Source organism: Symphalangus syndactylus, chromosome 15 (assembly GCF_028878055.3).
Source record: "Symphalangus syndactylus isolate Jambi chromosome 15, NHGRI_mSymSyn1-v2.1_pri, whole genome shotgun sequence".
Lineage (NCBI taxonomy): Eukaryota > Metazoa > Chordata > Mammalia > Primates > Hylobatidae > Symphalangus > Symphalangus syndactylus.
In genome coordinates, this window is record NC_072437.2 from 35,640,899 (window position 1) to 35,712,987 (window position 72,089).

Here is a 72,089-nt window from a genome sequence, read left to right on the forward strand (position 1 = left end):
GCACTATGCTTGTGTTACATTTTAATCATTGAAATCACCAATAAACAGGAAAAATGTGAAAAAGGTAGCACTAACTATACTGTGAAATTGATATGTGTTTATAATATAAGAACTGAAACAAGAAGGCAGTGTTGCTTCCTTCTCTGACCTCAGCTGAGAACTTGCTCATTAAATGACTCAAATTTTTTATTGTTCTGTACTTTCAGAAATTTGCAAAGGGTGAGAATATTCATTTGGGTGTAACAAATACATTTCAGTGATTAGGCAAATTCAAAAATACAGAATCTGTGAATAGTAAGAATTAACTATGTTATTTAATGTTTACACTTATCATAGTTCTTCTTATGCTATTTGTATATACCAATATGCACAAGACTGTCAATATCAGTCATGAAACATCAACCTGCAAGAACTGCTGTGAAAATTAGCCATGAACTTTTCCAAATGACATATAATTGTATTCATAAAAAAAGTGGTGACAATACTGTGAATTTTACGATCCCCAAAAAGAGAAACTAATAGCAATTTACCTGATTATGAGTACGGAGACAAAATATACCTGATTATGAGTGTCTGTGTATATAGATACACACACATGCATATACTACATATACATATTCTTGAATGTATATAAACATATTCAAAAAAGAATGAAGCATTTTATATAAGTTAGAAAATGATATTATTGCTTATTTTATGGTTCCCAAGTGTTCTTTACATTCTTGTTTACTGCAACACATAAAAAGAATCCTAAAATCAAAGGCTCACGTTAAAACTGACTTTCTTTTCAGCTGTGAGGTAATTACGAACAATTCACTTTTTCTGAATTTTAATTTCTTTATGTATAATAGTAGTGTAAGATAAATAACATCTAAAACACTTTTAAGTATGTATCAGTGCTTAGTGTGATTACAGTAAACAATAATTTGTTGTGTATTTCAAAATAACTAAAGAACGGAATTGGAATGTTTCCAGCACGAAGAAATAATAAATTCTTGAGGTGATGGACACCACAATTACACTGATTTGATCATTTTACATCATACACTTGTATCAAAAATGTCACATGTACCTTATAAAATTGTTTATTATATACTATAATAATTACAAATAACAATTTAAAAGAGTCCTCAAATTTGTCTATATACAGGTACTTCTGCATTTATCAATGTTAACGTAAGGATTCTGAGTTTATAGTATTGTTTTAATAATTTTCATATTATCATAAATCTACACAAATTTCTTAGCTACAAAGCTACTTTACCCATCTAGAGGAGGTACAAAAAATCAAATTTTTTAAAAAGACTTCAGTATAAGACTAACTAGAAATCACAATTTTAATAACCTAATGATTATGCATATATTGAGAACATATTTTCTCAATCTGTACATACATCTAACAAACTTATACATTTGTTTTAAAGAGATATGATATAAGGGGGTTTTCTGAAAGCAGTAAGAATAGAAATTGACAGCGTGGGAGAGGAGACACTATGGTTTAAGTTTACTTAGTGAAAGAATGATAACATGATCACCAGTGAGGAATTCAGGTGGTCTAACTACCATATTAGGGTAGAGTAAAATAACTAGTATTCATAATAATACCAACAAAAATACAAAATTTAATATATTAAGAGTTTAACAGAAGACAGCAAAACTAAATCCTTGGGAGGATAAGAAGTATTAAGTTGTTACATGTGTTGTGAGAAGGGAGAGCAGGGTGATCAAGAAGAAGTGATATCATCACAGCCTCTTGTCATGTTTGGTAAACACAGGCTCTCCTATTTCAATCCTGCCCTTGTTTGTTCTTCAGATATTGCAGGGGTCTGGTACACACCTACCCACATTACTACTGCATACCCACCCCTTCAGTTACTGAAACCTGTATCTATTGTGGAGTAGGAAGGAGATGGCACAGATGGAAGGAGTTATTTTTATTTTAAAGGAAAGATCACATATCTACTTGGAAAATCTTATAAAATATCTAGGCCTACCCTAGATAAGGAAGAGTAAGGAGCTCCTGAGATGCAGAGCATGAAACATGAATCTGATTCTTAAGACTTTTGGTCTATGTATTGCACTAGAGGCTCTTTCCTCAGGCGTATCTGAAGTAAACAGAGTGGGAGCTTACATAAACTGACTTCCTCTTATTGTCAGTCCTTACAGCAGCTTGATTCTCATCTACAGAGATGGAAGGACAAGAAGTATAGATGACTACTATAATGTAGTCTGACGAGGAAACCGACACTTACATGCATACCTTATCACTCAGTAAATTATAATTATATTTCATTATATTTAAATATACACATGTTACTTAAGATGGCGTTACATCCTGATAAACCCACATAAGCTGAAAATATGTCAAAAATGCATTTAATAAGTTTAATCTACTGAACATGCAGCATAGCCTACTTTATGCATATTCAGAACACTTAAATTAGCCTATCCGTTGCAAAATCATCTGGCAACATAGTCCACTATAGAGCAGTGGTCCTCAACATCTTAGGCATCAGGGACAAATTGTGGAAGACAATTTTTCCATGGACCAGTGGGGGAGTGGTGATGTTTTCGGGATGATTCAAGCACGTTACATTTATTGTGCACTTTATTCCTGTTATTATTACCTTGTAATATATAATTAAATAATTGTACAACTCACCATAACGTATAATCAGTGAGAGTCCTGAGACTGTTTTCCTGCAACTAGACGGTCTTATTTGATGGTGATGGGAGACAGTGACAGGTCATCAGGCATTAGATTCTCATAAGGAGTGTGCAACCTAGATTCCTTACATGCGCAGTTCACAATAGGGTTCCTGCTCCTATGAACATCTAATGCTACAGCTGATCTGACAGGAGACGGAGCTCAGGTGGTAAAGCAAGTGGTGGGGAGCAGATATAAATACAGATGAAGTTTCCCTGGCTCACTCACCGCTCACCTCCTGCTGTGCAGCCTAGTTTTTTTTATTTTATTTATTTATTTATTTTTGAGACGGAGTCTCACACTGTTGTCCAGGTGGAGTGCACTGGGGCGACCTCGGCTCACTGCAACCTCCACCTCCCAGATTCAAGCGATTCTCCTGCCTCAGCCTCCCAAGTAGCTGGAATTACAGGCACCTGCTACCATGCCTGGCTAATTTTTTTTGTATTTTTAATAGAGACAGGATTTCACTATGTTGGCCAGGCTGGTCTCGAACTCCTGACCTCATGATCCGCCCACCTCAGCCTCCCAAAGTGCTGGGATTACAGGCGTGAGCCATCGCGCCCGGCCGTGCAGCCCAGTTTCTAATAGGCTACAGATCAAATCTGTGGCCAGGGGTTTGGGGCCCCTGCTATAGTGTATCAGGTGTTTACCCTCAAGTTCACGGTGGTTGCCTGGGAGCTGTTGTTCACTGGCTCTGCTCAGCATAGAAAGAGAGTGTCCTACTGCTTTCCACTGAATCTGTATGGCTTTCACGTTATCATAAAGTTGAAAAATAATAAGAACCATCCTAAGCTGGAGACCATCTGTATATGAACCCTAAATATGTGTGTAAAAATATACATGATTCATCTTTATGTTTTCAACTGATGCAATGGTTTGCCCACAATTGACAATAATGCTTACATATTGAATGGGATAGGTTTTCAAAAAGTATTTTTATTGAAAAAGATGACGAAAAGTGTTTTAAAAAATGTGTTCCTATTATATATAAACCAAAACCTGATATTTCCATAAATTGTATCCACTTATTAAAACCGTTGTTCTGAGTATCAGTCATCTGCAGAATAAACAAATTCAGAAGCCAGAGGGAAGTGAATCAGTGAATATAGATTCTGCCTCTTAATTCTGTGCCAGTAGATTTATTATCTTACCTCTATATGCTCCAATTTTCCCATTGTAATAGTAGTTGTCCCATAGGTATCTTTTAAGGATAAAACTGTTACTATGTGTAGATTAGCTATAGTGGTTACATTCATGTGGAGTGCTCACAGGTATACATACATATGCCTTATTTTTATTAATGTTATAATTAAATGCCTAAGGTTAAAAAAAACATGTAGGATAGTTTGATTCTGCTTAATAACTGCAGCATGTTCTCTCCCTCTCTTATTTTTTTTAGATAAACTTTTAATTCTTTGTAAGAACATGCTGAGAAATGGTCAGTGATTCCCATGTTAACATTTGGTTGTTCATTGTTTCTTAAAAATCTACTTTTAAAACACCAGAATAATAATTATGATCCGGCAGTAGAACAACTACACATATAATCTATGTATTTAGAGTAAAACTTGAACAGTAGTGGCATGCTATCCAACTCTTTCAGTAGGTAAGAATTTCTTTAAATCCACTAGGGGGTGCTAGAAGAGTAAAAATGCCTTGAACCAAGGAAGGTGTTAGGAATGATTCTTTTAACTCTTATTAATATTATACAAATTTTCAAGGTTGGTTTTAGATTGAAAACCCTGTTTTCATTCCTTCCTTCTTCCCCCAAATCAAGGATTCTTAAAAAGTAATTTCTACTAACATCAAAGATTAGTCATATCTTGTGGAAGACGTGTCTCTAGATAAAGGAAAGAAGAGCAGGTAAGTGCTATTTTGAATCAATTCATTTCTTAAGAAAGACATGCTAGGTTTTAAATATGATTTTGTCATCAAATAATTGTTTGAAACTGTGGAACTCCTTAAATTCAGTACGTGAGAGCTACAGAAAAAATGAGGGACTGCTAGTTAGAAATGCCTCTCTGATGTTTTTAGTCCCCCCCAAAAAAAGACACAAAAAGAGTATTTTTTTCTGTAGTCAAGTGACGTCAAACTTAGAACTATTTTTGAATAAAGAAATTTGAAATACTACTTAGTACAGATGAATATTTTATGAGGATAGAATTTGGATTTATATTGCCCAGGGAAATCTGATAGAAGATACCCACATTTTATCTGGTATTTCCTCCTACAGACTATTACTAGGTCACTTCTCCTCTCTTCCTTATGAAAAATCAAAGAGAATCTGTCCATTTAAACAGGTATAACTTCATATAGCTATTTGGTTAATAGATTTTATTGGTTTGTATTATAATTTTATTAGTATTTGTGTATTATTATTATATCATAATAGCTTATGTCCTATTTCAGTATATGGAAACATGAAAATTATAGCTAATGCTATCCTTATTTTCTTAAACATAAAATATACATGGTATTATTTAATAGGATACTCAAACTTTTGAAAAGTGTTCTAAAGAAAAATTGTTCTAGAAGGGATAGTGGAGATAAATAGAGGTAAGATGTATACAGTAAAATCATCAAAAAGATAATTACATTTATAAAAATATCCCTATTTATCCTTATAGCCTAAATTTTTCACATAGGTATATATGTAAGAAGTGAAATGTATTTGTGTGTTGACTATAGACTGTTTCCAAACGAATAACTTTCTCTTGGTATCTAAGTGAATTCTTTATAGTGCAAATATTTAGTTTCTAAGTTATGTAACACTAAAAATGTTATTTACCAAGATGTATCTTATTTTGGAATTTTTCAGTAAAATTTCTGCTAAGAAAAAAGCCAGTATCATTCAGTGAAACCTGTCACTAATGATTTATTCACTATGTAGGTTAATATAATACCCACTGACGGCAGTAATAGTTCAGTAAATGTCTTTTTATGTTAATTTCATTGTTATAAAGTCGAAATGTACAAACTTAAAAATGTACCAATTTATCTGTTGAACTATGCACTTCTATTTCTCAACAAATGTGTACCTTACCAATTACTTTCTTTATAGCATGTAGATGCAGTTGTAACAAAGTATTTTATTTCTGTCCAGACAAATGTAAAGTTTGGCATTTAAGTTTGCATATCAACTAATCAACCTTAGGTTGTCATTGGCATTATTTAAATTCTTTATCATTTTAGGTATTTCTTTTTTGATGTCTAAAAATAACTCATTAGATATGTGGAATAAGCAATTAGTTTTTGAATAGCATCTTCTTGAGTATTATTTGTACACATAAAATTAAAAAGTTATTACTTTTACTCAACTATGTGGAGATTATCTCCAGAGAGATGATCTCAAATAATAGTAAAAAAAAAAAAAAAAAAGTCTAGCTATGCTTGATATGGATAATCTTGGTTTTGACAGCTTTATTATAAGTTGAAATAAATGCAATTGACTTTTTGTAAAGTGGTGGTATATTATAATTTTTTAAGATTATAACTATTAAAATAAGTTTGCATCCCTCAATGACACAGCAATTGGTGATAAGCAGAGTCAGTGATGTAAGATTTTTGATTGACAATAGAAGACATCCAGGAATTTAATATGTCCTGCAGGTTGTTCACCAAGCATCTGATCTATCACATATATTTAATTCTGTGGCATTTGCCTACTATTAATATTAAGCATCTGAATATAAAATAATTTAGTTGCATAGATTGTGTTAGTACAATTACCAAACATTTGGAAATATACAGGGGATCAATTTATTTATTTTTAATTTTTAATCTTGATCCATAGCATTTAGTTATATGGGTGACAAAAATCTGTCTAAATACATTCCTGAAGAACAAGGAAGTAACTATTCTAAGATTACACAACGGTGAGAACATCCAATAAAACAACTTATTTGACTGTTTTCTATGTGCAACACACATAGTGCTATGGAGAAAAAATATGAAGTAGACATAAGCCCTTCCTTAGAGTGTCTCCCTATAGTCAGAATAACTCACAGTCTAGAATTATTCCAACGCACCTTGTTCTCTTGCACGTTGTTCATTATGCATCGTGAAAACATTTATTCACAATTTTTTTGGTTCATTTTTCAGGTATTTTTTAAGTTTGCTTAGTCCTCCATTTGAAGTAAGAATTTTTATGAAATGTTTCAATAGGATTTATATGAAGACAGACTGGTCATAGCTTAAGCTTTCAGAGGAAAGTTATTGTTTTGTTTTCTTTTAGGTTTTGCCAGGTTAAACAAGGGTATTAGAGAATTCCTTTGTGTTCATTGAATTAAAACCACCAAGAGGAAGTTTTTATTACAAAACTTCTCTTAGAATAAAGCACTCCCTGTATCAGTTTTCTACCTTTGCTATTAGATCAAATTAAGTATGAAGGAAACATAAGACTTACATAACAAATTAAACTTTTTGTTAAAGGTACAATGCAAAAGGCAAGCTTCCTAAACATCCATCCAGTTCAATGTCATCTTCATGGTGAGGCTTTCCTCCAATTCCCCAAAGTGACTTACTTAATCGCTTCTTCCTCTGTATTTCTATAGTGTTTTTTCTAGTCTTTTTATCCGTTATATATCCATAAAATATTATATCTATCTTATACATTTCCTCTAAGACACATGACTTTTCACTGAGATAAGTCATACATGATGAACACTGTGCCAATGACCTACTTATCTACAGATGTGTGTATATTGCAAAAGTTAGGAACATTTTCTATTCTTCATCATCTAAAAGTTAGTCTCTTAGTTTAATTGTATGTTGTTATCGGAAGTCAAGATATCCATAATAATTAAACTCTTAGGCAACAGAAAGTAATGTTTAGAAAGTGTTTTTGTCCTCTTCCAGTGAAACATGAAGGAACACCCTGGGTTCACAATCTGAAAATTGTGTAGCATACAATTTTGAAAGATGAAAGGCAACATTCTTACTATTATTTTCTATGAATTGGATTTATGTAAATAAGTCAATTATGTATTTAAGTAGACTTTACTCATTGTTCTTTTTAAATATTATTTTCTCATTTTATAAAAGTTATTACTTGTGTATACAATAAAGAGAATGAAAATATAAAATAAACATTTGAGTTAAATTTAAGCTATGGAATTGCTAGTGAATTTTATTTTTTCTTATTTATTTTGCATTTTTAAAGTTTCTTAATGAAACAAAGACACTTTTCAAAAGGTATACGCAAACTTAAAGAAACCTTTTGGTGCACAATAAGAACATATTTTTTTAAATGTTTATAAAATTAGTGTATCAGGGTCTCTAGAGACTGTGTATTTATGCTTTATTTATAAGTATTCGTAATATTTTATTTTAATAGCATTATCATGAGTTTCGGTGTAATTCCCTGACAGTACAAAGAAAGCAGAGCCCACAATAATATCTGTTTCCCAATAAAGTGTTCAATATATCTTTTAAAACAATCATATAAGTATGTAAAAAGTGAAACTGAGTTAAGATTAATTTTTTTTCAAAGAGTGAAATGACTAGCTAATATTTAAAATGCCCTATAGTATTATCATCCCCCCAAAATCACCAAGTTTCATACTTTCTACTTCAGAGTATTTAAATATGCCTCAGTCTACACCACAGATGGTACAGAGTTCTCTCCCTACAAGGCTTTCAGATTTTTGAATTAAACTCAACCTCACACATGTCTTCACTTTACCTCTTAAATGTGACGCTAAAGAAGGTGGAAAGCCAATTTAAGGTGGAACTGGTCCTATTTAGAATGAATAAATCTCATTGTTTAACTTTTTAATTTTTCCAGTGCTCATTCTTGGTCTTTTCATTCTATTTGTACCGTACACATTATCGGTTCAACAAATTTCATAAAACATTCTACCACCTCGTCTTTGAGGTCATTGGCTATTAAGATGATCTCCCCACATCCATGGAAGCAGGGAGGGAAGGCCTGCACTTCCTATGTCCTCATGCACAATAAAATATGTTGATTGTAGGCTACTGCTCTAAAATCAATAACAGAGATGGGTTTATTTCTTCTGACTGCTTGGTATTCTTAGATGCAATTATAATACTTTCATGTTGGCCCTTTAGAAATACACACTCTGAAAGCAGAGATATTGTTAAATGTCACAATAACACGTAATTTACAGGTTGTGATTAAAAATAATTAATAAAAAAAAATTAGCCAGGCGTGGTGGTGGGCACCTGTTATCCCAGCTACTCAGGAGGCTGAGGCAGGAGAATTGCTTGAAGCCAGGAGACAGAGGTTGCAGTGAGCCAACACAGTGCCACTGCGCTCCAGCCTGGGCAACAGAGTGAGAATCCATCTCAAAAAAAAAATTATTATTAATAATTAGCCTCTAATCCTAGCAAGATGGGAGCCTCTAATCCTAGCAAGATGGGAGGCTCATGTGAGGACAGGAGTTTGAGAACAGCCTGGGAAACATGGTAAGACCCCCATGTCTATAAAAAATAAAAGTATCAACTGGGCATGGTAGTGCATGCCCCAAGTCCTAGGTACTTATGAGGCTGAGATGAGAGCATCTCTTGAGCCTAGGAGTTGGAGGTTACTGTGAGCTATGATTGCACCACTGTACTCCAGCCTGGATAACAGAGTGAGACCCTGTCTCTATATATAATAACAATAATAATAATACATAATAATAATATGAAGTTACTGGGGAGCAGGCATAGATTAGGTGGAAAGATAAATAAAATTCATTGTTTATTATAATCATGTGATGAATTTATTATTAAAACTACACTAAGAAAGTACTTTCCCATTGATTACTTGGAAATTAAAAACATTGTTAAAATAAATGTTGTTCAATAATCATTAGCACATATCCTGCCATAATAAACATTTTGGAAAGAATGGCTACATTACTGATATAATGACTGAAGAATTACAGTGAAAAAAACCTAGAGAACAGCAGACTTGTCTACAATCTTTTCAGATGTGCTAGTGTATATTTTAACCAAGTTTGAGATAATGCTGAGTAATTCATTATCAACATTACCACTTTAAATTAAAAGTTATAGATTGCTCCTCAAACAATTATTTTTCTAGTTTTCTATTCCCAATGAAAACTTATAGAACAAGTGAATAATTTTTTTAAAAAGTGTTTTTAGTCAATATTTCTCTCCCTTACCATTGTGGGGAATTGACCAGTAATTACTGCAATTGACCAGTAATTTATGCACTAAAAAGACAAGATTCATTATTTAGGAAAGGAATTCATGATAAAAATCTTCAAATTTCTGCTATGTGTATATGATTGATAAAATAGACATATGATCAAATTGAAGGACGTGAGAGAAATATGTGTCAATCTACAAAGAAATTACTTTCATTTGTCCACATGTAGGCTTCAAAATTTTGCTCCACATACTATGCTACTAGAATATTTCTCCTATGCACTTGACTGCAAAACCTAAAGGAATGCATGTGGAGAATTAGGACTACAGAGTTGGGAGGGAAATTATTCTTGCCCCTTCATTTTTTTATTGGTTAAAATTCTAATTTCTAATTATCTATCTAAATCATTACCTTAAGTTAATCTGGCTAGCAGCTAGTAGGAAATTGTACCAAACACTAATTATTTATATTTAATTTCACTTATACTCTTCATTCTTTTTTTTATTTTTACAGTGTTTTCCAACCCCCTCCTCTGCATCATCATCTCTTTTCCATGTTAAAGCACAAAATGCCACTAAAATAAATGAGAAACTTAATTGCTGGGAAATATGAAGGAAAGTGAGAATATTGAAAATTCCCACAGAGCCTTTATATTTTTAGAGCAAATATACCACCCCGAGACAATAAAACTATATGAATCTTGAGTGTATATCATTAAATAATAATGTCATATTATTCTATTTTGATGATTTCAACTATATCAACTCTCCTTTTTAAAAATAGCACTTTCTGAAATGACACCTACTATTACATAGAAGGCCTCTAGAATCTGTGTTTTTTCTAAACAGAATAAACAAATAAAAGACAGCATCTAGTAGATGCACTTTGGATGTGAAAAAGTTCAGGAAGGTAGGTAAGAAGAATAATTTTTTAAACCACAGGCTTTTTGAGAAATAAGGAATCTGACAAGAGTAATAATAGTGATGATTCAGAAACTTTTAAGAGCTGAAGAAACACGTAACTTTTAAGATATAACCTATTAAGAATAAATTCTCTCTGAGCTAGCACTATACAAATCAGGTTATTGTAATATCTACATATTTCACTTGTTTCATTTTATCTGTAAAGGTATGTTACATTTTTGAAAGTGATAAATAGAACTTGATCAATGATAATTATTTTGTGTTTAAAGATTTTTAAAAATATTTTAAAATAATTATGCTTTTCTTCTAAATAAATAAAATAACTGAAAGATCTTCATTTCTAAGTTTAATTATTGAATATTAGCTCTAGGGAAAGAAATAATGAAGTAAAAAGTTAGAGTCCCTAACATAAGGCTTTAAAAAAGTTAAATGGTGAATACAAATATACAAATACTGCAGGGAAGCAGTTCGTGTTAACATTTTACAATCTAGTTAGTGTACAATTTCAACTATAAATACCAGATTTAAAAAGAAAAAAAGAGGCAACTACTCTATAGGCAGCATTCTTGTGTTTCCTGCACACATGTGTGCAAACACTACAGAACAGTGTTAGTTGAGAATTTAACATAATGTATTATTTAGCTTGCTATAATAACACAATGTACTATTAAGCATTTAAAATGGCATGTTATTATTTCCATCAAAATTCACTTGCACTATATTTGGTATTGAAAGGGACTGGAAAGACCATTTGCAGAAAGAGGAGGAGCTGAGCAGTCCTAAGGTGGAGCTGTCTCTTGTGTTATATGACACTGGGAGATTAAAACGCTGTGATGGGGAAGGGCTTAAAGGCTGAGTCAAAAGCCAAGAAGTCTCTTTATTTACGCCTACCTCCCAGCCCTTGGCAATCTGACTAATAACAAACTGAGCTAACAAGAAATACTAGAAGAGGAGGAAGGAGAACATTGCTGCATCTTGGATCTACAACCTAAGAAAGCAAGAGTGATCAATCCCAGCTCTGTTAAACATCTTGTTTACTTACTGCATTCAGCAGCTTGCAAATGGTTAACTATATGCAAAAAAGTCAGCATAGCTGTGAAGTATGCCGTGAATTTTAATCAAGGGAAAAAGGGACAATTGCTTCAGGATGCTCTAGTATGCACTCTGCTTGAAATATTTTCAATGAAATGCTCAGTATTCTATCTTTGACCAGAGGTTTTAACTTTATGAAGCTATGGGACTTGACAAAAAGTGATATTTGAGAAGAAAGTACGCAGTGGTTGGTGTTTTCTTTTTTAATAAAGGAACTGAATTACTTTGAACACCTCTTCCAGCTGTGCATTACAGATAACGTCAGGAAGAGTCTCTGCTTTACAGGTAAGATGAATGTTTCCAGGCTTTTCTTATACTTATTTTTGCATTATAGTAAAGTGATTGAATTTGTATGTTCGCTTCCTTTAAATAAACAACTTTGCATTAAAGGATACGCAATTTCATTCTTGCTTACTGGCACAACTAACGCTGTAGCAGATGCCTGTATTGAGCAGCAGACATTTAGTCTAACAGCTGGCTATAGAGAAGAACAAATATAATATTACACTATTTCTTTTACAACATGCAGTTTGTTGTTAGAAACTAAATATGTGTGCTTTCTGAAGGAAGGATCACTTCCAAATGCGAATGTTGAATTGCAAATATAAGCAAAATAATGAATTCTTTGCATTTTGTATGCTACTTATTTTCTGACTTGAAAATATGTATTCTCAGAAAATATGTCAATGAGTATCCTTTGACCTCTTTATCACTATATCAGATATTGTCAGTAGAGAACCACTTTTCACATCTGCGTTTCTGAAAAGATTAGAAACTGTTTCCTAGCACGTTTTGAAGAGCATAAAGTTCATATAGGATTTAAAAAATAACAAGAGTTTATCACTGAAAAATTATTTACTATTTTCTCTGATGCTATACCTGGTGAAATAAATCTTATTCTTTCTTGGTAATTTATGAAGAAGTACTTTTAGTGATTGTGGAAGCTAATCCACAAGTTGAAGACTCCAACTACAAGCTGCTTGTTTATAAACTCAGCTCACAAAGCTGTTTAAAATCAAACTATTTCCCTATAGAAAAATAGAGTCTTCTAACTTTCCCTTTACACAGACACAGTATGTTGTTTTGTTTCTTCAGTTGCCTTTTGCCTTTCAGGAACTTTGTACTATATGTGTTTTCAATAAAACACTATGTTTTCAGGGAATGAGAGTTTACTTTCAGGATTGTTGATTGGGTTCTTGTATGTTTTACCTGATTGTGAATTTTAATTTGATTCAATTACTGTTCACATTTCAAACAACAAAAATGAAAACTGATTACTATTTTGAAAAGTTGAAGAGTCATAAGATGTGGTGTTTATATTTCAATTTAGTTTATATAAATTTAAAGTATAATATTTAAAGGAAGGAAATAAAATTAGATCTCATTAGAGCTATAAATGTTTACCTTGCATAACTGTCATTTAAAGGGCAAAACCTTTTTATGAACTGCTGTTTCAGATGCATTTCTTACGTGTTTCAGGATTGGAATACATGATGTTATTCTGAACCGTTCTTTTTTACTTTTACCAAATTTGATCATCAAAAAGTTTAATATGGTAGAGTTTGTTTCAGATTTCATTGTTTCTGACTTTAAGCCTTATAATAAGACACCAGCTGCTTAATTATGTGATGACATTCAGTGCCCTAAAGACTGTTTCAAGACCTCATTAGGAAGTCATTTGTTAGAAATTTATATGAAGCATTGTTTATTCTTTTACAACAGCCTGAAATGTGTGCTAAAGATTAATCTTGCTTCTTTAGTTTTTATCATTTCCACCTCATCTATAACGTAATTAAAAAGCAGTAAGAAATATACTGCTTCTAGAAATTCAATATTAAATATAATGATTTAAGTGAAATTTGAATGGTCACTCTTAAGTGTATATATCTGATACTATTATGCCTATATAAACTGCCCTAGATTGAATAGTTAAAAGCGTTGTTATAGTACTGTACTTTATTACATGATCAAAGACCTATTTTCCTCAAGGTTTTCAAAATAAACAATAAAATTAGTATGTATATATATATGTTAAGCCAAAACCAAAGCAAGTTAAAACACAGACACAGTTATTAGATGTTATTGTGTGACACCCAGCTCAACAATATAAAGACAGACAATGCATGCTACATGCGTACATGCATACACACGTACACATATGCACACATACATTCTTTTATCATTTTTTAATTCCCTACAGTTCTCTATGCATATGGTTAATAACTACATATTTGTCTTATACTATAATCCTCCAGCCTTAAATTTATGTACCATAAGGTTAAAAAAAAAGTTTCAAATATATAACTTTGCATCATAGTGAAGTATCAATGCTCTAAGGCAGCATCTCTCTCATCTATTAAAATGCAGGTTATTCATCAGATGTGAGCACAAATTTTATGATATAATATTTTAAATTCCCCTTGACCTAAATTTTATATTCTGACTACAATACAAGTTAAAAGACAGCCAGACTTGCCTGAGTATAGGGGAAAAAAAAAAAAAAAAAGAAAAAAATGATGTAAATGCAGCAAGGTACCCATATTTTCATGGTAATCAGTCATCTGCTTTTTGGAGAAAAACCTATTATTTTGAAAATGTCAGCTTCATCTCCTCCCCAGTTCTACCCACTAAAGGCCCTTGCTATTGCATTTTATTTTACAGAATTGGATTTCATCACATGACAACATGAAGCTGTGGATACATCTCTTTTATTCATCTCTCCTTGCCTGTATATGTTTACACTCCCAAACTCCAGTGTTCTCATCCAGAGGCTCTTGTGATTCTCTTTGCAATTGTGAGGAAAAAGATGGCACAATGCTAATAAATTGTGAAGCAAAAGGTATCAAGATGGTATCTGAAATAAGTGTGCCACCATCACGACCTTTCCAACTAAGCTTATTAAATAATGGCTTGACAATGCTTCACACAAATGACTTTTCTGGGCTTACCAATGCTATTTCAATACACCTTGGATTTAACAATATTGCAGATATTGAGATAGGTGCATTTAATGGCCTTGGCCTCCTGAAGCAACTTCATATCAATCACAATTCTTTAGAAATTCTTAAAGAGGATACTTTCCATGGACTGGAAAACCTGGAATTCCTGCAAGCAGATAACAATTTTATCACAGTGATTGAACCAAGTGCCTTTAGCAAGCTCAACAGACTCAAAGTGTTAATTTTAAATGACAATGCTATTGAGAGTCTTCCTCCAAACATCTTCCGATTTGTTCCTTTAACCCATCTAGATCTTCGTGGAAATCAGTTACAAACATTGCCTTATGTTGGTTTTCTCGAACACATTGGCCGAATATTGGATCTTCAGTTGGAGGACAACAAATGGGCCTGCAATTGTGACTTATTGCAGTTAAAAACTTGGTTGGAGAACATGCCTCCGCAGTCTATAATTGGTGATGTTGTCTGCAATAGCCCTCCATTTTTTAAAGGAAGTATACTCAGTAGACTAAAGAAGGAATCTATTTGCCCCACTCCACCAGTGTATGAAGAACATGAGGATCCTTCAGGATCATTACATCTGGCAGCAACATCTTCGATAAATGATAGTCGCATGTCAACTAAGACCACATCCACTCTAAAACTACCCACCAAAGCACCAGGTTTGATACCTTATATTACAAAGCCATCCACTCAACTTCCAGGACCTTACTGCCCTATTCCTTGTAACTGCAAAGTCCTATCCCCATCAGGACTTCTAATACACTGTCAGGAGCGCAACATTGAAAGCTTATCAGATCTGAGACCTCCTCCACAAAATCCTAGAAAGCTCATTCTAGCGGGAAATATTATTCATAGTTTAATGAAGTCTGATCTAGTGGAATATTTCACTTTGGAAATGCTTCATTTGGGAAACAATCGTATTGAAGTTCTTGAAGAAGGATCATTTATGAACCTAACGAGATTACAAAAGCTCTATCTAAATGGTAACCACCTGACCAAATTAAATAAAGGCATGTTCCTTGGTCTCCATAATCTTGAATACTTATATCTTGAATACAATGCCATTAAGGAAATACTGCCGGGAACCTTTAATCCAATGCCTAAACTTAAAGTCCTCTATTTAAATAACAACCTCCTCCAAGTTTTACCACCACATATTTTTTCAGGGGTTCCTCTAACTAAGGTAAATCTTAAAACAAACCAGTTTACCCATCTACCTGTAAGTAATATTTTGGATGATCTTGATTTACTAACCCAGATTGACCTTGAGGATAACCCCTGGGACTGCTCCTGTGACCTGGTTGGACTGCAGCAATGGATACAAAAGTTAAGCAAGAACACAGTAACAGATGACATCCTCTGCACTTCCCCCGGGCACCTCGACAAAAAGGAATTAAAAGCCCTAAATAGTGAACTTCTCTGTCCAGGGTTAGTAAATAACCCATCCATGCCAACACAGACTAGTTACATTATTGTCACCACTCCTGCAACAACAACAAATACAGCTGATACTATTTTACGATCTCTTACCGACGCTGTGCCACTGTCTGTTCTAATATTGGGACTTCTGATTGTGTTCATCACTATTGTTTTCTGTGCTGCAGGGATAGTGGTTCTTGTTCTTCACCGCAGGAGAAGATACAAAAAGAAACAAGTAGATGAGCAAATGAGAGACAACAGTCCTGTGCATCTTCAGTACAGCATGTATGGCCATAAAACCACTCATCACACTACTGAAAGACCCTCTGCCTCACTCTATGAACAGCACATGGTGAGCCCCATGGTTCATGTCTATAGAAGTCCATCCTTTGGTCCAAAGCATCTGGAAGAGGAAGAAGAGAGGAATGAGAAAGAAGGAAGTGATGCAAAACATCTCCAAAGAAGTCTTTTGGAACGGGAAAATCATTCGCCACTCACAGGGTCAAATATGAAATACAAAACCACGAACCAATCAACAGAATTTTTATCCTTCCAAGATGCCAGCTCATTGTATAGAAACATTTTAGAAAAAGAAAGGGAACTTCAGCAACTGGGAATCACAGAATACCTAAGGAAAAACATTGCTCAGCTCCAGCCTGATATGGAGGCACATTATCCTGGAGCCCACGAAGAGCTGAAATTAATGGAAACATTAATGTACTCACGTCCAAGGAAGGTATTAGTGGAACAGACGAAAAATGAGTATTTTGAACTCAAAGCTAATTTACATGCTGAACCTGACTATTTAGAAGTCCTGGAGCAGCAAACATAGATGGAGAGTTTGAGGGCTTTCACAGAAATGATGTGATTCTGTTTTAAGTCCATACCTTGTAAATAAGTGCCTTACGTGAGTGTGTCATCAATCAGAACTTAAGCACAGCAGTAAACTATGGGGAAAAAAAGAAGAAGAAAAAGAAACTCAGGGATCACTGGGAGAAGCCATGGCATTATCTTCAGGCAATTTAGTCTGCCCCAAATAAAATAAATCCTTGCATGTAAATCATTCAAGGGTTATAGTAATATTTCTCCATATACTGAAAAGTGTCTCATAGGAGTCCCCTTGCACATCTAGAAAGGTTGAACATTTAAGTATCCAGAATTTTCTTGAATTGCTTTCCCTATAGATTAATTACAATTGGATTTCATCATTTAAAAACCGTATCTGTGTATGTAGTTACAATATGTAAGGAATACATTGTTTATAACCAGTATGTACTTCAAAAATGTGTATTGTCAAACATACCTAACTTTCTTGCAATAAATGCAAAAGAAACTGGAACTTGACAATTATAAATAGTAATAGTGAAGAAAAAATATAAAGGTTGCAATTATATAGGCCATGGGTGGCTCAAAACTTTGAACATTTGAGCTTAAACAAATGTCACTGTCATGCATTCTAAGATTAAAAAGTTAAAATGATTAATAGTTCAGGTGGAATAAATAAGCATACTTTTTGGGTTTTCTACACATTTTGTGTAGATAATTTTAATGTCAGTGCTGCTGTGAACTAAAGTATGTCATTTATGCTCAAAGTTTAATTCTTCTTCTTGGGATATTTTAAAAATGCTACTGAGATTCTGCTGTACATATGACTAGAGAATCTATTGGGTTTGCTTTATTTCATAGGCTTAATTCTTTGTAAATTTGAATGACCATGATAGAAATACATTTCTTGTGGCAAGTAATTCACAGTTGTAAAGTAAATAGGAAAAATTATTTTATTTTTATTGATGTACATTGATAGATGCCATAAATCAGTAGCAAAAGGCACTTCTAAAGGTAAGTGGTTTAAGTTGCCTCAAGAGAGGGACAATGTAGCTTTATTTTACAAGAAGGCATAGTTAGATTTCTATGAAATATTTATTCTGTACAGTTTTATATATTTTTGGTTCACAAAAGTAATTATTCTTGGGTGCCTTTCAAGAAAATTAAAAATACTACTCACTACAATAAAACTAAAATGAAAACTCTTTTTTAAATGTGCTTTCTTAAATTAGCTTTACTTGTCATGCAATCAAGTAAGGATTAACACACATACACACAAACATACACACACACACACTACGGGAGGTTTCTATTGTTTACACACAGAAGTATCTTGTTCATGTTGTGAAAAAGGCTATTTGATTTTTGGTATGCTTAACAGGCAGCCAAATTTAAAGTATGTCTAGCAGTTTTCCCTTTCAAGCAAATCATTTTCTAATGCAACATAAAAGGAAATGTTTTATTTCTATCCTTTCTAATTATAGAATCAATCATACCTGCGTGCTTTCACAAGACAAAGTGAAATTAATCAAGGTAATCTGGGAATGTTTTCTGAACACCACACAGACTCATATACTGGGCTATGAAGGAACACATTTTCCATAAGGAAGTACTCCCTTCAATTTACTCAACAATATTTCAGTGATTCCTAAATGGTCTATTAAATATTTTGGGTTTTAATATACAACTTTGCAGTAATGGCAGAATATACATTATTTATTTTATTTTTAATAAGAAGACTTCTTGTTGATAAAAACAATATGGGCTGTGCTGCATAGTACGAAGACTATAAGTAATGTAAAATCATATCATAAGCTTTTTTCTTTAAATTATTGTATATATTAATGAAAATCAATCAGGAGTTATGTATTAAAAGGTTTATTGAAAACCAAAATTTCTTCATTAGCTTCCAAAGTTTGGAAGCACGAAGATGGAAATTCTTTAAGTAACAATTTCTAAGGGAAAATGTGTGTGCATATGAAATGCTGGATATTTATCTACTAAAAAATATTCAGCATGGCAAATAGTAAAATCTCCAAAACATTATTTTAAAAATTACATTCTCAAGAGAAGAACAAATAAAGGCCAGAATTCGTGTTATTGCACTTCTTTTACTCAGTCGAGTATCTGCCAATATTTTCTAATTCTAATCAGGTACATAGAGGTATTAGGAAGACTTAAGATATTCCCATGCCTGGAGAATGCTTGGAATGGATCCATGAATGCAGACAGAGACATGCCCTCAAAAACATTCTTTTCTTTGGGATGGGGGAAATATTTATTTAATCTTTATTTGTTGTTAATTGCCTAAAGTAATAATGTTCAGTCTTTAACTTATAATGAAGAAGAACAAAGTTGTTTAAGAAGACATGTAAATATATCCCCAAAATCAAAGAACAATTCTTATTCTGAATATAACTTAAAACTGACATGGAAATTACAATCGTTTCCAAAAGCAAGAGATTTTAACGGTTTAAATGTTTCATTCACGACTCTGTGGAATTTGTTTTCCTACTGGTTGTTGAGACTTGAGAAAGGTAATGATGGTCTCGAATTCTTTGTGATCTATGAGACTTTCTCAGAACTTTGATTATTTGACCTGAATTTCTAATTTCTTCTCCTTCCCACTAAAGAATAACTTTTATTATACCCCTTGTTTGATTGTTCACTTAAGCAACCAATTTGGTCTCTTTCAGCAGCTAATTGACAGATTCAGAATTCCAATTCCTCTTTCATTACCCTCAGTGTTTTTCACCTGAACCTGGCCACTAAAAAAAAAAAAAAAGTAGACTTTTAATTATCTTAGCTTTCCTTCTTGATTTAAACGGAAGTTACATTTTGCCCACTGCACATCAATGCAATTTATGACTCATGTCCAAAAAATGAAATTTTGTAATATAGTGGTAGTAGTGTATAACCATGCTGGATAAATCTTTTTAAGTCAATTTATTTGATATTGGTTGTATTAATACTTATTTAACAAATCATTTTTTACTAAATTACATGAAATTACTTACTGTAAATTTATAAAAGTGTTCCGATATCTTTCATTTATCTCCATCAATGGGATGGAAATTTTCCTCTCTAGAAGAAAGAATTATATTGGTGATGTTACCCTCTTTGAAAGAATCTCTTATATCATGGAGGAGAGAAAGCCCTTCCTTGCTGCTATAATATTAAATAAACTGCAGCACCATCTAAGCTGCCTTAAGCTGCCTGAATGCCTTTGCCCAATTAATTAAAAATGCTTAATCCTTGATTCAGGATTAAAGAATGTGACACGAGCATCCCTTTGTCATTAAAATGACACTTTTAAAAATAATGGTTTATTCTCTTCCTTTATGACCTTCCATATATGTATATGTGTGTACAAACACACACAAACACACACACACACATACAAACACAGGTGAGAGAGACCTAATAAAGATGTGGTAAGTCATCTCAATATACCTGTAATTTATTTTGCATTTTTCATTATTTTATGATAGCTAATAGCTATGTAATCAACAGCACTTTTTAAGAAGAGGAATACTACCAACTTGAATAATTGTTTTGCCACAAACTATTTATTTTTTAATAAAAATAAACACAAATATCCAAAGACAGCTCACCAAAGTTCCTCATATATGAGTTTCTGCAAGATTATTTTAGGAGATTGTTTTCTACATAAAAAGAAAATTGCCCATGTGTATACAAATAGTAACTACTTGGGAAGGGAAGGCTGAATCTCCTGGTAGTTAAGAAATGGTTTTACAGTGCATTTGAGGGTTCTTCTCTATTTCTTTTCCCTGTAGAGCACTTCTATGAAGAAGTTGGGGTATCATAAAAGGACAAGCTTTTATTGTAAAATAAGACACAATTAAAAGACTTTCTCGGGAGGAGTGGTCTTATATCTGGCAGCCACATCAAGAATGATCACATTGATAATTATATTATTTAACAACCAAATATCTTTTGGAAACAACATTATCTGTCTTACAACTAGCTTTTTTTTAAAAGGCAAATTTTATTTATTATATTTGCGTTCATTCTTATGTATAGGTAACATAAAGAAGACTGCCAGATGTAAAATCCTCTTCTAGCTGCTTTGAAAGCAAAATCAAATAGACAAATACTCTTCTGTTAGTAAATGTCTTTCAGCAGATTAGTGAATGAAGAAAGGAAACAATTCAAAACAACAAATTACACACACACAGGTTCATGTATTTCCAATTTAAATTATTTAAAATTGTCCACTTTCTAAAGAGAGAACTTTTAAGAATTTTGAAACATGAACAGCAGGAAGACCTGACCTTCCACAAGTAATTATTTGCCTCTTCACATCTCTTAGGTTCTACCAGTGAGAAAATGGATTTTATAATGAGTAAGGTATTTTGAATTGCTTGTCTTGTAGAAAATCTCTGGGCATTGAAATGGCATTTCATTGCATTTGATTTTACAGAAGTCTTGAAGAGACACTACACACAAAAATGATCATTCTTGCCAAAGTGAACTTATTTTAAACTCATATTGTTATCAGTGATGAAATCACCATTAGTGAATGTATGTTAAGTGTATTTTCATACATTTCCTTGGTGTTGTAACTAATCAAAAGACTTATAAGCCCCATTATTGTCTTTGCATAATAAATAATGCCATATGTTAATATAGCAATCCATAGTAGAAGAAAGTTAACATTAGGATTCAAAGGAGTTCTGATCCTCAAAAATCAGATCAGTTTAAATGCTACATATGGTTTCATCCATTAAGTTTTCCATGGACATACTTTGGGCCTGTTCCCAGCATTCTGAAGTACTTTGGCTTAATGAATATATATTTGAAGAAAACAATACACTGTGATACAGCAAACACAATTCCTAGATATAAGCACGCCATAAACTTTATCTATTCTAACTTTCTCATTTAGAAAACGAAGGAGCTAAGGGGTTTCCCTAGCACTATATAAGTAGTGAGAGTAAAAGGCCAGAATTGGAACCCTGTTTGATTGATGCTGTTAACTTACATTGTTTTGCTTTATTCTCAGGGCAGTGGTCCTCATCAGACTCTTGTTATAACCAAACATATTTACAGGGCATGTGAAATCACAGAAAACGTATGTTTTGCCATTGTGCACATGTTGCTTCTATGTTTAGGTAGGACACTGTGAGTTTTTAACATCTTATTGAAAAAAATGGAGATATTTCACTAACTTTAGTCATGGAGTACCTAATTCTAGATTATTCAGAATGATATATTAGCAGATTTTAGGTATAGCTTTAAAAATGCTGACTGATTTATCAGACTGAACAATATGTACATCTGGCAACCAGAAACTCATTGTTTGGTTTCTTTTTTCTAATTCTGAATACTTAATTACTATTTATCACTACCAACTTTTAGGAATTTGTTTCATTTCATAAAATAAAATATTGACAAAGTAGTTAAAATACAGACAGTTCTCATGATAACACATTGATTTAAAACTTCTATAAACAATATATGATGTAAGTGTTATTAGAATTATCATATACACAAAGATTATGGTGACAGATATTTTCATGTTTTAATGTTTTAAGATATCTGACTGCAGTAACCTTTGTTTTCATGGTGCAGCTTGTAAGTTAAAGATTACTATCTCAATGAGTGTGTCATTTGAATCCTAAAGAGACACCCATATAGTGTGAGGAATTTTGTTCCCTTTTAAATAGACTATTTTTTAGAGCAGTTTTGGGTTCACAGCAAAGTTGACTAAAAAGTACAGAGTTGCCATATGTCCCTTGTTCCCACACAAGCACAGCCTCCCCAGCTATCAATATCCAGAAACAAGATGGTGCATTTGTTATAATTAATGAACCTACTTTTACACATTATCACCCAAAGTGAACTGTTTACATTAGTGTTCATTTTTGTATATTCTGTGGGTTTTGACCCATGTCCCCACAATTGTAGTATTCTGTAGAATGGTGTCACTCTCCTAAAAATTGTGTGAGCTTTGTCTAGTTCTTTTTACTGCTGTGATAGTTTTGCATTTTCTAGAATGTCATAGAGTTGGAATCATATAGTATATATCCTTTTCAAACTGGCTTCTTTCACTCAGTAATACACATTAAGGGTTCCTCAATGTCCTTTCATTTCTTGACAGCTCATTTCTTCCTGGACACTGAATAACATTCCATGACATATCACAACTTATTTACCCATTTACTTACTAAAGAAATTCTTAGTTTCTTCCAAGATTTGACAAATATAAATAAAGCTGCTATAAACATTCGTGTGAAGATTTTTGCATGGATATGCATTTTCAACACATTTGGGTAAATAATACCAAGGAATGTGATTGCTGGATTGTATATCATAATAAGTCTATGTTTTGCTTTCTAAGCAACTGTCTACCAAAGTGGCTGTACGATTTTGCATTCCCACCAACAATGAATGAAGAATTGTTGTTCCACATCCTCATCAGCTCTTGGTATTGTCACTTGTCTGACTTTTGACCATTCTCATTTTATCTCATTGTTGTCTTAATTTACATTTCCCTGATGACATGTAATGTGGAGCATCTTTCCATATATTTATGGCCATACATATACCTTCTTTGCTGAGGTTATCTGTTTAGGTCTTTCCCTCTTTTTTATCCAAATGTTCATTTTCTTTTTGTTGAATTTTAAGAGTTCTTTGTATAATTTAGATACAAATCTTTTATTAGATATGTTTTGTTTTGTTTTGTACTTATTCTAAGCCAGTCTATGGCTTGTTTTCCCATTTGCTTAACACTGTCTTTTACAGAGCAGTTTTTAATTTTAATTAAGTCTAGTGTATAATGTTTTTTTAAAATAGTACCTTTGGTGGTACCTGTATAAAGTCATCTCCATGCCCAAGGTCATCTAGATTTTCTATGTTATCTTCTCAGAATTTTTGTTTTGCATTTTACATTGAGGTATATGATCCATTTTGATCTAATTTTTGTGAAGGTTGTAAGGTCTGTATCTAGATCATTTATTTGCACGTAAATGCCCAGTTGTTCCATCACTGTTTCTTGAAAAGACAATATATGAAAGATTTTTTAAAATTACCTACAATTTAAAAATAATTTCTTTATTTACAATGTATTTCATTTTAGCCTTTACATTTAATACTTGGTGTCCACTAATGCTACACATTAATGCATGTTTGAGGGACCATAACATATAAGATAGAATTTTGCCAAATGATAAAGATTACTATCATTGGGCCTGAATTATCTATAAAACTGTGGAGTATGAACGTAAAACAATGAGCCTAGTAGGAGCCTTCTTAGCTGTGGTCTTTTTTAAAGGCCTGCATTATATACTAGTTTCCATTAATGATATTTATAGAAAGCTAAAACTTAGTGTTTACCTACCAAGCACCTATACCCAGTAGTAGATGGTTTGCATATAGTTAGTTTCATCCTGATATAAAAGCTGCAGGTAATACTGATATTCCCAATAAAGATAATGAGGCTCAGAAATTTAAACTGCCCAGAATCACACACATAGTAGTGGACAAGCTCCGATTTCCTGACCTGGAAAATTCTTCCTTCTATTGGCTTATCAGCCTTCACGTCACAATGATTTTAGGAAAGTGTTTTAAAACTTGGATATTACTTATTTGATCGAAGCAAATACCATGTTCTCATTTTCAAACTCTGGACACTTACCTCACAGTTATCATACTGTTTTAATTTTGGATATGTTTATTTTAGCTTCTAATTATGTATCAAACCTATTATCACTATAAAAAGTAACCTTTGATATTTTGCATGTCTACATTATCCATGTTTATTTAGATTTTATTTAATTTGAAATAGTGAGAAACTTTTGCATTTTAGACACCACTGAGATGCTTTAATAATGACTCTTTATCCAAATACAGACTTGGAACATCATATTAACGATAGTTATGAAAACAAAGTAAGGAATAAATTTGACTAATTTTGAATTAATCAATTTAAGCAATTGAAAATTAACAATCTAATGTTTGCTTCATAAAGTTTGCTTTAATTTGCAACATATAATTTCTAATGCTTTGGACTTTGTTTTTTTTTTTTTTTTTTTTGAGATGGAGTCTCACTCCATTGCCCAGGCTAGAGTGCAGTGGTGCGATCTCAGCTCACTGCAACCTCCGCTTCTCGGGTTCAAGTGATTCTCCTGCCTCAGCCTCCTGGGTAGCTGGGATTACAGGTGCACGCCTCCGTGCCCGGCTAATTTTTGTATTTTTAGTAGAGATGGGATTTCACCATGTTGGTCAGGCTGGTCTCAAACCCCTGATCTCAAGATCTGCCAGCCTTGGCATCCCTAAGTGCTGGGATTACAGGCATGAGCCGCCTGGCCAATGCTTTGGACTTTTAACTCAGCTGCCTGTTCTCTTTTGATACAGACACATCTGTAAAGCCTACTCTAGGCAATGCTCTTACACTTTCATTAACAAAGAGGTCACATTTTCTCAGTGTGCCCTAACATTACTCTGTACAAATACTCACAGCTCTGCTCTGTCTTCGCTGCTGTGTAGTGACAGCCAATAGCATGCATAATACACTTGCTGGTCACAAGGGTATGCAGGCTCCACCTTTATATTACTCTCCCACACAGTGTGAAAGTAGATGCTGCTGCTCGTGTAAGCTGAAATCTTTCACTCGCTGTCTGCCTTTGAAGCGGCAGGAATGCTAAAATTTACCTACCTACTTGTCCATGGCAGACTCAGCAATCCTCATGGAAAATTTTCTAAGTGGCATTAAAACAAAGGAAAATGAAGTAGGAAGAATTTGTAGAGATCAACTTGTAAGAAGTTATAATTGAGATAAAGATGGTCTTTTGGTTCTTGCTTCCTTGCATTCATGGCCCTTTTGCTTCTTTGGTGTTTATTTCCCCCTGGGCATCATGTTAACCTTCTACAGCCAATGCTGGCCAGAGCACCATAAGAAATCAACCTCCCTAGTCCCTTGGGCCATGCACTTACCCTTTATTCTCTTAAGTGAATCACTCTTCCTCTTAGCCTTGTTGTGGTCATCTCCAAACAAACAAACAAAATATAATAAAACAGAACAAAAGTTGGTTTTATCTTGGTTTCAGCCACACCAAGCTGAATGTTTTAGAACAATGTTGTCCAACCTGTGGCCCCCAGCCACATGAGGCTCAGGATGGCTTTGATTCGGTCCAACACAAATTTGTAAACTTTCTTAAAACATTGTGAGAATTTTTGGCAATTTTTTTTAGCTCATCAGCTATTGTTAGTGTTAGTGTGTTTTATGTGTGGCCCAAAACAATCCTTCTTCTTCTAACGTGGCACAGGGAAGCCAAAAGATTGGACACCCTTGTTTTAGAAGATTGAGTAATTGAAAAATTGAAAATCAGAAGCTACAATAGGTAGCATTTCAGATAAAGTAATAAAGAAGCCATTTCCAGAATATAAAGAAAATACATAGGCAAGAGTCAGCCATAGGCTGTTTATACTCATATCATAAACTCAATTTCCAAATCTTACTTGACATAATTCTACAAGAGATAAGTTTGATAAGAATAATTCAGTTAGAAAACATGTGCCTAGTAGAGCCAACCTTGGATCATTGGATCATCACATTTTAAAAGCTTTCTGAATCCTGTTCTTGTACTTTAGTGTTTCACCAATTTTCAACCAATGTACTATTTCTCGCTTGCATCAACAGACTAAAAAGTTACCTTATTTAAGATGTATCTGGATCACTGATGATTCATTAATCTAGTAACTATATTTCTAAATTGTAATGTAATCATAAAATAATACCTTTAAGTGAATGAGTACTCTAAGATCATCAAGTCTAGTGTCAATTTAAGTCAACCATTTCTCCCCACAAAACTATTTTATATGATACTGGGATTATATGGACAGAACATTAGCTTCAGAGGCAGGAGGTAACTGACAGGAAATAAATCCATATTGTGACCTTATCAATATATTCATCCATATTGTGACCTTATCAGCTTATTAAATCTGTATGACTCATGTTTTTTTTTTTTTTTTCCACAAAGGAAATAACTTAGATTTGTAGAGTTGATTTTATGGTATATTATCATATATAAAATAATCTCTACTTGTGCATTTTTAGGAAAGTTTAGAAATAGTTGTGCTACTGTAAAAGAGAAGAGAAATACATTTAGTAATAGTAGTTAAATTATCTGAATTTTATTTAGGATACTGTTGGTAAAACGATAAGAATAATAATATTTTAATGATATTAAAGACTCACCAAGGCACTCTATGTGAATGAATTTTATAAATAACTCAGCAGAATCTAACTTCTATTAAGGACTCACTAGAACTAATTGTTAGAAAGTTCTATTCCGTTTTCAACTCCAACATTCCTTCCTAACATAATTTACCATTAATATAATTTTTCTTTTCCTTTTTTTTTAGAAAGGGTCTCACTCTGTGACTCAGGCTGGAGAGGAGTGGCTTGAACATAGTTCATTGCAGCCTTAAACTCATAGGCTCAAGCAATCCTGCTACCTCATTTTCCCAAAGTACTGTAATTACATAATTATTTATCTTCTTTATAATGGCTCATTATATATCTTAAGGAAGACCATTTTGTCTATTTTTATTTGCTCTTGTGGTAACTTTCACCTAGTAAAAATGCTAGTTTTTTTTTTCTTATGCATGGTGAATCAGAAAAAGATATTTACTTCAGCTCAACTAATTTCTATCCCCGAAACATGTAGAGGAATATAAACAATATGGAACAAAGGAAAATGTATTTTATTAACAGACATTTTACTTCCACATCCACAAGGAGGTAGTGTCCTTGCAGATGTAATTAGCTGAGTTTATACTGAATTATAGAAGGTCCTAAATCCATTGACTTATTTTCTTATAAGAAGACCTACAAAGACATGCAGGGAAAATACCACGTGACTATGAAAGACAGAACTTGGAGTGACGGATTTACAAGCCAAGAAGCTTCAAGGATTACCAGCAGACACCAGAAGCTGAAAGAGGCAAGGAAAAATACTTTTCTAGAACCTTCAGAGAGAGCATGGTCCTGCTGACGAAGAATTGGGGTGCTGCGGTAACAAATAGCAAAAATCATGCGGTAACAAATAGCAGTAAGTCATGGGTAGCGGCAGGAAGGATTTTGAAGCATATGATAGATAAAGCATAGATTCCTTTGAAGTGATTGTTGGTAGAAATATAGATGTTAAATGTGATTTTGACGAGGGCTTAGTAGGAAGTGAAGAGGTTGGTAGAGAACGTTTCTACTAGGTTGGTGCAAAAGTAACGACGGTTTTTGCCATTAAAAGTAGTATCATCTAAGATAATACACATGTCATCATATACAGAATGTTGCTAGAAATATGAATGTTAGTTAACTCAGGTAAAGTCGCGGACATGAAGAATCATGTCAGTGAAAACATTTCTAGGTATTTATTACAGCAGCACTCCACCGCTCAGCAGCAAAATCTGTATTAATTTCCTGGTACTTTTGGAGTCAAATGCTGCAAGCTGGGTGACTTATCACAAAAGTAATTCCTTCTTTCACACATCTGGAGGCTAGAAGTTGGAAACCAAGGCATTAGCAGGGTCATTCTCCCTCTGAAGATTTTAGGAAATAATGCTTTCCTTGCTTCTTCTAGCTTCTACTACTTTTTGTCAATTCTTAGTTCCTTGGGTTTTAGCCGCATCACCCCCAATTCCTGCCTTTAGGTTTTCTAAAATACTTGAAGCAGAGAAATTCATAATAAATCACGTAGTTGATTAATTAACCAGTACTTTTTAATGTATCTACTAAGATTAGCTCGGAGGCCCACAATATATTGGTCCTATTCTCTTACAACATGTTTAAATATGGAAATATTTAACAATAAGTGTTAGTATAGGACAGTATGTGACCTAAAGCTAAGTATTGTTTTCAAAAAATAAAAATAAAAATTGAGTAAGAGTACAGCCAAATGAATAGAGTTTGGAATATTCAGGGGAGTCTTTGTGATAAAGCTCAGAAATGATGTTAATAATTATCAATTGGGGGATATGAAAGAAATGAAGTTCTATAAAGACCCTAAATAAATGAGTACTGTCTATATGAATAGACAGGTGACATGAATAAAATAATTGAGTACTTTATAACTGATACCTTCACCCCATAGATAAATAATATTTACCTCATTAAATGTCTGAATGTATCAAAACCTTAGACATTTCAGAAACAAGAAATAAAGTACCATAAAGTCTATTCACTTCAATAACAAGAATGAAGTATTACCTTTGCCCATCATTAAAACTGTTTTATAACTGCTTTACAGTTTCATTTTTTCCTAATATATTTCAAAGCATCAGTTTCCAAGTTCTTACCTTTCTATTGTAGATTGAGTTTTAGATATACATGTATTTATACAGAAAACATTAAGCAGCTGAATGTAGAAAATGAAAAGAATCTTGGAGAAGGTGAAATTTTCCTTCTAATTTCTTTGAAGCAGAACAGGTAACTATTGGGTACTGGGGTTAATACTTGGGTAATGAAATCACATGTACTACAAACCCCTGTGACACGTTTACCTCCATAACAAACTTGCACATGCACACTCAGACCTAACATAAAAATTAAAAAAATATAGAATACTGAAGGAACTCCAAAGGGACTAGTTTTGAATTTTCAAATGATATTTTAAAAGCTGTAACATTTCTTAGTATAATATCTGATTTTAAGTTAGTATATACACTTTTAAAATAATGTAATCTTTATTTAAATAAAATCACTATGCGTCAGCTGAGTTTAGTGTCAATAAAATTTTTCTTTGTGAAGCATATAGTTTTTGTATATTAAGATAGGAAAATGCAAAGTAAGTACCAAGTCTAGGAAGAAAATTGAAATAAAATATATTCTTCTTCTTTTACTATCCAAAAGAAAGCAGCAATATAATGTCTTAATTTATCACTTGATTTTAAATTACTGTATATGCTTTTTTATATAATTTTTTTAAAATAAAATGTGCATCTTTTTAGTGTCAGCTGGGTTCATATTGCAAATACATTTATTTATAATGCATCTCTTTTTTGTATATATTCAGGTGGAACCCAGATAAAACATTCACAAAATTTTCAAGGAATATGAGAAATATATGAGAAGAATATGAGAGTAATATGAGAAAAAAATGATTACTGTTCAGGAATGCTGCACTTAGTGAGTTAGGAATGTGTTTGCTCCCTAATAAAAAGGTAACCTACACTAAAGGTGTCAAAAGATGCCGTTGCTGCATATAATAACAAACAGACAAACAGAAAAACACCTGGAAGTAACTGATTTCTAAAGCAAAGAAAATTATTTTCTCCCTAGGTCTGGTATTGAGTTATATAATTATGGAATACACCATCTATCAAAACAAAAAATGTAATAAATTGTCATACCAGGATTTGATAAAATGTCAGTCTCAGCACTTCTAGGGACAACCTATTAAAAATGAAGTATCTGTCAATAGCGCTCACGCATATATGTGTTAATGTATAATGCCATGTAAAATAATCTCAAAATAAAGTTCCAAAATTATGAGTTCATAGGTCTCAAAACACATTACTATTGATGCCAAGAAGATTCAGGATGAGGTAATGTCCAAATCCATATCTTACCATATATCTGGTTGTGATCAGACTTCAGTTTTACTACAGGGTCATAGTTCAGCTAACAATTTCCTGTTGCCTTTGTTAAAGTTAATACTGCCTCCTCTGTATTCCTAATACCCTTCTTTGCAAAGTTCCAGAATAAAGAAACATAGCCTATTTCAATTTCTTAGCTGAATTTTCCCCTCTGCAATACATTTTTTCTCTCCTCTAGAGAAAGAGAATTCTAACAGAAAATAATTACAAATGACCTTGACCTTTCAAGTGAAAGGTCAAAATTAACTTCTCTGATAATCAGTCTTTTAACTTTGGAATTTAGTAAAATAATGCAGTGACACATAATTGTGTAATTAGTAGTAAATTCAAAGGAAGTAAGAATAGATCTGGGGCTAGTGTTTCATCACAGAGTATTCAGTCTTTCAAAAGCATTTCTTTTCCTTACCCATCTCTCTAGTGCATGAGTCACATATACTTACAGCAAAAAAAAGTCAAAAGATTAAAAATAAAAGTACATAGGACTCAAACTTTTGTGACTTAATAATAAAGAAATTACTAACTGATTATGTGAAGATAGGTAAGGTCTTATTTGTAGACTTCATTTGGAGAAACATTATTTGCTAGAAAAATTTAGGAATATAGTGTAGTATCTTACCTGGGAAATGCAATATTACTTAATTCTCAGAGGTTACAGCTTCTTGTGGATACTTATTCCTCATTCATTTTGATTATGATAATCAGAGATGGGAGATTCTAAAATCTAAAAGAATAAGCAAGGGTATCTTCCTTAAATCATACAAAAGGGCTCAGAAAAAAATGCAGATGAGTATCAGTACAACTCAAATCCATGGTATTTTAGAGATTTTTCAATTATACATTCAAAAATTATCATTGTGAGCCAGTTTAGTTTATTGAATATTTAAGTAGTATGTATGAGAAGATTCATAAATTGATCATAAGTAACCTATGAAATAAAGGAACTTCCAATCTTTCATTATTTTGACAAGAAATAACATAGATTAAGTGAACTATCCTCTCAAACCTAATTTTAGTTCATAGCATCAATTTTATAAACAGACAAAAATCTTAGCTGCTAATAAAAACTGCCGTTGACTTTTGTGTTTTTTCTCTTTTCATTTCTTATCTAGAATTGAAAGTGCTATAAAGATAAAAGGAGGTTGGCAAGAAGAAAGTATAAACATAGAGATAATTAGTTTGTGAACATTTTCAAATGAATCATCCTTTTTCTAAATAGTTTTGTCAAGATATCTGGCTAGTTTAAGAAAAAAATAGGTAGAAATACTGAGTGATAAAAAAGGGAAGGGTACACAGAATCCAAGGAGAATAAATACTTGTAATAAGAGGTATGTTACACCTCTATAAAATCCAAAATAAACTCTCTTAAATTTTAAATTGTTACAATATTTTATAACAACAAAAGGCATTATCATTTAATATTTTTAAAAGACTAAAAGCCGTAATACCTCTTAGTTGGAGAGAGTTTATAAATAACTGAAATTTTGACCATAACAACTGCTATTATAAACACGGTTTAATATGTCTCTCATTTCATTTTTTAAAATTCTGAAATCAGCTGGGCACGGTGGCTCATGCCTGTAATCCCAGCACTTTGGGAGGCTGAGGCAGGAGGATCACGAGGTCAGGAGATCGAGACCATCCTGGCTAACACGGTGAAACCCCGTCTCTACTAAAAATACAAAAAAATTAGCCAGGTGTTGTGGCTGGCACCTGCAGTCCCAGGCTGTACAAGCATGGTTCCAGCACCCATTTCAGCTTCTGCTGAGGCCTGGGGAAGCTTTTTTACTCATGGCAGAAGACAAGAGGGAAGAACAGATATGTCACATGGAGAGGGAGGTAGGGAAGGAGATAAGGGGTAGGTCCCTGACTTTTTTTAACAAACAAATCTCACGTGAATTAATAGACTAAGAATTCATCCCTTACCATAGAGGGGGCATCAAGCCACTCATGAGGCATCCGCCCCAGGATTCAAACACCTCCCCCCAGTCCTCATCTCCAACATTGGGGGTCACATTTCAACATGAGATTTGGAGGGGAAAAATATCAAAACCATATGAATTATATACTAGTATATATTGATTGCTTTATATTGCTATTTTGATCTCTCCCTCATTCCACTCTTTTTACAGGTGCTTGACACATTCACAATTGTGTTTTATTTATAAACTATTTTTGGAAAGATTAAAAATTAATCTAAAGACATAGGTCAAGGGGAAACAAAAACTTGTGTGAGTAAATTTTTACAACTGTGATATAATTGAAAGTCTTTCGTCAGATCTGACAAATTTAACACAGATGTTAATAAACAAATGCAGATTAACTAGTTTCATGCTTTAATTCAGTGTTCTGCAAGTGTGGTAGACACATCTGCCCTCTGTGGAGAAACAGTAAACATAAGAAAAATCCGCAGGGCTGCATGGCTCAGGCCTGTAATCCCAGCACTTTGGGAGGCCAAGGCGGGCGGATCCCCTGAGGTCTGGAGTTCGAGACCGGCCTGACCAACATGGAGAAACTCTGCCTCTACGAAACATACAAAATTAGCCAGGCGTGGTGGCACATGCCTGTAATCCCAGCCACTCTGGAGGCTGAGGCAGGAGAATCGCTTGAACCTAGGAGGCAGAGGTTGCCATGAGCCAAATAACGCCACTGCACTCCAGCAGCCTGGGCAACGAGGGAAACTCCATCTAAAAAAAAAAAAGTATTCCCAGAAATTGTTTACACTGCTACTTAACGACATGTTCAGATTCACATTAGTGGGAGTTCACAGATTATTAGATTAAACAATTTGAAGACAAAAGCAGAGCAATAACAAAGAGTTGGAAGAGAATAGGGTAAATAAGGGGAAAATATCTTTTCAAATTATTTCTAAGCAATAAATAGAAACAATATTCAAATATGTAAAGCAACATGATGTCTCTTTCACTGCCTTGGGAATGCACGCTAGTAGAGTTACTTTGGCAGACATCCTGGCAGCTTCTTAGAGAGCTACACATAGTCTTACTGTATGATCCAGCAATTGCACTTCTTGATGTTTACCCGTATGATGTAAAACCTCATGTCCACACAAAAACCTGCACATGGATGTTTATAGCAGCTTTGTTCACAATACACATTTATCACTTCTGTAAAAGATGACTGTCATTTCCATCTGAAAGAACATGACCAAAACAACAGACGTAGAAACTAAAATGTAAACAATAATGTATTGAGTATGTACTCATAGTTTTCATTGCAAGAGGTATAAAGCAGGAAGCACCAACTTTTTCTGTTTCTGAATTGCCAAAATTTGGAAGCAACCAAGATGTTCTTAAATAGGTAAATGGATAAATAAACTGTGATACATCCATGCAATAAAATATTATTCAGCAATAAAAATAAACTATCAAGCCACAAAGAGACATGGAGGAACCTTAAATGCGTATCACCAATTGAAAAACGGCAGCCTGAAAAGACTACATACCATATTAAGACAAATACATGATATTCTAAAAAAAAAGTTAAAAGTATAAAGACAGTAAAAATATCAGTGCTGACAGGTGGTTAAGGACAAAAGAGATAGATAAATAGATGGAAAGTAGAGCATTTTTAAGGCAGTGAAATTTTATATCGTAGTGGTAGATGCATGAAATAATGCATTTGTCAAAACAAAAAATCTGTACAATACAAAGAGTATTTGTACTGTACAAATACACTAATATAAATGATGAACTTCAGTTAAACTAATGTATTGACATTGGTTCATCAATTGTAATAAATATATTACACCGAGAAAGAATGTTAAAATAGGGGAAACGGTGTGGGGTAGGAGTTGCCGCATATGAGAACTCTGCATTTTCTGCCAATTTTTTTTCTGTAAATCGAAACCTTCTCCAAAAAAGACTCTATTAAAAACATTTATTCCTCTCTGATATTCCTAACAAGTTGAGGTCCTGAATAATTGCCAAGGATACTTGACTCTATAATTTATCCTCATATTTTGTCATCAACAAAATTCCTTCAATAAGAAGAAAATTGTTATGGCTTCTATATAGCCATAACAATATTAAAGTTCTTTAACATTTTCTAGATAACCTTGGTATAATGTTTTTAATACTCTCATTTTAAGAATATGGCCAGTTTTATGGAGTGCAGATAGGTTTATTACTCAAAATTTGCTAATGTCAGACTTTAGTCATGTTAATTAAAGGTAAAACATTGTTGTATTGGATTAAGAAAATGTTTTTCATGCTGTATGAAAACTCTAGATTTTATTTTGGGAATCCATAGTATTCATAGAACATTAAAAATAAGCTGAATAAAAAACATAGTATCACCCAACTTCATGTTAATAACAGTACTGGAAGGATATGTTGATGGAGAGACAGCTATTTATTTGCTCTAACTTGAATTTAGGGAAGTCATCAAATTAATGTATTTAAATTCTAGTAATCCTTAAGAGGAGAATAAGTTTGCACTTGTGCAGTGCTGTAGAAAGATAAAAGAATATCTGGAAAAGGAGTCATCAAAACTTCAAGAAAGTCATGTAAATTTAGATGATAAAGATACAAGCTTGAAAGTAATAAACACAATTCAATCTTTAGACCATCATCTGGGAAATGACAAAGATGTAGACACAATGAGAGAAGATAAATACTATTAAAAGCAAAATAAGGAGACATGAAAAGTTTGTTTTATCTTTATAGGACTGAAAGTTACAAATACCACATCAAAAAGATGAAGACTGTTTGACAATATAAAATAGAAATCAAGAACAATTAAATTATAAAAGGGCGGTGTTGTTTATTAACTGATCTATTTGACTAAATGTCAAAAAGAATAACTACTTAACGTAAGTTAAAAATTCGTATCTACCTAACCCTAAAAGCCGTCCCTTCCCCATCCCCCAGAAACCAAACTATGCATTTAGCATAAGCAGAAAATACATTATTTTCTGCAGAGGTTCTGGACAGATTCAGAGAAAGACACAAATCATAAAGCCATCAGATGAGCAAGGTAAATATTAACAAATATAATGGAAATCTGTCTTACTCTGTTTCCCTTTTAGGGTTTTTATCACTTGAATAAATGAAAGGAAGTGTTAAGAGAATACAGGTGGTATGATCTGACATTTGAGCAATAAAACAGCTTAATAAGAGTCCATTGAGAGGTACAGAGGAGTAAAGCACACAGCGTAGTATTAATCACAGACATTAAAAGAGAAGACTGTTGCATTGTTTGGAGCATGAATGCAATTTTGTTTTGTTATTGTTTCATGAATAGAATAAGATTTGTCAAAATAAATGAAGTTTGTTAATAGTTTCAACCTCCCTCCCTACCCAAACTCAGATATTCAGTTTCATTTTTCTAACGCTCCAAAATTGTCTTCATTCTTTCCATTCATGGTATTACTATAGTACTCAAATTTTTAAAAACACTCAATTGTTGAATCTTTTCAGTGTGCATATGTTAAAATTAGGCATAAACAAGCATTAATAACATTTTTAAATGATGAAATTGAAACTAAGAATACTCAAGAAACTTAACTTTGGGCAACTTAAGCCCGAAACAAAAGGACAGGTGTTCAAACCCATGTCAGCCTGGGCCCAAAGATCACACTCTTCACCATCCCTCTAAATAATGTCTTGTTCCTCTCTCAACCTGTCCATGTGTCCTTCAATGTTACTTTCTTCTCTAGCCCTGACAAAAATATAAAAGTATTGATTCCTATATACTATTAATTTATAGTGCATACTATTCCTTTATATGAAAAGAATGTGAATTAAAAGTAATATTTAAAGAAACAAGGTTATTGTGAATAAACTAAAAACAAAAAGGCATATACTATGTTGAATGTGGTAAGATTCAATATTTTGCTTCCTTACAATCATGAGATCAAACAAGCTAAGCTCCTTGCTGGGAACTTCTCTGTATATGCTAAGAAAACTCCTGGTAACTTTTGGTGAAGAATAATCTTGAAAGCCCCAGGGCTATTATTATTCTAAAGTGAGAGAAAATAAAAATATGGCATACATTGAGTGGACCACAAACTGAGCTCCCTATAATCCTTGACACAAATATCTTAAAAGCTTCCTGATACACAGCTAGGTCGTTAGTTATTATTTATTGAATTCATTGAACCAAGGTTTAGGATTACTATCCAGGCTTCGTCCTGCTTATTTCAAGGACATTCCTGTACCAAATTGCTAAATCCTCATTCCAATCCCAAACTTATACATATCCTAGAAATCTTCTTACCATCTTATATGGTATATGCCTTTTAAAGGCTTGATATTAGGTTAGAGCACCTTAACTCTCATTTCTCTTTTAAGCTTATAATGATAGAAAATTTCCTCAACTACTTCATTCTACAAATCATAATTGGTAAAATGAAGTGTTTAAGGCACTGAATGAAATTTTCCTTTTTCATACGTTTTCCTTTTACCTCGAAGTCATACCTGTAGAATGAAGACTGTGCCTTTTTCACACTAAAGTAGCAATTTCTCTTTAGCACCAGAGCAGGTTGGACAAAATCTGCACGGCGTCTTAAATTACTTGAGATTTACCTAGTGTACTTTTCCTTTTTGTAAAGTTCCATTATTATGAGTTCTCATTGTGAGATGGATGGAGGTCATTTATAGGCTACAGAATACCAAACAGTCACAGGCGTAATAAGAGAAGGATAAACCATGGACAAAATAAAGTCAAACAAGCCTCACCTGTTTTATTGTTGGTTTTATTAGTGAAGGGTACTCAAAATGTTTATTAATCTGTAACTGTTTTCAGTCTTAGGTTTCGAAATAAAAGCCTTTGCAGATGAGTATTTTAAAGGTCTATAATAGCTATTTTCTTATAAGGAAAATAAGTACATTATAGCACAAAATAAAATTTAATGTATTTCTCAGGCTACACTCACATCAGCAAATATCTAAATGCTAAAATGGTAAATTATCCTATAAATGTACAGCCAAATTGGTTTCATAAAATAATCGCCAAGTTGTGCCAATTGTCAAAAAGACTAAATACAAGCCACGCTAATAAAGTTCACAGTAAATTGCGAAGTGAATAAAATCAAGTTTCTTACACTAATGAATCATTGAAGTAACAGCATTTCTTTTCCAGTAGCAGGATATATAATCAAGCCATAGAAATTTATTCTGATTAATGTCTATTAATAAAGTTCAGAAATTTAAGAAAACATAAATTTACTCTCTAATTTTAATAATTATAAAAATGGATGTGATGAAGTAGAATTCCAAAATAGTGGTGATTGTGTTACCATTAAAGTTTTCAAGAAAATGGTTAAGAAACTGAAAAAGATAGTCTGTCATTATGAAAACATTTAATGCCACTATATATAGACATTAATTTTTCCAAAAGATACCATGTGCATAATTCTTAAAAACATTAAAAAATGAAGTCTGCAGTAAGAGCATACTAATGTCTAACAAGAAAATAACACAAAATTATTCCATTAACTGAAGATAAAATTCTAGAAACTCAGTTTGACTCCTCATGATCCTGAAAATTGATATCACATTAATGATGGAGATTGGATCTTCACTTACACAAAGTCAATCTGCCATATAAATTCCAACTCAATTTAACTTCTATAAGTTTGAGTTATTCAATCTGTCAAATACATTTCAACTTTTAATTTTTTCTAAAGTTCAAACTACTTAATAATGTTCAGCTTATTCACTCTTGTGACTTCTATGCCATGTGAGAACAATTCTTCCAGATATGTTTAATATAAGTGCATTCTGTAAAACAGTATTGGAATAGACATTTGATTTACAGACCAATGTGTGTCGAGTTTTTAACCACTCTGTGTGAAAAATTATAAACCTCTAAGAAACAGAGAACAGAGAAATGGCTTTAATGCCTCTCAAATGTAATGACCTAAACAATATTAGATACTGAATGTATGACCTCCAGGCCTTTGCAAGAAGGTACTATCCACTGATCATGTGAAAGACTCCAAGCACTCACGCTGGTATTGCTAACTAAATCGATGGGAAACAGAGGGCAAAAATAACTCCCTGCCATGTATACCACAACTCGGTGAAAAGTATTGAGCAACTATTTCAGCAAGAAGAGAAGTGTCATTTTTGGACTGTTGCTACATCTATGTACTATTATTTTTTGTCTCACCAGTCAAATAAGTAAATAGAGACCTCAGTGATATATCTATGCAAATATATATATTAAATGTATAAGTTGCACTTATATAAATGTGTATATTTGTAATAATTTATAAATTTACATATAAATTTATAAGACCTACATATATATAAACAGAATAAGCATGTAAGACTCTTAAAGAAGGTATCTTTTAAGTTGAAAAATGTAGACATTTTTCCTTCTCTCTGATGTAGTGATATCTTTCAGAAAAAATATCATGGATATTGAGTTAATAGTTTAGGAAACGTGATTATCAACTATTACACCCATCTGCTTCTATGTGAAGAAAAAATATTCATTATGTTAGATTGTAGGTACCTCAGCAACAACTTCAGGATTTTTCTGTCACTGATTGAGAAAGGACAGTGTTTTTAATATTATTGCACTATTTTAATGACAATACCTGTGATTTTTGCACAAACAAAAATAGTCTAAAATATGGAGACCTTAAAAATATAAATGACTAACACATATTTATGAGTAAACAATATATTTGGAAAATATATATAATTGTTAAATATAGCATATATAATAAAAAATGAAATAACTTATTTTCAATATGAACTTGTTGCTATTAACAAATCATGGAGGTTGTTTGTTTTTTTAGAGTAGAGATCTCACTCTGTTTATAGGGCTGGAGTACATATCATAGCTCACTGCAGCCTCCAACTCCTGGGCTCCAGTGATCCTCCCACTTCAGCCTCCTGAATAGCAATGATTACAGGCACATGTACCACCGCACCTGGTTAATCTTTTAATTTTTTTGTAGAGATAGGGTCTTGCTTGTTGCCCAGGCTGGTCTGGAACTCCTGGCCTCAAGCAATCCTCCTGTCACAAATTCCCAAAGTGCTGGGATTACAGGTATGAACCACTGTGCCAGCCAGATCATGTATTAACTCTGTAATTGATCAAACAACTATGTAGATGTAAGATCTCATAAAGTTTGTTGCCTAGGAAAATAATAAGCCATGCACAAACTAATTAGGGTACAACTATGGTGGAAGTAGCTGGAAGGCAAACTGCTTTATAACTAATGGAAACTAGATAGACTTCAAGAATAATTAATGCGGTTGGTGAAAACTGAAGTGTAGCAGAACATCAACTGTGGAAATTTTGTGAAAGAGCATTCTGAATAAGAAAAATAGACCAGCATAAACAAAGTAAGCAGGCTTAAGCAGGAGAAACGGAATTGTCCTAATGAAGAGTTAAAGTATTGGTAAGATACCAGGCTGCAAAAATAATTCTGTCTGAACTGTTTCCATTTGTTCATTTATTTAGCAAATAGTAATTGAACATCCTTTAATACAATCATAGGCTAAGTTAAATGCACAGTTGTGAACAAAACAAACTGTCACTGTTGCAAAACAAATATTAAATAAATAAGAAAATTAATTCATTGCCGCTGTGATTGGACAAGATACAGGGTGTTATGTGATGACCTAACAGGGAATCTCTAACCTTATGGCACAATGACTATCTTGTCCTAGTTTATTTTCTTCCCCACTCCTTAAGATGCACATTGTATATCTTCCTTTCTTTTCATCCCTCCAACAACTTACAAGCTTACACTTGATGAATGACCTACGTGTTTATTTCACCGAGAAGTCTCAAAGATGTGTAAAGCCTCTGAGGCTGGAAGGAGCTTGATGCTTTCAAGGGTCTGAAAAGGCTCTAAGACTAGACTGTGTAGAGCAAAGGGTGACTGGTATGTGATGGACAAACTTGCAGCCAGGGGCCAGGGGCAGATTTTGCAGGGGTTTTCACTCATTTATTATTCAACACAAATTTACTGATCATTTACAATAGACCATGCACTGTTCTGATGCTGGGGACATGATGAGAAAGATGGGAGAGATTCCTGTTGATAAGGGTCTTAAATTTTACTTGCAGACTAAGAAAGTAAATGAATAAACTTCTTAAAAATGAAATAAAATGCATGAAGATAATTTCATAGTGCTATAATCGCTAACAGAAAAAAAATGGAAAATGTGTTAGCAAGTGACCAAATTAGGGTGTGGAACAGGAAATAGCTGTTAACTGGTGAGGTGCGTGAAGGCTTCTCTGTGACAATATCACTTATAATTTAAGTGATGATAAAAATGATGTGGCTAATAAAAACATTTCAGAAGAGCAGTAAGAACAATTCCCTTTTCTATAGTAACACTGGTATATTTAAAAGAGAGAAAAGTCAAATGTGTCCGAGTTATTGTGAACCCTGAAGAGTTAGGTAAGAGACAGAGCAAGTAAGAGCCACATGATAATTATATATGGGAAAGAGTTTGAAAAAGTTCAAAGAAGAGTCACTGGATGATTGTCTGTATTAAATGATGCTTAATTACCATTTGCTAAATAAACAAACAAATGGAAACTGCTCAGACATAATTACTTTTGCAGCCTTGTATCTTACCAATACTTTGATACTTCATTAGAGAGTTTTCTATTCTGATAGTAGTTTTAAAAAGACCACTTGGAAAGTTTTTGTGGTACCCTTGGCAAGAAAACATATTGGATTATATTATGGAGGTAGGAATGGTGATAGAAGAAATGGTTTGTTTGGAATGTATTTTTGGATACAGCTAAATGACATTGTTTATTAAAAAAGAAAGTGGGAACTGAAAACAAGAGAAAAATCAAGCATGGAGGGCTGTTTTGCAGAGAAAGATCAGCATGATCTTATTTATATGAGTTAAACTTAGGAGATGTTTTGCTTTTTATTTCATTTATTTATTTTTTGAGATAGAGTCTCACTCTGTTGCCCAGGCTGGAGTGCAATCGTGTAATCTTGCCTCACTGCAGCCTCAAGCAATCCTCCTGCCTCGGCCTCCCAAGTAGTTGGGACCACGACTGTACACCAACAAACCCGGATAACTTTTGTATTTTTTGCAGACATGAATTTTCACCACGTTGCCCAGGCTGGTTTCAAACTCCTGGCTCAAGCGATCCTACTATCTCAGCCTTTGTGTTGGGATCACAGGCTTGAGCTACTGTGCTTGACCACGAGACATTTTAGATTTCTAAGTGAGGAACAGAGTTGGCATTCAGAGTATTAAAGTCGAATTTAAGGTCTAGGTCAAATTTCAATGATGTGAAATTATTGTTGGTATATAAATCCGTGGGATTCAGTTAAGAAGAACCACCATAAAATCATTGACAAGAGAATTAAGCCTAGCTTAAAGCCTAGTGGCTTTCTTTCCAACATCAGTTATTACTTGTGAGCTATTTTGTAAACTTCTCTTTTAATGCTAAAGGAGACCTGCAGTTACTACACTATACTAGTCAGTTCCCTCCAGAAAAACAGAACCAATCAGAGATTTGTGAGAGAGGACTTATAGGGATTGGCTCATTTGATTATGGAGGCCTAGCAGTCCCAAGATTTACCATTTGCAAACTGAAGAATCAGGGAAGACGGTATCTTGACTCAGTTCAAATCTGAAGACCTGAGAACCAGGGAAGCCAATGGTATAACACTCAGTTAGAGGCCAGAGGCCTGAGATCCTAGGGAACCATTAGTGCAAGTCCCAGAGTTCAAAGACTACAGAACAAGGAATTTTGCTGTCCACGGGCAAGACAAGATGAGCGAGAGAGAACAAACTGCCCTTTTATCTTTTTGTTCTACTGGGGCCTTCTGCTGATTGGATGGTGCCCACAAGGGTGAGGGGGTATCCCTTCCCATTTCTTATCAAAATCACATTGCTCCCACTTTACAAAACAAACAAACAAGAAACCTATCTTTCCTCTATTTTCAAAACATTCTTGTATGCCAAACAAACAAAAAATCCAAACTCATGGTATAACTAAACCCTCTTTTAATAAAAAAAAAGCCATGATCCTATAATAGAGTTTATATCTTTCCCTGACGCATAAATTAAGAGCAAAGAATTATGTTTTAATAAGACATCTCAGCATAAGTTGGAATGTTATGAATTCAGATATATTGGCAATTTAGGCAGCACAAGTGTTGATAATTTTCATGGAAGGAACTCATTCTTTCAATTCTCAGCTATTGTCAAAAATTTATTGTTCTTTTATGAAGAGATCATTGAAAGTAAAGTAAAGAGATTTTTAGGAAGAAATACTGAAAATCCCAACATGTTTTTGTTTTTACTTTTAATTGACAAACCCATAGTAAGGCTCTATATTTCTCTCTGTCTCTGACTTGAAAGTGGAATATTCAATCCTTGTAAAAATATTTATAAAATTTTTTTACAGCATGCTGGGAGATATTAATGGAATATTGAAGAGCATGCTCTCTGCATTTTTATCTATGTCAGCCATTTTTAAAGGGCTTAGTAATCGAATTCACCTATTACACTATAGCCTGAATGTTTGTGTTCCCCTAAAATTTATATTCTAAACTCTAAGCCCCAATATGACAGTATGAAGAGGTGGGGCTTTGGATGGTGATTAGGTCATGAAGAGTGAGGCCTCATTAATGGAATTGGTGCATGTGTGGACATAGCTTCAAAGCATCATCAATGAATCAGAGAGAGGGTCCTCACCAGACATGGAATCTGCTGGTGCTTTGATCAAGGACTCCCTAGCTTCTGGAACTGTGAGTAATAAATTTCTGTTGTTCATAAACCATCCAGTCTCTAGTAGTTTGTTACAGCAGCGCAAATGGACTAAGGCACGTATTATATTCTGTTGTACACTTTGCATAATTTTAAGGATGAAGTAGGTGAAAATATCTTAACATCTGACCAATTAATTTTATATTTTTAATAAAATAGCATATTGGAGGCATTATTTCATATTTTTTAACAATAAGTCAAGCCCATAAGAAAATACTTTTGTTAACATTTGTTTAGCTATTTCTATATTGGAAATTAATATATATTTTTTCTTTGTTACCAGTCTACTGATTATCATTAGTGGCAAACCACATTTCTACTGGCTAATTAACTCATGTGATTTACTAACTGGAGTTTGTAGATTCTGTCAAAAATGCACTAATATGTGCTTTTTGGACACTGTATTTTCCAGTGTACCTCAAATGACTCTTTTTGTTGTTGATAATGTTTGGATGTGATTTTCCACAAAAGGTTTCATACAACAATCTCAAGTGATAAAAAAAAGACATTTATGTAACTGTGAAGGGCAAACTGCAATCTTAGGTTTAATGCTCAGTACTTCAAAAAACCAGCTCCATTTAATTAAGATTAATTCTACTCTCTCAGATGTTGCTGTCTTTTATTGGTCCACTAAAATGCATAATTAAAATATTAATTATTTTCAACTATTAAATAATGATATCTTGAAATTACCGTATACATAAATCTTTATTCACAGCCAATGGCTAAAAGCCTAAAATATAAAATGTCCAATTTTTATCAGGTTTTGTTTTCAGCCCAGATTTACATAAGATATATTTAAGAAATATATTAAAATACATTATAGAAGTAATTTTGTAACTATTGGCAAATCCTTCTTGATATACTGCTGAGAAATCAAGAAAGTGAACTATTTTAGTGAATAGATAGTAAGTCCTTTGCAATTTTGTTTAATGGTAGCTAACATAAGTCGGCACTTGATGAGCTAAGAGAATGAAATATTAACCCACAGATACATGGACAGACTGAAAATCAAAATCTGCATCCACTCTAGGTACACTTCCAATGAGGCCTGAGGGTCCTTTACTGAGGAAGGAACTCAGATAAAACAATGTAAGCTTCAAGCTTTAAGACCAGAAGGGTCAATTTCTGTGTGTCTACAAGACTGTACACAGACACACACACACACACTCACATCCCAAGCAAACAAAACATGAAAATCAGCTATGCTGATTGGAGTCAACTTAAGTATTCTTCACAAGAGGAATAAAATAAATCATTGGACATACATTCTATGCAGTTACTCTGAAATAATTAAAGAATAAAGTCTGTATATATGACATAAATATATGTGATATATCATTGATTAAAATGGCATATTACTGAAAATACATGTGAAATAAATTTAACTTGGCTGGGCGCCATGGCTCACACCTATAATCCCAACACTTTGGGAGGCCGAGGTGGGCAGATCATGAGGTCAGGAGTTCGAGACCAGCCTGAACAACATGGTGAAATCCCATCTCTACTAAAAATACAAAAATTAGCTGGGCATGGTGGCGTGCCTCTGTAATCCCAGCTAATCGGGAGGCTGAGGCAGGAGAATCACTTGAACCTGGGAGGTGGAGGCTGTAGTGAGCCGAGACCACATCACTGCATTCCAGCCTGGGTGACAGAGCAAGACTCCATCTCAAAAAAAAAAAAAAAAAAAAAAATTAACTTAAAGAACACATGTATACACCAAAATTATCTAGAAGAATACAAGTTGCTAAGCTTGGTAATGAGTTTAGGGTGTATTTTATATAGGAAAGGGCAAGAGAAAGGGTGGTAAAGATTAGACTTTCTTTTTATACTTACAAAGAACATGCATTACGAAGAACTTAAAAGGATGTCATTTTATTTATCACATTATATTATTATATTTACTCATATTGTTAAGGCATACACTTCTATGTGGCTTTGCTCATAGAATCAACAGAGGATCAAAATTGAAAAGAACCATCTGTAATTCAACTCCATTAATACTTTCAAGTAGCCAGGTAACCTCATCAAAGTGAACAAGAAGTGGTATAAGCTATGTCAGACTGGTTATAAAAGTGCAAAGTACTCACCACTCCTTTATAGTAATAGCCATGTCTGAGAGTAAAACCAAGATTGTATTTTAGATTAGCAATAGTCAAATGATGGGATAAAGGTACGACAATGTTTAGAAGTGTGTTTATGGAATAAAAATCTCTTGAAGGACTTAATTGTGTTTATTATGTATGCATTAGCATTCTTCTGTTGACATTTGTTGGGAGGTAAGGTAAAAATGTGATATTACTAACTTACTTGTAAGAAAGCCCTTTATCCTCTTTATATATATATATTTAGACAGAGTTTTGCTCTTGTTGCCCAGGCTGGAGTGCAGTGGCGTGATCTCTGCTCACTGTAACCTCCACCTCCTGGGTTCAAGCAATTCTCCTTTCTCAACCTCCTGAGTAGCTGGGATTACAGGCGCCCACCACTACGCCTAGCTAATTTTTGGTATTTTTACTAGAGACTGGGTTTCACCATGTTGGCCAGGCTGGTCTCAAACTCCTGACCTCGTGATCCGCCTGCCTCGGCCTCCCAAAGTGCTGGGATTACAGGCGTGAGCTACCGTGCCTGTCCCTTTCCATATTTTTTATAGTAGCTTCAAATTCATGAGATGTTGGGCAATCTCAGGACCTGTAATCCTATTTTTTTCAGTAATTTAGATTTTTATTATGCAGGTAATAAATTCATTAGTCTTAAAATAAAGAGGTTTAACATAAAGTTGCTGTTGTTTCCCAGATGCTGTATAAAGTGACTATAAAGCATTTTCCAGCATAATAAGGTTGAACTATTTTCATCATAGCCATTTTCCTCAGGTCACCTAACACACCATGGAACAAATCAATATCCCCATCCAATTTCATTTTCATTTTCACACAAGCCAAATGCATACATAAATGCATATATTTCGATTTACTCAAAACCAAATGATACTGGTTACCTAATATTTTGTATCATCATTTAGAAAAGTAATCATACTATTTATTTGCCACTATGTTTCCTTGGCAAGGAACTGCCATGAATGTTTTACCAGTTTGGTTTTCCTTTATGACATAATTTTCAGTGAAATAGTAAATAATTTTTAGGTGTATTCAAACATCTAATTGTTTCCAATTTAAGTGTTGTTTTTGTTTATTGGTTTCTCTGTTTTGAACCTGAAAATTTGAGTTAATACTTAGAAAAAATATTTATCAATCAAATGACTTATTAAATGTGATTTTATGCAAAGAGATACTCATACAGGTTGTATCATGACACTGTTTGTATCATGTGTATCAGAATACACATGATACAAAACCTACATTAATTTTTAAAGGCATACATACCCAAAATGTTTGTGATATACTTTCAATCTCTATTTTTAATTTCAATTGTCTATTCAGTGTTGTTAATGTCAGAGAGTTTTGTTTCAAATAGCAAAATGTTGCTAAAATTGCTTAGTTTATAAATATTTGTTTTAATTACATTTGAAATTTATAAACCTTACTTATTACCTCAATTTTAACTTAAATATGCTTATAGAAAAGCTTACTTTTTTGTAATCACCAAATAATGCTGTTTATCATACAATTGTAATTTTCAGACTAATAGTACTAAAAAGAAATTCAAACTGCTTGTTCCTCCACAGTTGCTAAACTCAAGATTAACATTATATTCCCTTAAGCAATAAATAAGGAGTATAAATTACATGTAACATTTATAAGCATAGAAGTAATAGAACAGTAATTTTTAAATCAATTCTGCATGGAATATTGACACATAATTTAGCTTTTTTTAACCAAAATCTGAAGTAACTAAACATTTTGACATTGAAATCACTAAGCTAAGCTTGCTCATCATAATATCCAAAATGCAAGATGTTCATATAATTACAGGCAATTTATATAATAAACATATTATCCAAATGATTATTAAGCTTTGCCTAAAGTTCACCACAAACCAATATGATAAACAAACACGTGAATTTGGGAGAGTATTTCGAGATTTAGATCTCTCACTGGGGCCTGAATGCTGGTACCAACTGCATTACCTGTATGCTCTGACATGAAAATAGACCACAGGAAATGAGGTGATCATTTACTATATTAATTAATTAAACCCAAAGATTAAATACTTGTGATGGATAATATTGAATGTCAACTTGATTGGATTGAAGGATGCAAAGTATCGTTCCTGGGTGTGTCTGTGAGGGTGTTGCCAAAGGAGATCAACATTTGAGTCAGTGGACTGGGAGGGGCAGATTCACCCTCAATCTGGGTGGGCACAATCTAATCAGCTGCCAGCACAGCTAGAATAAAGCAGGAAAGAGAGGATGGAAGAGCAGACTTGCTGAGTCTTCTGGCCTTCATCTTTCTCCTGTGCTGGATGCTTCCTGCCATGGAACATCTGACTCCAAGTTCTTCAGCTTTTGGACTCTTAGACTTAAACTAGTGATTTGTGAGGGGTTCTTGGGCCTTTGGCCACAGACTGAAGGCTGCTTCCCTACTTCTGAGGTTTTGGGACTTGACTGGCTTCCTTGCTCCTCAGCTTGCAGATGGCCTATCGTGGGATTTCACCTTGTGATCGTGCGAGTCCATTCCCCTAATAAACTCCCTTTCACATACACATAAATCCTATTGGTTCTGCCCTTCTAGAGAAGATTGACTGATACAATACTTAATTAAATACTTACTGTATAGGTTAATTTTATGCATCAACTTGGATAGGTAATGGTGCCCAGTTGTTTGGTCAAACACCAGTCTGATGTTTCCGTGATGATATTTTTTAATGTGATTACAATTTAAATCAATAGACTAAGTAAAGCAGCTTACTCTTCATCACGTGTGTGGGCCTTAGTTCATCAGTTGAAGACCTCAAGAGCCAAAGCTATGTATGGTTTACCATAGAAGAAGCAATTATGCCTCAAGACTACAACACAGTAACCCTACCTGAGTTTCCAGTCCTCAGATTTCAGACTCGAGATTGCATCATTATTTCTTCCTCCAATTTCCAGCCTGCTAGCCTTCTCTCGAGATCACAAACTTGTCATCCACCATAATTGTGTGAACCAATTCCTTATAGTCTTTTTTATTTCTTTCTTTCATGATATGTATATTTAAATGCCTTTCCTCCTTAGAATAAAAGCTGAAGTATTTACTGTGGCTTACCAAGACACAGGATCTCCATTTAAATTCAATTGTATATACACAAAAAGGATGAAGTGAATATATATATACACACACATGTATATCTATATGTGTGTGTATACATATATAAGTGTGTGTATGTATTTTTTTACATAATTAGTTCTGTTTCTTTGGAGAATCCTCATTGACTGACTTACATGTGCCAGGCACTGAGCATGGAGTAGTGAATATGATAAAAGTACCTTTGGCTTGTGAGGCACAAGCAAACTTGTAGGGGCAAATGGCAATAAGCATTGCATATCATGATAAGTCCTGTAACTTTTAAGAAAATAAGGGGTAAGAGAATAAAAGTAAATTGGAGGTGATGGTTAGAGAAATCTTCTCTTAAGTGATAACAGAAATATGGATAAAGTGAAAAATACAAATAATACGCAGATTTGGAAGAAGAGTTTTGTGCACAGACGTAAGAGAAACAGCAGTAGAAAACTTGGAGCGTTCTTTCTGAGGAACTATAAGAAGGATAATGTGGCTGAAGAAATTAGTTAAGAGAAAAACTCTGAGACACAGTTTCAGAGAGACATCCAGAGGCCAAACAGGCCTATAGCCATATGTTATGGTCAAAATGTTTGTGTCTCCTAAAACTCGTATGTTGAAACCTAATCACCTTTGTGGTTGTGTTAGAAGGTAGGGTGTCATTAGGTCATGAAGGTACAGCCCTCATAAATGAGGTTAGTGTCCGTATTTTAAAGGCCCCAAACAACTGCCTTCCTCTTTTCATCCTTTGAAAACACAGCAAGAAGGCACAATCTATGAACCAGAAGAGTAGAGCCCTCACCAGACATAAAATCTGCTGGCACCTTGATCTTGGATTTCTTAGCTTCCCAAACAGTGAGAAATCAAGTTCTGTTGTTTATAAGCTATTCAACTTGTAGTATTTTGTTCTAGCAATTCAATACACTAACTCACCATCTTACTACTACACCATTGTTAGAAGTTTGTTGTCATTGTTTTTAGTCTTGTCTTTTGGATTCTGTTGAAAACAAAAATTATTTGATCTAAAAAACACCAATTAATTATCTCAGTATAGAAAAATCCCAGTGTGCCAGCTAAGTACAAATTCAAATAGTAACTAATTAGCTCACTACATGATAAAACTGATAGTGTGGTGAGTGGTGGTAAATAGAAAGGAGGATTAAATAATATCCATGAAAAACAATGACTCCATCATAAAGAGAGGACGTTCCACTGCTTTTACCTTATGTCAGAACTTCAGGCTAGTGAATACTGCCAAACCTGGTAAATTTATTCGGCAGAAATCCAGACTCAAAATATTGATTACTTATCAATATTCAGATGTTACTTTATGAGACTGCTCATGTCTTTTTAATAAACACATACACAAAAAGGCATACTCTAAGTTTGATTTACTTGTGAATAGATGGTACGATAGGGCCATTTTTGCACATAAAAATCTATGCGACTCCAATCTGTTCCAACAGATATGTCAGAATGCACACATTTCCTTTACTGCTTCGTTTAGTTAGGCTAATGAGCACAAGAATTTTATTTAGTTTACTGCTTTGACTGTTGCTTCTGATACTAAGATTCTGTCTCCTCTCTATTCCATCTTCTAAGCTCCATATCATTGATGGAAAGTCTATTTTCACCTTTTTCTAAGACTGGTCTGAGTAATAACTCTGTAATAATGGCATGGATTACAATAAAGAGAGATAAATGGGAAAAAATAAAATTAAATTTCCTTTACTACGCTATCTCCTGTCAACACTTGGTCTCGCCCATGGCTTTCTTCTTTCTAACCTGCACTTTCTGCTCTTTTCCTACCCCTCTGAATAATCCATTTTGTCGCCCAACTCAGAATCTTAATGCAATATCAATGGTACACGCCCAACAGCCATCATGTTTAAATGAAAATGAGGGGGAAAAAATGGAAGGCTTGAATAGTTTTATAAAATACAGATTATTCTGCGATCCAAGAGACCAAAATATCTATATAGATATTTAGGATGTTAAAAATATCTGGCAGGATAGTGGATGCTGTCCCCAAATCATTTATTAGGCAGGTGTGGCTTCAGATATATAGATATAGATATATATATGTAATCTATATATTACATATATAGTTACCTTCATAGAACAGTTACCTTCATAGAACCAAGAACCAACACAAGTACCTTCACAGGTAATCTATATCTATATATCTGAAGCCACACCTGCCTAATTAATGATTTGTGGACAGCATCCACTATCCTGCCAGATATTTTTAACATCCTAAATTAAAACTATGGGGGAAAAAAAAAGCAACTTTTACAGTAGAAACGATTAGTGTTTCAGAATTACAGAGTACAAAGAAAGGAATCAGAAATCCTGAATAGTCAACATAGAAAGGACACAAGCTGTTGAAAGGTGTTAAAACATAATTAACAAAACGGTTTACACTGTTGGTGGGACTGCAAACTAGTTCAACCATTGTGGAAGTCAGTGTGGCCATTCCTCAAGGATCTAGAACTAGAAATACCATTTGACCCAGCCATCCCATTACTGGGTATATACCCAAAGGATTATAAATCATGCTGCTATAAAGACACATGCACACATATGTTTATTGTGGCACTATTCACAATAGCAAAGACTTGGAACCAAGCCAAATGTCCAAAATGATAGACTGGATTAAGAAAATGTGGCACAATACAACATGGAATACTATGCAGCCATAAAAAATGATGAGTTCATGTCCTTTGTAGGGACATGGATGAAGCTGGAAACCACCATTCTCAGCAAACCATCACAAGGACAAAAAACCAAACACCGCATGTTCTCACTCATAGGTAGAAATTGAACAATGAGAACACGTGAAAACAGGAAGGGGAACATCATACACCGGGGACTGCTGTGGGGTGGGGGAGTGGGGAGGGATAGCATTAGGAGATATACCTAATGCTAAATGACGAGTTAATGGGTGCAGCACACCAACATGGCACATGTATACATATGTAACAAACCTGCACATTGTGCACTTGTACCCTAAAACTTAAAGTATAAAAATAATAAAATTTTTTTAAAAAAGGTCAAATTATAAAGCTCACATTAATTGGATGTATATTGCATATTTTAACCATTAACTGAGAACACAGCATAATGTTATTGCTGGTTCAAAGAGCATTTGAGAAACTAAAATACTTTTAAGAAGAAAAAATTGCTGGGTTTCCTAAAAAGCAACTGCCTAATGTCTATGGAACTATACTATCTCCAGAGTTATTTGCTCAACTAGGTGCAAATTATTTGCATCTCTACTAGACACAAATCTACATGTTAGCCTGTGACTTCTCTGAGTCATTTAATCAATAGTGAATAGGAAACTGGAAGAAAGAGTAACTTGAATATTAACTCGTATTTTACTTCCTTTTCACACGTTCAATTCTATCCTTTATTCAGATATCCCCTCACATCATTTCTCCAGCAAAAATCCTTTACAGGACATGTCATCTGTCAGGCCTCTGAGCCCAAGCTAAGCCATCGTATCCCCTGTGACCTGCAGGTATACATGTCTAGATGGCCCAAAGCAAGTGATGAATCACAAAAGAAGTGAAAATGGCCAGTCCCTGCCTTAACTGATGACATTATCTTGTGAAATTCCTTCTCCTCGCTCATCGTGGCTCAAAAGCTCCCCTACTGAGCAACTTGTGACCCCCACCCCTGCCCGCCAGAGAACAACCCCGTTTGACTATAATTTTCCTTTACCTACCCAAATCTTATAAAACGGCCCCACCCCTATCTCCCTTCACTGACTCCCTTTTTGGACTCAGCCCACTTGCCCAGGTGAAATAAACAGCCTTGTTGCTCACACAAAGCCTGTTTGGTGGTCTCTTCACATGGACGCGAGTGAAATCATCCAAGAATAATTTTTATATTTCATAAAGTAATAGATGAAGTAACTGGTTTTGCCTTTCATCATTCATTCAATTATTGAAACTTTGATATGTGTAATTATTGTTTTAAGCTCATTCCTACCATCCTAAAATATATTTCAAGCTCTCTGAGTTAAGGAATCACATAGTTTTCTATGTATTTTGAGACATGAACAAAATTTAGAAAAACAATTGTTGTTTAAATATTTTTTTATGTCACTAATGTAGCTCCAATGAGAGAGAGAGTGCCTGAGTGTAAGTTGTAGGGAAGAATTGGAATAGAACAGGGAAATAAGGCCAGAATCTTCATGTAGGAACAAGAGAATTCCAAACTAAAAATATCTCAAAAAAATCGGCAATACTGACCCCTAAATTGCATTGCTCATTTTTACTTATGCTTTATTCTGAATCTGACTCTATTTTTTCCAAAAAAATAACGATATACTTCTAAAATCAGCAAATAGTCACTTGCACAAATGTTGCTCTTTTAGTCTTAAGAGACAAAATATTCAGTACTGTATCAAGAATTATTTCATGTGAGCTGGCAAGATGAATAAAAAAGATTCAGAATTTCCCAACATTTATAGTATGAGAAAGAAAAAAAAAACTGATCTAAATAATCTAATTTTAAAATGACAAGATGCATTACAAACTGGAGACAGTAACAAATTAAAACATTCAATTTTCAGTGTACTCTGTATTTCCTGACCACATAGCATTCCTTTTTCACAAATTTTTACTGACTTGTCTGAAAATAAATTTCATTATTTTTAAAGGAAGATTCTAAACCAACTTTTCCTAGTGTCCAGCTTTTTTGTCTTTAGACAAAGCTTATTCATGTAGATTTAGATTTTTGCCACTTCAACTCTACTAATAACAGATTTTACTTTTGAGTGCATTTGTTGTAGTAAAACATAATAGCTTTTTGTGTTTTTTACATCTGCCTTGCAATAACCATATGAAAAATGTTTAATAAATTATGTTTTACAGTTACCTTCATAGAACCAAGAACCAACACAGAAACAAGAACCTTCATAGAACCACCATTCACCTAGTTACTTAGGACAAAATCATTTTTGAATCCTCCCTTTTTAGACCTCATCTGCTCTCAAATCTCATTTGTTGCTTTAATGGCCAAACAATACCCCAAATTTATCCCATTAATTTTTACTTGTCCCTGGAACCTCTTCCCTCTTTACATGGGAGTCCAGGTCAGTGTTATTATTTACTGTTGATCATGGAAATGGACTCAAGTCTCTTAATTTAAACTCTGACTTCTCTGTACAGTCTACTGTGGCAACCAGATTGCGCTCTTTGTAAAATAAATTGTATCATGCATTCCACTGAGCAGAATACAACAGCAGCTTTCTTTACAAGTAGACTAATACCAGCTCCTTCCCATGGACTACAAAGACCTACATGATCTGCTCTCTGATTAATTCTTCATATATATATTATTTATACTTCATATATATGTGTGTGTATATAATTTCATGCCAAATCAGTTTCTTGTATATGCTAATTTTTACCTCAGAGATTATGAATATAGTTTACTTTGACTAGAATATTCTTCCAACTTTCTCGTAGTATATTTTCACAAGCATTTTCATGATTCTGGTTAAAGGTCTCATTCTGAAAGACTGTATCCTGAATACTTGTCTAAAGCAGTCCCCCAAAAGTCCACCACAAAATTCCTCTTCCCTTGTCATAATCTGATGCTACTTAATTTTGCCCTGAAAATGTATTATTTCTGGAAATATGCACATTTACATACCCCCCAAAACAGATTGACCAAAAATCGCTAATCCAGAGGTTTTCCATTGAAGCTATCACTTGGTGGCCTTCTGCAAATTCCAGGACCATAAAATCAAAAGAATTTTGCATATATACGTGGTGGGGGGCAGGAAAGGGACAGAGGATCAAAAGGCTTTTTACACAGCTGAGAATAATAAAGGAAAGCTTGTTAACTTTTGTAATAACTACAATGATTTTTCCAGCCTGGCCTAATGGTACTGTGCTATAAAAATTTTACGGTTTATGACTAAGCATATTATCAGCCCACGGAGGGTTCTATAAGCCACTAATAGTATCTGAGATCCTTAAATTTATCTATAACAAATCCTGATTTGCCTTATGTTGATTTCTCGGTGTCTCTACATATTGTTCTTTAATTACGGGCACTAAATAAATTCTTGAATTTGGCAAGCAAATTAGGAAATCACTAACAATCACTTAACATATTTAAAATAAGCCTATGTAGATTAAAGTGCTTGAGAGCCTGCCTACATTTAAAAGTATCATTTGCAACCTAAAATGTCTATCAGTCTGTATAATCAATGGTAAAATAAAACTCTGGTACAGTGTTGCTTTAAAAAACTTTTGAGGATTCTGCATTATTTAAAATTATTTTCTCACAAAATATCCATTCATTTATTTAAATAACATTTAACATAAAACGAACTGTTCTTTTCTCTCCTTCATTATGCATATCCATATCTATACCTATATCTCATTTTTCCTTAGATTTTAGTTTAAAACAAACATAAAATGAGAAGATTTTTAAATTATAGCCACAAAAAATTGATAAAGTTTAGAAAAAAAATTAAGATCATTTTTTAAAATTCTTTTTCTTCTCAGGCTACTTTTTGGGAGAAGAAGGGGCTAATTGATTTCTATTATCTCCCTCATTTGGAAAAGAAATTTTATTTTAGTAAAGAAAAACAGTACCAGAATATTAGTAAATGTATATCAAATTATTGTAGAGTAAGATTTATCAATAATGTCTATTACCTTCTCTCTCTTTCTCTCTTAATCTTTCCCTCTCTATCTCATTTTATCAAAATAAATGTAGGATCATTACAAAAGTCAGTGGCTGATTGTATTAATTTTGTTGTCGTTGATGATTTTTAATTTTTTTCCAGGTGAAACAAGACATCTTGTTTCGTCATTAATTTATTGCATGATTTTGAAAAGCCTTCTCTTCTATGCATTTCATACATACTAAAAGTAGAATAGCAATTCAGGATTTTTTAACGTACCTAATATTACTTACATAAAAGTTTAAATCTTAAAAGCTTAACTGAGTTTGAAAAAGAGAGGAATACATAATAATTTACAATCACTTTTAATTATTCTAATTAGTCAAATTTACTATTTAGCATTAAAAATCAGACTGATAATGCTAACAATATATAATTATTTCATATTTTATAATGGTTAAATGAACAAAAGAGACAAATTGAAGAAAACTTTTGGCTAAAATCAAAAGTTGTTATACTATTATAAAATTCACAAATAATATATGTAACATTTTGTTATTACTACCAATTTTAATGTTGCAGAAAATAAATGATAATATGTGTGATCAAAAAGAAACTTTATTCTAGTTTAAACATGTTCAGCCCAGTGAGGTCAGTTTGGGTATTTCTGGGGATCCCCTCCCACCTGGCTGTCTCATTTGGTTTTCTCTTTCTGCATTAATTTACTTAGAGTAATGACCTCCAGATACATTCATGTTGCTAAAAAGGAAATGATTTTTTTTGATGGCTGCATTGTATTCCATGCTGTACATGTACCACATTTTCTTTATGCAGTCCGGTTTTGGGGAGCATCTTGATTGATTCCATGTCTTTGCTATTGTGTATAGTGCTGCAATGAACATACGAGTATGTGTCTTTTTGGTAGAATGATTTATCTGGGATATTGTATTAGTCCATTCTCACACTGCTGATACATACATACCCTGGACTAGGTAATTTTTAAAGGAAAGAGGTTTAATTGACTCACAGTTCAGCATGGCTGGGGAGGGCTAAGAAGACCTACAATCACAATCGGGGCAGAAAAGGGAAGCAAACACATCATTCACGGGGCAGCAGGAAGGAGAAGTGCCAAGCAAAAGGGGGAAAGGCCCCTTATAAAACCATCAGCTCTCATGAGAACTCAGTCACTATTCTTAGAAAAGCATGATGGTACCCACCCCTATGATTAAATTACCTCCCACTGGGTCCCTCCCATGACACATGGGGATTATGGGAACTATAATTCAAAATGAGATTTGGGTGGGGACACAGCCAAACCATATCAGTTATATACCCAGGAATTGGATTGCTTGGTTGAATGATAGTTGTAAATTCTTTGAGAAACTGCTTTCTGTCGTAGCTGAACTAATTTACATTTCTATCAACAATGTATAAGCATTTCCTTTTCACCACAACCTCATTAAGATCTGGTATTGTTTGACATTTTAATAGCCATTCTGACTGGTGGGGAGATGGTATCTCCTTGCAGTTTTGATTAGCACTTCTCTGATGATTAGTGATGTTGAGCATTTTTTCATGTTTGTTGGCTACTGGTATGTCTTCCAAGTGTCTGTTTATGTCCTTTGCCCACTTTTTAATACAGTTATTTGTTTTTTGCTTGTTGAGTTGTCTAAGTTCTTCATAGAGTCTGGATATTAGACCTTTGTCAGATGCAAAGTGGGCAAATATTTTCTTCCATTCTATAGGTTATCTCTTTATACTGCTGGTAGGTTTTTTGTTTTGGTTTTTTGTTTTTGGCTGTGCAGAAGCTCTTTAGTTTAATTGGGTCACACTTGTTAATTTTTGTTTTTGTTGCAATTGCTTTTGAGGACTTAGTCGTAAATTCTTTCCCAAGGCCAGTGTCCAGAATGATATTTCTTAGGCTTTCTTCTAGGATTTTTATAGTTTTAGGTATTACATTTTTAGTCTTTAATCCATCTTAATTTTTGTATATGGTGAGTTTTGTTCTTCTGCATATGACTAGCCAATTATCCCAGCACTGTTTTTTGAATACAGAGTCCTTTCTCCATTGTTTGTTTTTGTTGACTTTGTCAAAGATCAGATGGTTGTAGGTATAAGGCTTTATTTCTGGGTTCTCTGTTCTGTTCCATTGTTCTATGTGTCTGTTTTTATACTAGCAGCATGCTGTTTTGGTTACTATAGCCCTGTACTATAAAGTCAGCTAATGTGATGCCTCCAACTTTCTTTTGCGCTTAGGACTGCTTTGGATATTCCGGCACTTTTAAAATTCTATATGAATTTTAAAATAGCTTTTTTTTCTATTTCTGTGAAAAATTACATTGGTAGTTTGATAGGGATAATATTGAATCTGTATATTACTTTGCACAACATGGCCATTTTAAGGATATTGATTCTTCCAATCCATGAGTATGGAATGTTTTCCCATCATTTCTTTCCTATGATTTCTTTCAGCAGTACTTTTAAAACTTTTTGTCAAAAACTAGGACACAAATTAGGCCTGCACAGAGTCAAGAGCATCAATGTCACTGTCTTCTACCTGTACATTTTGTCCCACAGGAAGGCATTCTGGGGCAGTAACACGCATGGAGTTATCTTCTTCTAGAATAACAATGCCTTCTCCTGGAATATCTCTGTAAAGGTCTTGTCTGAAACTGCTTTACAGTTAACTTTTATGTAAGTAGAAGGAGGACACTAAAATAATGGTAAAAATATATAATATAGTAAATATATAAACCAGTAACATAGTGCCTTATTATTATCAAGTATTATGTACTGTATGTAATTATTTGTGCTATACTTTTATACAATTGGTAGCCACAGTAAGTTGGTTTATACCAGCATACCACAAACATGAGTTATGCATTGTGCTAGTGCTTTACAATGGCTATAAAGTCATTAGGCCAATAGCAATTTTTCAGCTCCACCATAATCTTACGGGCCCACCATCTTACATGCAGACCATAGTTGACCAAAACATCATTATGTGGTACATGACTTTATTCCAAAAAACCTCATAGTGGAGGTAGGTCAGTTTCTATGGTATTTGTGGTGGAAAGATAAACAAGTTAAAACAACAGCAATAAAACAATTTGTGGAGAAGGACCCTGCTTCTCCACAAATGTCTTTTGCTTTATTACATGAAATCATTAATTTTTGTATCCTGACTTCATTGGAAACAGATTAGGATTCCTCATGTTTTAAAAAAGTAAAAGTAAAAATAACAAAATAATCTCAAGTCTTTATAAATTTTTTACTCTGAATCAGGAAGAAACTGAAAGCCAATGTGCCTCAGCACACTGTCAATTAACAATCAAAAAGATAAAAAGATCTAAAAAAGTAACAGCATAATGATTAGGTACTAAGCAATTAGTTGTGTCTAAAAAAAATATAGACAGCAAAATAAAATATTATTCAAAACAAACCACCCAGGAATCCTGGCTAAAATGATTGCATGAATTTGTTATGGATAGTTTTATAACTGATACGAGTATTCACATAAGGCAGTGATCAGTAATAACAATCTGTGATAAATAATAGGGGCTAGAGATTGATATTCTATAACTGAATTAAATATTTTAATCTTGAAATTTAAGTTCTCCCTGTGATTCTGTTAATATGTTAAACATTTACCATATTACAACTAGAAGTTTACACAATGAATCCAAAATGCTTTTTTTTTCAGAGTACCTATAATTAATTTTCATCTTAAATTAATTACTTTGCATTAAATATGACTGTGGAAATACATCTGGCATATTTTTCTTATCTCTGGACAAGTCATGAATTAATTTGCAAAGGAAAAAATCCATTCTATTCTCGTTATTTTAGCTATCAACTGTCAATAATATATTATCTAAAATATCAAGATGCCAATGAAAAAATTAATACAGGGGTGATTTGGGGCAGATTTTTGATGGATATTGCTTAATTTCACACGTTTTATCTTATTTATGTTTTCTAAAATAACTATAAATATATCCAAGTTATATTTTATATTTATCCAATCATAAAACTATATCTAAGTTACTTATTACAGTGTGCCAAGAAAAGACAACTTCTGTGTAGCACACACCCCTACATACAAACAGCACTATTTTCTCAAGTACTGTAGCCTTCTCTAACGGCTTAGTTCATTCAGGCTGCTATAACAAAATATCATAGACTGAGTGACTTATAAAAAAACAGCAATTTATTTCTCACAGTTCTGGAGGATGGGAAGTCTAAGATAAAGGATTCTGCAGACAAAGTGTCTGATGAAGACCTCCTTCCAGGTTCACGGACAACTGTCTTCTTCTTGTGTCCTCACATGGTGGAGGGATAAAGCAATTCTCTGGGCTTCTTTTAGAAGGGCAATAATTACACTCATGAGGACTGTACCCTTGTGACCTAATCACCCCACTAAAGCCCCATCTCCTAATGTCAGCACATTTGGATTTAAGATTTCAACATATAAATTTTTGGGAAATACTTTGAGTATACAGCACCTAATTAGACAGAAATTGCAATAATGGGAGGTTAGCGGTCATAAATCTTTGGATGAAATTATTTTCAATATTTACCATCATTAAGCCTGATAAAACAAACAAGTAAGCAAACAAAAACCATGGCATGTATTCATGTTTTTCAACATATGTAGAGTTTGAAGAAATAATCTTGGAGACAAAAAATTGAAAGAATAAAAATTTGATTTGCCATTTGAATTCTGCTATAGAAACAAGTAACATTTTTAGAGACACATAATTGTCTCTAAAATAATTATGTCTCACATAATTTTGGAGACATAATTTTGTCTCTAAAAATGTCTCAAATGTAATTTTTTTATTAACTGTCTTTCAGTATTTGGAATATAAAAACTAAACATAGAGTGTGGGCCATTCTACTCCAATTGTATTCTATTTTTATCTCTAGGACCAATAAGCCCATGGGCAGTTTTTATGAGAAATAAAAATCTGAAATCTCAAAACTAAAGGCCCAGGAAAAGACTTCTCTAAGTCTTGGAAAGGTGGTGCTTTCCCAAAGCCATTCTAGCCTAGAAGAAGAAGGGAAGAAAATTGGTTTGGAGATTGCAGTACCTGCTTCTAAATCTCAGCAGCACTTCCTGACTTGCAAGCCGAAGCCCTGCAAGGATTTTAGAATAGAAGGCATTTGTTTTTCAACAAGTCAGCAGCTCCTAACAAACATCCACCTATGCATCTAAAGTATTCATGAGTTTCCTGACTTGCTGATAGCAAAACTTCTCTGGTCCCAGGTTTCCAGTATGCAAACATTCAACTGCTCCTTCTTCAGAGCGAAAGTCTTTTAAATTGCCTCCAATACTTCATCAATAGACAATGCTTTTCAAAAGCCAGGGAAAAAAAGAAAAGAACTTCACACAATCTTTGTGAGATGTATAACAAAGCCTGATAGATTAATTTTTCTAAACAAGATACAGAGCTGATTACAAATTTCATTTCTGGCTATAAATTTTTAGAAATAATCATTTGAAAATAATAAAATTATATACTTTAAAGTGATACAATGCAAATTTTACACAGCCTGGGCAACAGATCTCATTTTGCGGAATCATAATAATTAATATTTTCTTAAATATAGTGTCTTAATAAAGGAAATTATATGTTATTCTAGTGTTCTAGATGCAGTATGGGTATTATTTGGTCATGTAGCCAATTAGTTATAGGGATATGACCAATTACCTACAAACCCAGTGATTTTTGACAGGTTTTTAAATATATAATATGCCCAAAAAAAGGGTTAGATGATAGACTGTCCCAAATTATCACATTATTGTGCATCAGTGGAGAAGTGGAGGAAACAGGAAAAAAAAAAATCATTTCCTAGATACTTGTTGCATTTTCTCTGCTGCAAGGTTTCCCAAGTTTCACATTATAGACCATTTCAGTCTCATCATTATTTGCTGTGTTGAACTATCCTATGTTTCACTGGATGTTTCCCATAAATCCGTGGCCTCAATTCATCAGAGGCCAGTATCACTCTTCCTAAGATGATGACAACCAAAAACGTCTCAAATATTTCCAGAGGGTGCCAGATGTCACCAGGTAAGTGTGGAGGAGTCAAAATCATCCCAAACTGAGAAACACTGTTCTAGTGAGTAGACATCTAAGGGCCAAAGTAGATCAAAGTAGAAAAAAAAACCCATAGTTCTGTGTACTTAAATTGCAGAGCATATTGATTCTGCAATCTACTGAATAACAAACTAGTACTTGAAATTATTTAATTATTTTTAGAGTCAAGGTATATAATACACATAATGAAATTAAAACCAATTACAAGACTTTGTGCCAACTCTTAATTAAGCAGGAATCATATATGGAGATGAACTACAAAAATTATCTCTTAATTTTATTTTTGTAATTTTAGATCAATTACTGCCAAATCATTATAATTAGATCTCCCTTATATTTCCTAGTTCACTTTCTTACTCAGGTGCTTATGAATGTCACAGTCCCAAGAAAAGGCTAAATAGGAAGAGCCAGGGCAAATCTTAGAGTGAGTCCTTAGTCAATGAATACTGGGAAGCTGCTTGTGCTTTGGTAAATTTCTATGAATTACATACACATATCCTTGAGCAAATGTAGATCAAAAATCCAGTTAACTGGTTGCTTAACAGGTTGAATTTAATATATTGATTGATAATTCAGAAGATAATTTTTCTCTGACCTACTTATTTTTAGAAGATAAAACTTCTCTAACAGTATCTAAAGACAGTATTCTTAAAATGTATTCCATGATCCCAAAGACAACTATAGTAGGGTGTAAAGAAATCTGAATTTACATATGAGTCAGTATGTTACATAAATGTTTTGTGGGTTTATGCAGAAGTCACTTATACGTGCTGAGGATGAAGAATGCAAAAAGTTCCTTTTGTTACATTCTCTAAGAAATGTCATTCCCAAATTCATAAACCCCTACCGCTGTGCTAATTATGTTTTTAATATAAGATCAAAACAAATATGGTAATGTAGCAGAGCAGTGCAGAAACATTTCAATCTGTCATTTTGGTTTTATGTGACTAGAAACATCAAAATTACAAAAAGAAAAATTAAGTTAATAATTTGGATGTTTTCAACTAGTTTCAAATTATCTGATCATTAGATTAAGTAGATTCTGCCTGTTATACTTGAGTATTTTAAACATAACTTCATACAGAAATATTTCTAAAACATAATAAATTAACAAATACATTAAAATATGGTATACTCTTTCTAGCATTTCTGCACAATATGGATTTAATTTAATCTAGTTTTATTTGGACTTAAGATATTTAAGAGTTTTGTTTCCTAAGTCCTACTCTTTTTACTAATATAAAACAAAACAAAAAAAATCCCTTGCAAACAACCTCCTTCTAACTTTTTAAATGACATACTATTCTTCAGAGGTTTAGAAATTCAATTCTCCTTGACTGCTACAGCTAGTAGCTTAGAATATTTACTTGAAATATGCAATTGCTTGTATGTTGCTCATTTTTCACTCTTTCCTTTTAGCACAATGACAGTTTCTTATACCCATCATTTAAATCTAATGTGTTGATCTCTTTGTTCACATTCTTCTTTTGTACCTATGTGTTATATAATAAAATTGTCAAAAGTACCTGCCATCATATTCATTTCTAACCAATTTTTATAATCTTATCTCCTGCCATTTACTATCACACTGTCCTTGAATAGCTGTAAGTTTTAATTTTCTGAGTCTTTGCACATATTGTTTCTTCTGGAAAACATCCATTTCTCAAGGATAACATTAAGTGCCATCTTCTTACTGTGCAGAGAGAGAGTTGGTCCTTCCTGATATCCCCACGGCCTAAATCAAGCTGCTTCCATTACATCTATCAGTGAATAGATTTTCTCATTAACTTCTTTAGATACCTTATCCAAACGACTTTTCTATGCTTAGTATGTAAAACACAATCTGGCATATACATTGTGATCACAAAATCTTAGTCACAGAATGAATAAATGACCATGGAAGTGGCTAATAAAATCACATACAGCCTTGATAATTTCTGGGTCTTTAACTTACTTCCAAAAGTAATAAGAAATCATTACAAATTATTAATAGTATGAGTTAAAACATTTACCTGTGTAATTTAGAAGGCAATTACCAGGAAATTGAAGTCTGATTGAGAGAGAAAAGGCAAATTGGAGGGTTTGGCAAAAATCTAGGCAAAATGTAATAAAAGATTGGATTAGGTCAATGTTAGTAGCCATGAGAACAAGAGAATAGAGAAACAGTGTGTTTTTGTCCTATAATAATCTGGGAAGTGCAGTGTACACTTAGTACATATTAGTATATATAAATAGTATATATATTACATACTATATAGTAGTATAGTATGTAATATATATACTACACTATAGTATACTATATACTAATATATATAGTATACTATATACTATATATTGGTATAGTGTGCTATATACATTAGTATAGTATACTATATACTATATTAATTAGTATATATAAGTATACTATATATACTATGGTATAGTACACTATATACACTATAGTATAGTACACTATATATACTATACTATACTATAGTATATATACTTATATATATACTAATTCAGTATATATACTTATATATATACTAATTCAGTATATATACTTATATGTATACTAATTCAGTATATATACTTATATATATACTAATTAGTATAGTATATAGTATACTATACTAACGTATATAGCACACTATACTAATATATAGTATACTATATACTATAGTATATATAGTATACTGTAGTATAGTATATATACTACATACATACTACTATAGTATGTAATATATATACTACACTACAGTATACTATATATACTATAGTATATAGTATATAGTATGCTATACTAATGTATATAGCACACTATACTAATATATAGTATATAGTATACTATATATATTAGTATATAGTATACTATAGTATAGTATATATATTACATACTATACTATATAGTATGTAATATATATACTATACTATAGTATACTATATATACTATTGTATACTATATAGTGTATAGTATGCTATACTAATGTGTATAGTACACTATACTAATATATAGTATATATAGTATATATATACTGTAGTATTATACTATACTATAGTATACTATATATACTATATATGCTATAGCATTATACTATACTATAGTATACTATATATTATATATAGTATACTATAGTATATAGTATATAGTATACTATATGCTATATATTAGTATAGTGTACTATATACATTAGTATAGTATACTATATACTATATTAATTAGTATAGTATACTATATACTATATTAATTAGTATAGTATACTATATACTATACTAATTAGTATAGTATACTATATACTATACTAGTTAGTATAGTATACTATATACTATATTAGTTAGTATAGTATACTATATACTATATTAGTTAGTATAGTATACTATATACTATACTAGTTAGTATAGTATACTATATACTATACTAGTTAGTATAGTATACTATATACTATATTAGTTAGTATAGTATACTATATACTATATTAGTATAGTATAATTAATTATTAATATATTATACAATGAATATAGTATATATTAACAGTATATACTATATATTAATAGCCATTTAATGTATACAATTATCAATAGTGGTGATTAAGAATTATAATTATGTACACAACATAATGTTTAATATGAGCCAGATACTAAATTAAATGGCCTGCATACTTTATTTCATTTAATTTTAAGCAATTTTGTGCAGTAAGCATAATAATCTTATTTTATAAATTAAACCAATTATTATAGGTCAGTAGTTAATGTTAGAACTAAAATCAAATGCAAGTCTATCTCTTGATCTGAAATATCTGTTGTGAGACAGTAAGTTTAATGAAAGCAAATTAGATTTTGATTAGGTATGGATAATATACAGAAGACAGATAATTTCCTAATTTTTAATCCAGTATTATAGAATGTCTACTTTAAGCTATTCTCCCAGCCACATCATATATTTTTAAGCTCCAGTGTTTCTGATAAGTTTTTAACTTGCTATTTTCACTCTACTGGGAAATCCTAGCTCATTTACAGTAAAATATTTACAGTAACTAAGCATAGTGAATAAGCAAAGTAATACTCCTTAAATGATAAGGTTGTGAGTCATAGATGATGGGAATTTGAAAAGAACAAGAAATATACTGTATGACAATTAGAAACCTTAAAGATCAGGATGCTAAGTTGCTGGACTTCATCCCACAAGATGAAATATATGAAGGACTTTGCATATATAAAAGACAATGATAGGAATTAAAGGTATTGCAAGTGAGAAATCATTAACTGAACATATGTTAAATATTAAGTAAACAGTCTGAGGCAACTATCAAATGTAAAGCTGAGAACAGTGTAAACATATATCTCAGTGTGTGGAAGACAGTTCCTTTTATGCCTGTTGTACTAGTGCTTTATTCAGATCAAACTTTGTTGAAGATTTTTTAGTTTCTGAGGAAATGCTATTATTAGTTGTATTGATATAAGCCAGATGTGTTGAATAACTTCCACTTTGACTTCCAGTTTCTGCTATGATCTCATTTTGTGAGGAGAATGTGTTTATTTTTGTATGTTCTTAAATCTAAAATATATCACAAAATAACTCATCTTTTTTTTTTTCCCCACTGCCTTCCAGATATGATGTAGTTAACACTTCCCATTTGAGGACAGTCTTCAGGGTGCTTGCTACTAAGAGAAATGTTCTTAGATAGGAGCAGTAAGGAAAACTAACTCATTCTGGTTATAATGTTAGTGGGAGCAGGTTTAAATATTGCTGCCAGTTATGCCATGGTCCAAGTTGCAGAATGTGAGTTGCATGAAGCAATCAGTCCAGAGTAAATAGGTTAGCTGGGAAACAGGGTAAAGTATAGGTTTAGTGTGTATAAAACATTTATGGGAAATAGAATCTTCTATGTAGAGACAAATCCGAATGCTTTTTAAAAATTTATTCATCTGTTACATGGTGCTAATCTATACTTACTTTTATAGTAATGCAATTATTTCTAGTTTATAATAAAATATTTTGACAGCACATCAACAAACTAAAAAATGAAAGTGCATGTCTCATGAAAAATTACTATCCAAATTTCTATTTCTCAAAGTTGTTGCCATGTAGCTCACACATTTTGGGGATCTAAGAATATCACAGATTACATGGAAAACAGACATCTGAAGTTGTTTCAGCATCTACTTCAAAATGTATTACTTATATTAAAAATAATATGTAAATGACAATAATTTAACATGTACACTGGAAAAATGTGCATTTATATATAGCCCTGTGAAGCATGACTTTTCATTTAGATCAAACGATTTATTTTCAATTTTCAATTAGTTTTACTTTAGGATATGTGAGTATGAGTGTTTATAAAAGTTTAAAAGAAAATAGTAGATGTTGATGTTAATGTGCTTGCTACATTAAAAGAAAAATAATGGCCAGGAGTGCTGGCTCACGCCTGTAATCCTAGCACTTTGGGAGGCTGAGGCGGGCAGAACGCAAGGTCAGGAAATCAAGACCATTCTGGCTAACATGGTGAAACCCCATCTCTACTAAAAATATAAAAAATTAGCCTAGTGTGGTGGCATGCACCTGTAGTCTCAGCTCCTTGGGAGGCTGAAGCAGGAGAATCGCTTGAACCCAGGAGGCGGAAGTTGCAGTGAGCCGAGGTCATGCCACTGCACTTCAGTCTGGGTGACAGAGCGAGACTCCATCTCAAAAAAATAAAAAACAAAACAGAACATTTTGAAGTTAAATTATACCAGATCCCCATCAATGTATATATATTCATGTATCATAAAACAATTTTATGCATACCTAAATGGGACATATTTAGAACATACACCTAGAATAGCATAAGGCAAGTCAGTATATATTACCCTTAAATCTACCATTTTATTTGTAGGAAGACTATATGATTTCCACAGGGAACATAATGACAGTTATTCTTTAAATATAGCTGGCACATATTCAGTGTTCTACATTCAAACTCAGGTAAAATTACATTTTAAAAACATTGGTGATATTAAAAAATATATTTTTAAGCCACTGGCTAATTGTGTCTGGGTCTCAATTCTTCAATTGCATTGGGTAAATAAATCACAAATAATCAGGTATATCACAACAAATGATTTTGGTAAAAAACCCGTAGGATGAAATATAAAATTTTAGGGTTGATTTTTAAAAATTATGAACTATGATTGACTATATACACCTAATATATTTTTTGAATATAATCAACTATAGATATCTTTAGATGAATTGAATAATTGATATGCTGTCATATATGATATTATTTGGAACAAAAAAGTTCCTATGCAAAATTATAAATTTATTATATTTGTTTACAAATATTTAATAGTTTAATATTTAATAGTCAAATTTTTAAATCAAGTGCAATTTAAATATTAGTTTTAAATCAAAGGATAAAGTTAATTTCTAAGAAAATATATAGTTATGAATTTCAGCTTTCACTAATTAAATATATGTAAATATGAGTTGCATTTATTTGAAATATTAAAGGTTTAACAAAAGCAAAGATATGTTTAATGTCTTTCAAAATAGTTAGGGTTGCATAAGTCATTTTCCATTATAATAAAGCCCTGATTTTCTAAAAACGGTTGTTTCTATTGTCTCAGAATGACAAGCCAATTAGACAGAAGGTGATATATCTACTGCCTCACATAAGTGTTCCCATCACCAATACCTATTCATAATACCACTCAATGAAATTAACCTTTCAAATATGCAAATATATTTCCTGCAAAATGTTTCCAAATAATGAAAAAATGTAAAACTTCACTGGCCTTTGTTACTGGCTTCCATAAGCATAAAACTTTTCTTAGCTTCTATTAGTTTTGAGTATAGCACGGAATCATCAAGGAAAAAAATTTATTGAAATCCAATTGTAATCATTTCTCACTTTCAATCCAAATTCATAACTAAAACAACAAGAAAAATATTGACTCATCTTCAAGATGTTCTTCTATCCAAATAGAAGATCATAATGGCCTGGGAATGTGAATTGTGTGTTTCAAGCTTCATTTACCTAGGTCCTATACTGAGCATGCTGGGTTTTGTACTTGGTGATCAGTAAACAAAGAAGGCATTGTTGATTTGAGTACACTTACTTGAAGAAGAAAGTCATTTTTACCGTGAGTGTTTAAAAACCATTTCTGTGGAGAAGTAACTATTCTTGCTCAGTGTGAAGAAAATATGTAACATCGGATTTTTGACAGAATTTAATTCTTGTCATAAATATTGGCTTCCAATCCACGTTAACATACATAACATTAATTCATAGCCCTCTAGCTAAATCCATATTGTAAACTATTTTGTGTTGGTATGCTTTTAAAGAAAATCTTTTATTTACTGTATATCGTAGATTTGGATGGAATTGTTTTATTCAAAATATATTAAAATTTTTGACAAATGCAAGTTTTCTTTTCACAAGCCAATGTTACACCTCAGGAGATAAGGATTATAAGTATTTAGCTATTTTCTATTAACTTGTGTTGACGTTTCTCAGAAACAAAATTAGACAATTTATAATTGGCCTCATTTTCCCGTAGGCTTTGATATTATACTTGGTAATTTATTAAGAACTAGAGTGATCATGCTCAATATAAATTTTACCTGTCTACATAAAAATTTCCTAGTTCTGATATAAAACTATTGAGGATCATAAGTTGATTTAAACAGGAGAATGCATGAAAGTCTTTGTGCCTTTCAAATACATGATTTATTAGGTCATTTGGTTAGAGGGGGAAAGGTAAAAATGATAACCTAATTCTGAAATTAGAAACTCACTGCTACTTCCTATTGTCTGTCTGTTTTGGGAGCTAGGTCACTCACATGTGTCATCGACCAAGGTCCTGTATCTTCCTTCAGTGAATTCTGTTGTTGGGTAGGATTAAATTTCATTCATATTATGCAGAGCTACAAAATGTTACCAGCTGGTACAAATGACCAGTTTCAACTTTTGAATCACATTTACAATAAATATTTAACAATGCAGAAAGTACACTTTTCACAAATTAGCTATAAATTACCCATTTGGAATTTTTTTAATTTTTTTTCTGAAACTCAACCACTACTCACCAAACCCCATATACAGTGGAATAATGGTATGTTCTCCAGCAAGAACAGGTCGTAATATTATTTGTAGTGTCAGAAACTCTTCATAATATCCAGTAGAAACAGAGGTATATTGTTCTATACTTTTCAAATTATTCACTTTTGTGTGATCAGAGTACATGACTTAATTTATAAAGAGTAAACTAGAGTGTTTGTTTATGTTACTAATTTGAAGTAAAGTGTATTATGTAATTGGGTACAGGCAATTGGAGTCATGAAATTTGACAACCCTTATAAAAATTTTGTGTAAATACAGATCATTCTAAAACAAGATTCCTAACGTTTGAAAAATAAAAAGTACAGGATGTTTATATTACTTGCACTTACTAAAGGCATATACCACTTCTGGCAAATGTGACCATAAGCAGATGGTCTTGACGTTCTTTCACAGACTAATGTCAAAAGAAACTAAAGTGTAAACTATACGAACCATTAGCTTTTGAAGACCTGATTTTCAAAGAGAACACATCTTAGAACAAATCTAAATAGGTAATTAGATTAAGAAAAATAAACATAATAATTGGATTCATAATAATTTTATGTATAGTTTGTCTTTCAGGTAAAACCGCAGAGATGGCGGCCGCCCATCCCCCTGGCGACTCAGTTCATCTCAAGCAGTCTCCAGCCTGCTGCCACTGGCTGACTGGAATTCCAAGCCAGTGGGTCTTAACGTGTGACGTACCATGGGAGTGGGGCCCACAGAATGAGGCTGCTTGGCTCCCTGGATTCAGCCCCATTCCTAGGCGAATGCACGGATAGATCTCTTGCCTCACTAGAATTCCCAGGGCCGAGTGGTCACTTCCCCAAGTGTCTGCACAGCTATGTGCTTCGGACCCAAAGCCCTGGTGCTGTGGACTCACAAGGGGATCTTCTGATCTGCAGGTTGCAAATATCCATGGGAAAAGTGTGGTTTCCTGGGTGGGGCCGCACACTCACTCACCGCTTCCGTTGGCTGGGAGTGAGGGGTCCCTATGGGTCAAGCCATCCGCTTAGTAAATCCCAATGCGAGAACCTGGATATTTCAGGTGAAGGTGCAGATTTCACTTGCCATTTTCATTCATCTCCATGAGAGCCAGGGACCACAGCTGCTTCTAAACGGCCATCTTGGCCCCCTCCCTCCAATAGTTTTAATGAATTTAGGATTCCTCACTGTATTCATTAGTTAGAGCTCACAAATCATGTAGCAATGGGAGTGAAAAAGATGAACAATCAGGACATGAAAAAGAGGGGCAAATCATGCTATTTGACTTATATAAAATAATTTTTGGTATACAATAAAAATGTAAAAGATTTTAAATAAAGTCTAATGTCAGCCACCGGCATCAACTGTGGAGAAAGGAGATGGGGACTTCTGCTTTAAAAGCAGAAAACAAAAACTTTCACTTTTGACATAACATTTACTTGTGGTATTACATTCAGTAAGTTAATCTATGGGGCCTCTGTTCATTTACTGTAAAGAGTGCATTTTGATGCAAACCTTTTCAGGGCTATTAAATAAAAGATATACAAAATACCTGATTCATAGTTATTACTGAATAAACAATACATGTGAAAGGACTGGTAAATGATTTTTTGATTTTTTATGATTGTACAAGACAGAATAGATGAAAGTACCTGGCATGTCTGGTACTTGACATGAGAGATATTTGAGTAGATATTTTTAAAATATTAATTTCCAGTTCATTTTCAGATGAAAGGAATTTATTCTTGGTCTACAGATACTCAGCATCTTTATTTGCAATAAAGTTATATGTTTCAACCAGATTCCTAACAACACAGTATCAAGCTGATCAATGTGGAAATTAGTAGCCTTGACCTATAGTGCCCTGTGCAACTGTATTTTTTTTTAATTTGTTTGGTAAATGATTTTCCCTAGACTACAATTGGAACTTGAAAAGTAGACTCATCCAACTGATGGTGTGAGAATTATTCGTCACATTTTTTTCTTTAACAGAATCTAGTTAAGTTTTTAGCTTATCTCAGAGACCCAGGATTTATTATTTGCTTCAAAGTAAATGTTTAAACAGAGGAGAAGGACTAAAGCATGTGCTTTTTGCACGGTGGTGTTTTTTTGTGGGTGATGTGCCTTTTTTACTTGGTTTCACCTCTATTATAAAAGTAGAAACCAGGGAAATAACTTCCTCTCAGTCATGAGATGCAGTACATTTGTAAACCTTTATCTCAGATCAGCTATGAAAACAAGTACACCTTTTAGGGGAATGCAGTTAAATCTCATCCTTAAAAATATGTATCTCAAAGCCATAGGGGAAAAGTTTTGCTATGCAACTTCTTTTGGAATTTTTCTACTTTTAAAAACTGACCAAGTATAAATATAAATTTTAAAGGAGCATACCAAAATATAATAAATCTGGAATCTGTGAGTAACATAGCTATCAATTTTGTCTATTTTTACCTAGAATTTCCATTTTTGGTTCTACTATTAATGGGCTGTCTTCTGTTACTTAATAAATGACATTAGCTGTACCTAAGCCCACCCATAATACTGAATCTTTTATGAATATAGTTCCAGTATATACATACTACTTTTAAATTTCCCCTTATTTATTTCTATAATGACAAAATGTTTATTTGGAGTAAGTCTCAGCACTTTAATTTTTAATCACTTAATTTTGG

At 33.1% G+C, this 72,089-nt stretch overlaps 1 protein-coding gene across 1 annotated transcript; it reads left to right on the plus strand.

The window, feature by feature from the left end:
* Window positions 1–11,623: 11,623 nt before the first annotated feature.
* On the plus strand, window positions 11,624–18,248 carry SLITRK6 (SLIT and NTRK like family member 6). The gene is made up of 2 exons (XM_055245275.2): window positions 11,624–12,127; window positions 14,504–18,248. The coding sequence occupies exon 2, from the start codon at window positions 14,528–14,530 to the stop codon at window positions 17,051–17,053; it is 2,526 nt and encodes an 841-aa protein (XP_055101250.1). The 5' UTR covers window positions 11,624–12,127; window positions 14,504–14,527; the 3' UTR covers window positions 17,054–18,248.
* Window positions 18,249–72,089: the final 53,841 nt, after the last annotated feature.

Coding starts and splice junctions, on each gene's coding strand:
- SLITRK6 (XM_055245275.2), top strand. CDS start 14,528: ATGAAGCTGTGGATACATCTCTTTTATTCATCTCTCCTTGCCTGTATA.